General features: G+C 45.9%; 1 protein-coding gene across 1 annotated transcript; it reads left to right on the top strand.

Annotated features, from left to right (window-relative positions):
• Window positions 1-15,005: 15,005 nt before the first annotated feature.
• LOC146772551 (mucosal pentraxin-like) lies at window positions 15,006-65,428 on the top strand. The gene is made up of 3 exons (XM_085639612.1): window positions 15,006-15,060; window positions 22,486-22,556; window positions 61,046-65,428. The coding sequence occupies exons 2-3, from the start codon at window positions 22,499-22,501 to the stop codon at window positions 61,711-61,713; spliced, it is 726 nt and encodes a 241-aa protein (XP_085495738.1). The 5' UTR covers window positions 15,006-15,060; window positions 22,486-22,498; the 3' UTR covers window positions 61,714-65,428.
• Window positions 65,429-72,089: the final 6,661 nt, after the last annotated feature.

The raw sequence follows: 72,089 nt of genomic DNA, 5'->3' as shown, positions 1-72,089 counted from the left end.
GAGAGAAATCTGTTCCATCCCAACCTTTGGTTAGCGTGTTGAGGTAGTGGGTGCTCCCAGGGTTCACACACACTGGGGCATGATCCAATTCTTGGTATAGCACTACCTATCTGGTGATTTCACCCAGGAACCACCTAATGGGTGCCCACGATAAATACGTAAAGTCCTAGGGTAAGGAAATCCCAAATTCTGGTATGACGTTGTGGATACAGGAAGTAGAATGCTGCGTTTTAGTATTTTCTTCTTTATTCCAAAACAAGTGAGCACAAGAACAGCCGACACGTGTTTCGCCCAAAAGGCCAATTGGCCATGGACTTTTTCAAGGCAAGCTGTGACAGCTTCTGAATATAAGGGTTTAGAATTGTAAGTTCGTCATCGATTTGGTATCAGAGGCATCTCAGATGGGGATGCGTACTGCGGTCCGGTCGTGTGGGCTTTGCTAGTACCCGAAAAGCTGTGCATATTGCGAGACTGATAGCCGAATGTTCTTTGCTATTATGTGGTGACTTCAGTCTACTGATGTTTAGAAATCAAGCCATGATAACGGAAGGATACTCAGTGCCATACCTTGCTACCCACGTACACACCTGACTTACGTGATTCCCGGCATCTGTCCCTGGTGCATATAGGGAACACAGCTCGAAGCAATTTTCTTTTATCCACTTAGGGTTCTGAGCATGAATCTACAGTCCCTGGGTTAGGGCTCTGAGCTTGAAGTTACTTTCCCTGGTACAGGAATTGCTCTGAGATTTATTAACTTTCTTTTGCATACTTGATGTAACTTTCTCTTGAGTTAGTTTCTGAGCTTATAGTATGATTGTAAAACATCAAACACAAGAAAAAAATCACCTTAAAAGTATTTCAGATCTGTCTACAGTAACTCTAAGTTATTATTAAAGGAAACCAAGACAGAATTGACAATTAAAAGAGACAGTACAGAGGATTTTACAGGGAATCTTATCCATGACCCAGTTCCTGGCCTTTCCATTATTTCAAAACATGACCAAATGCCAATATTTTTCTCAAATATGCACCCCTACCTCTGATGCACAGGAACATGTGTGCCTTCCCTTATAGATTCATTTAAAAAAAAGATAAGCAGCCAAGAAATTGAACATGGAGTTTTACTTTAATGTTAAAGTACTACATGAAACCTATATATATTTTCATTAAACACGTTAATGATTTGAAGGATCACTAATGAAATATTCAAATGAAAAATAGTAATGTGATCCCAGAACTATTAAGCATATCTAAATGGATCATACTATGGTATTGGTTGGTTGTAAGGAAAATGATAGGTTTGAAGGAACCATGCATAGCCTTTCAGCTCATGGCCAGGCAGGTGAGATTACACTGTTGCGGAAAAAGGCTCATGGGCAGCAGCAAACGTTGCACTGTTGTTGCTGTCGAGAGTGGCATTGTGGGAGAAAAATGACGGCCTGGAATGCAACTCGCGCGATCTCCAGTAGACGAGATCAATTCAGCCTTCCCTTCCATCGCCTTATTGTTCGTTTACGGATTTAACTTTGTATCATGATTTAAACTTGTTTGAGTCCTTGTTCTTAAGGATTGTCACATTGATGTTCATAATACAGAAACTTAATGCTGATTTAAAAAAATGTGCTTTGCTTTTTGTGCAAGACTACAACGAGACCGTAAAATAGACATACTCTAATTCCAAGCCAAAAAAGGGTATTTAAAAATGAAGCAAAATGGTGAAATTTTTGCACATTCATAAAGTCAGATTTTGTTTGGGTGTGTACAAGGGTCAATTTTTCTTTTTAGGTCTGACTTGACTATGCAGCTGCTACAGCAAGAGGGGCTTCGGCTCAGCCCATCATATTGCTCTCTACTAGATTTAATTGGGCGGAAGTTGTATGCTTCCACCGACAAAGTGTGCTTGTATTGCACAGCCTGTGTTCAATATGGTACCGCTGGCTGCTTATGATGACAAGCAAATGATCAAGGTTGTAGCCTCATTAGTTCATGGTAAAACATTATCCCAGATGCCACGGGTATGATCTGTTTATTATGAAGAGTTATGACAAACGCTGTGGGCTTCAATTATTTATTGTTAGAAGCATATGTTAACTTCAACAGGCCTTCATGGAAATACTGCCAAAAAACATGGAATGGCTTTACATCGTGAGCTTTATATATTTAAGTATGTGACAAATGCAATTGGAAGTGGTTTTACAGATGGAAAACTCTTACAAATGCAGTAAGAAGGGATTTAATGCATATTTGATTTTCTTGGTCTGGCACTGGGAGATGTTTGATATCTATAGTTAGCGATTTAAGGGTCATGTCAGTGTATACTTTGAGTCTTTCAAAATCTTTGCTGGTTCTCTCTTTAGGCAGAGACCACATAGTTATGTGTATTTATTAAGCCTGGGCAAAGCACTACGCTACGCTCGCGTTGTTTGCGAAGTTTGCGCTACTTCGCACTACGCAAATTGCATGTAGCACAGTGCCAACACGCGTAGCGTAGTGCAGCGGTCATTTTTTGCTTGCTCGCGGTCCTCAATGTCAAGTTGGCGACCGCGAGCAAGCAAAATGACATCCCGGCGAGACTTTTTCCTCGTTCGTGATCAGCAACATCAAGTTGGCGATCGCGAGCGTGGAAAATAAACCTCCCGGCGAGATTCTCAACGCGAGGAGGTCAGGTTTCTCATTGCGAGAGGCCGCGTATGCTCGCGACCGCTCGCGATGAGAAACTACCAGTCCGCGTTGAGAAAGCTGCCGCTCGAGTAAAAATCTACTCGAGCGGCAGAAAACTACAGTTCGCACTGTGCAAGATGCCTTTTCAATGATTGCACAGTGCCGGTTGCTTGTCCGCACTGTGCAATCATTGAAAACGACATCTGGCACAGTGCGAACAAGGTACTACGCAGTTCGCGAAGTGCTACGCGTAGCTCGCGTAGTGCGAAGTGCACTTTGCGTAACTACGAGTAGTGCTACTTCGCGAACTACGCCCAGGGTTAGTATTTATTCGTATGTTAAAATCAACAAGCTTGGTTTATTGATTATTAAATGTAATGACACGTGTTCTAGTCCTCTAAGTTTACATTTTGAATGACTTGACGAAGCTAGCAGGCTTAACTTTTTTGATTGTAAAAGGCTTCATTCTCTCTGGCAGGCTCATATAAGCAATTGCTATTTTTACGATTAAAAAGCCTGGTTGTGTGCACATTGCCACATGGTCCATAACAGATACCCGGGTGCAGACTACATTTATAGGGTTTGTTGTACCCTGTGATATTTCTTTAGGGTACGTGAGTTGCACTCTGATTAGTCTTCGAAGTCCCAATAGCAATTTCCAACTTAAAATTCCACCTGAAATGTTACAAATCTTATAACTATTTCTTACTTTGAATATAGCATTTAGTTGTGTCAGCATTAATGTGTTTTCCTTTTCAAAGAATGCAAGGGGAAAGGGTTTACACTAAGAGCTCTATGACAACTTCAAAGGAGGAGCTTCCCGTTGTGAACTCCTTGATAAGGGTAGTACTCGGTTTAAGAGACCATCTTAAAAAGATCCCTAATGATGGGGCGTTATCGATTTCATTGTGTTTAATATTTAATTGGGTGTCAGTTAAGACACTTTATTTATTTTAAAAGTTAATACACAAGAATTACTTCCTAACTTAAGATATGTTGTGCACTTTGTGGAGTTCTTTAACATTTATCAAACCCCTTTAATTCTTTTAATTTGTTATTTTGGCTCTATATTTTTAATTGTGCTGTTGATATTTCATTTCTGACTTTTTTCTTAAACTTTAGGAGTTTCTTGTTTCAGTTGCATTTTTGATGAACTCTAACTTTTTGGAGCTGAGTGCAGATAAAACTAAACTGTTGATTCTAAAGAATGACCTTTGGACATAGACACTGTTTGGTAGTCACTGCCTCTTGCCCACTCTCAGCCTTGCAACAAAGAACAAATGTTGGTGTTACTGCCAATTCCTATCTTAAATCCTGCCAGCATGTTTGCCTTGGCCCAACGCCTCCGCCCCCTCATACACAAATTGGCTCACCCAGACTAATGTGGCTTTATGCCTGCCCGAGGTACCCGGCACTGCATACGCCGCCTTCACCTCGCACACCGCCATCAGTTCACCCCATACCTGGCCCTGCTTTTTATGGACTTTGAAAAGGCCTTTGATACAGTTGACTGGAGTTACCTGGAGGATGTGCTAGATGCGATGGGATTCGGTCTCCAATTCAGGCGCTTTATTCTTGTCCTGTATTCCAACCCTAAAGCACAGGTCCTGACCAATGGCACGCTCTCGGAGGCGTTTTCCATCCAGAGGGGCACCTGCCAAGGCTGTCCCCTCTCACCGCTCTTATTTGCTCCAGCGATGGAGCCCCTGGCCTCTCTCATACGCAACGATCCCCACATCCATGGTTGGGCTTGGAGTCCCTACCACGTAGACAAAGTCACCCTGTATGCGGACGACGTCCTCCTTTTCCTGGCAGACCCCGAGGACTCTGGTCCACGCTGCTTGGAAGTCTTTTACGCCTTTGAGCAGATCTGTGGCCTGCGGCTCAACCCGACGAAATCTACTCTGGTTCCGCTCCACCCGTCACAAGCCTGCTTCGACTGGCAGATAACTATCCCCTTGCGCAGGAAGTCATTCAAATACTTAGGAGTTTGGGTGACCTTGCTCCCGGAGCTAGAGTGGGCCCTCAACCTTACAACCTTGGTTACCCGAGCCAAGGCAGACCTCAAATGCTGGCAGTCCCTTCCTCTCAATCCCCTTGGCAGAAGTGCACTCTTTAAAATGATGATTCTCCCCCGCTTACTATTTATTCTTCAGAACATAACCTTTCATCTCCCGGGGAGCTGGTTCCGCGAGATTGATGGTCTGCTCACCTGGTTTTTGCGGAAGGGGGGGAGGCTACGTATGGCCCTGGCTCTCTGTCGGATACTTCCGTATGATGGTGGCATGGCTGTGACTAATCTTCACCTTTATTATTTGGCCACCAGACTTATTGTTGTTCACGACTGGTTCGCTGGCGGCTGGTCTGACCCGGCGTACCAGGTTGAGGTCCGGACTATGGACTTTCCACAGCTCCAGGCCTACTTGTACGGGCCCCCATACCACAAGCCCTCCCCCTATCACTAGAGAAGTCTTACTGGCTTGTCGCACTGCCTTGCGCCATACGGGATGGGATGGGAAGCTTACCAAACACACACCCTTGTGGCACGGTACCTGGCTGTGCGAGACTTCGACTCTCCGGGACTTCCGTCACTGGGACCACATTGGGATCTCGCTTCTTGGGGACGTCTGGGTTGCGGATCATATCACGGCCTTCTCGGACTTGCAGCAGCGCTACTCCCTTCACACCTCCCAGTTTTACAAATATCTGCGGCTTTGTCACGCCCTCACTGTACACATTCCGTCACCCACCTCCCTTCCTGAATTCAGTCCCCTCGAGGCCTAGGTTATGATGGGGAACTTAGGAAGGGGTGGGGTGTCATGGATTTACCACTCCTTTGTGAACAATGGCCTTGCGTCCCTGGATTCACTGCACGCCCCCTGAGAATGCTGGCTTGGCCCCCCGGAGGATGCAGACTAGCGGGATGCTCTCATGGCTCCCAAACCCTTAGCAACCTCCTCCAAACTGCGCCTAATCCAACTCTATTATTTACATATGGCGTATCTTACTCCTGCGCATCTGTATAGAGCTTGATTGAGCCCCTCCTCGACCTGCGCACAGTGCTACCACACCCCAGCTGATTTTTACCACGTGGTCTGGCAATGCCCTGCCCTTGCAGCATTCTGGGCGGGTGTGGAACTAGAGCTTACACAGACCCACTATGTCTGCTCCTGGGGGTGTTTGATGGCCTAGATGGCTCTCGGGCTGATAACCATTTCCTTGGGACGGCAGTGGCGGTGGCAAAACGGGACATTGCGGCGGCCTGGTCTCAAGCCAAGCCCCCTACTGTGCGGAAATGGCGATGGGGGGTGGATTGGTGTGCGACCCAGGAGGAATCCCTCTTTAAGGCTCGGGGTTGCCCTGACCTGTTTGAAAAGATCTGGGGTAAATGGCTCAATCTATTGTCTTGATTATTGTGTGTGTTCGTATATATCTTGATAAATTTGCACAGGGCCCTACTATAGAGCCCGATGATCAGGTCTATGTCACCACCTTTACTGTTAATGATCCTCGCAGTACTGTGCTTGGTTTTGCTGTCACTGTGCATGTTTCTTTTCGCCTAAATATCAATAAACCTGATTATCAAAAAAAATCCTGCCAGCATGTTAACTATAACTCTGGAACATGATGCTCTCTTTTGCAAAGTTTAAGGAAAATTCTTCCTAGGCTGTGAGTTGAAGGAGAGGGCGGTGATCCAGGCAGCCGTCTCATGCTGTTTTGGCTATAGGATTGCAGTCTTGCTTGGCATACCTAAATATCCCATCTGGTGCCTTGAGATTGAGCCGAATGCAGCTACTATGTCTGGTTCTTAATGTACTTCCATTGTCAACTCCCAGTTGGATTTCCTCTACAGGTAACCAGTGAGTTAATGGATCTTTTATCGTAAACTTTGTGGAGTGCAGAAGGTACCTGCTGGCACTCACCCTGTGTAGCTCAGCTCTCAGTTTCAGCATAACATACCCTCTCCCATGCTTCATTCCTCTTCTCATGCACTCTTAGTCGTATCCGTGCTTCATGGCGCCCGAGCAGGCAGATGCTCTTTCTTGGTTCTCACTCCATGTTCACCAGATGTAAAATACTCTACCCATGTGAGTGCAGGGTGAGCTGTGTGTCTGTGAGAGTGCACGGTGCAGCACATGAAAGCCTGACCTTTTGCACTGCCAATGTTTGTTTTGTTTCTTTCTTAAGACTGTGAAATCCCCAATCATTTCCTTTCTTTCTAATCTTGGCTCTTGTTTCAGGAACAAAAGGACTTCCTTCTTTTAATGAAGAAAAACCATGTTGGCTGACCTCTAGCAGGCAAACCACAGCTGGCGTGTTACGGTTATAGCTCCACAGAGGAACACTTAGTGCTAGTGCGTTGTGGAGGAAAACTGTTAGATGATATTTTAGAGGTAAATCCCCTTACTAGCGACTCGTGGGATCTTCTACGTGCCATGAGGTTTCATGTGTTCCTTCTGTCCCACTATAACGCTTTAAGCGTCACGACTCAAGACGGGATAAGAGAGCTGCTCTGGTCACTCACACATGACACCAAAATGCTTCCCAAAATCACACTTGGGATCTAAGGGAGAAAACCCCGGGGGAGAGCGTACCACTCCCTCTCAGTATATTGAACACCGGGAAGCTTGCGGGCCCGGTGTGTGGAGGGAGCCCTATGATGAAGCATGTCACCTTCGGGTAAGTGAGGGTTCTCGTCCTTAAAGAAATTATTTTCCACTAATTGTCCCCCTTTAGTTGGTTTGAGAACTTAGCTTTTTGTCAGTTCAAACAAAATGCTTCCCACAGAGACCCCGCTGCAGAGAGATCCTTCCGACCGAGCGTTCCCTCACAGTGAAGCGTGCACCGTGTCCCAAGATCCCACTGACCAGTGAAGTCCAGATAGCTTTTCAGGATGACAAATCTGCAAATAATCTCTCCTAAATTTCAGTAACTTGGTCTAATGCAAACTCATTGTAGATGTCTTGAAAATCTGACTCAATTTGTACCTTTCAGGGGGTTGAAGAGCTCAGTCCTAAATATGCTAATACCTGTGGTTTTGTAAATAGTCATATAGGCTTTAAAAATCTTATAAACCAAAGCACACAGTGCTTACTGGGTGCTCTTGGTTTCAGGTGGTTTTGGAAACCGGGACTGTTTTTTTATCATCAAACCTTGGCCAGAGCAAAGGAGAGAGAAAGTAAAAAAATGGAGAAAGAAGGATGAAGTGAAAGATTTGCTGTGACAAAGGGAGAAAACATGGATGAAAAAGAACCTACAAGAGTGAAAGGAGGGGAAAGGAGGTGGAGAGTGGTGGACGAATGAGGCATGCGGTGGAATTAAGTCTAAGCCTCCTTAGTTACAGCAAACCAATCACTCGGCAGAGCCAGCGGGAAGAAAAAGTAAGGGTCAGTCCTTTCTTGTTTCAAACAATTTAAGCACTGAGGGGCATATTTACTAGAAAGTCCTACAGCGCAGCAGGTCACCTTGCTGTGCTGCGTTGCGTGACAGGGAAAGGGCAGGAATGCACCGTATTCAAAAGAATACAGCACATTCCTGCCTTTATCCCTGCGCTGGTGCAGTGTTGGCTGCCTATTGCCAACGCAAGCACCCTAGCACCGTGGTGCAAGGGTGTTTGCGTTGTCAGGAGGAGTGTTTGTGTGCAGGAAAGGAAACCTTCCTGCACAAAAGCAACCCCCTGAGTATATTTCTCTTTCTATGTGTGCTGCAGATAGAAAGTGGAAGTAACAAGAAGAAATAAAGATATTTCTCCTTGTTACACCTCCTGTGAGTAGGCGTATCTTTTTGGCACATTCCCTGGTCTATCACTTTTGCTAAATCTGGGAATTCATCAAAAACCATAGGAGTTGTGTAGGAACACCCATGCTACGTCCATGGAACGCCTTCTGAGGGCAGAGTAACGCAGCGCAGAGATGTGAGCTGTGTTGCGTTACTCCTGATTTATGAAGCCACTCAGGGCCACGAAAGGTGGCCTTGCGTGGCTTCATAAATCGCATTTTGGACTTGCGTCGCTTTTGCTCCAGAGCGACGCAACTCCTTTTATAAATATGCCCCTGAGAACATAACAGTTTTTGTTGGGCCAATCTCTTTCCACTTTTATCTCACTGACAAATTTCTTAAAGTGGGAGTTAATGTTGAAAGGAGAAAAACCCTTAAGGGAAGTACAGCAATGGAATGTCATGAGAGTCTGGGCATTGATGATCCTACAGAGGAAGGCTTTATTATAGCCTTATAGCCCGCTGTAGCTGGCCTATACCGACATCTAAAGGCCCGCTCCAGCATTAAAGGCCCGAGCCGAAGGCGAGGGAGTTTAACAAGGGAGCGGGACCTTAATAGCCGGTATATCCCAGCTACGAAGGGCTATAAGGCTATTAGAACATTCGGCCACTAGAGGGCAGAATGTTCCAACAAATATAACAAAGGCCTCTCGGAGTTCGAGGGGTTTGAAAACAACATTGGAATGTTGCTTCGCGGGTCTTTACCGGTCCGTAGAAGCAAGGAGCACTCCACTGTCTTCAATGGAGCTCCCAACATTCCAATGTTCTAATATGGGATATAAACAAATAATAATCAACATTTGTTTTATTAACCCCTTCGCTGCGGCGGGAATTCCGCCGCAGCGCTGGGGGGTGTGGGGGGGCAGCGCGGTGGCGCTGTGCTCATGACGGAGCCACTCCGTCATGAGCCACGGTTGAGCTGTGCTCATGACGGAGTGGTTCCGTCATGACTCCGCCCAGTTGCATTGTCCCCCCGCACAGGCGGGGAAACAGCGCCGCGTGGGCGGAGCGGCCGCCAACGGTCGCGGCATGACGGAACCGCTCCGTCATGAGCACACGGCAACCGTGGCTCATGACGGAGCGGTTCCGTCATGAGCGGGGAAGAGGTTAAACCTTACACATTTTTGTTATTGTTGTTCTACATTCACAGTCAAAAGTAAATCCAGGAGGGCCAGACACATGCCAGATTTTGAGTATATTCATACAGGAGGCACTTAGTTAAAAAGTTATGTAAGTCATATATGTAGGTTTGGGATATTCTGAGGATTTTACACAGAGCTGACACACCTGGACCTAAGGTGGACAGCCTGGTAACATAGAAAGTGTGCCAGTAAGTGGCTGTGCCAATTCATCTCGAATATTTAACCATGAAACCAAATTCTCTATCAACATGACTCCTTCTTTACATAAAGAAAAGGTTGGCATATGGGCATCCTGCTGATGAAACCTTCCAGGGAGTCAGAAACATTTAGATTTTAGTAGAGTCCTATGGAGGATTGTCATATATATGTTGTTCGCCGGTGGGGGAAGGGCAGAGCTGTGTCAGTGCCAGTGGTGGCTGCTCCCGGGAAGCAGCAGTGCGGAGGGGAGGGGGGAGAGGAGGGTTAAAAAAAAAATCACTTACCTGGCGGCCGGCCGGCCGACCGGCCAGCTGGCTGGCCGCCGCCACCTCTCCTCTGTCCTCTCAGCCCTCTTCCTGGCTTCTTCTGTGGAAACAGGAAGCACCCGGGCTCCCAGGCTCCCCATAGCCAATCACAACAAATGGCCTAAGCACCGTGGTCCAGCGCTCAGCCAGGGAATCGGGTCTGGGCATGTTCTCCATGCAGGCTGTAATGCAGCCTGCATGGAGAATATGCAAAGTACATATGAATGTTTGGCTGGCCAGAGAGGGCTGGTTGAACATTCATGCACACTTACATAGTGCCCGCTACGCCTCCCCCTGCTCTGAGAGCAGAGCAGATCCTCCCCGCCCGACGCCGCAGCAGTAACAAATAAAATGATAATAACATAGAGGTATTATCATTTTATTTCTTCTTTTTTTCACTGCAAAAAGCAGTGGGGCGACAGTCCTCCGCCTTAACGAAGGAGCCGCCACTGGTTACTGCATGGACAAAGTGGGCAATTGCTAAGGGCCCCCTCCTTGCAAGCGGTGCCTTGGAAAGTGTGGCCTCTTTCCAGCTACCTCTTTTGTCACCTATGCCTCTGCTTCACCTATATTTCTGTCTCATCTCTCCCATTGGTTCACCTGATCTTTTCTGCATCACTCTTTCCTTTTCCACAACCTATCTCTACATCTCTATCTACCTACCTCTTCCTCTTCTTCAATCCTCTCTATCTCATGTCTGTCTACCTCACCTCTCTCTCACAATCACATCCCCACCCCACCCCTCTCTCTTAAACACATTCCTCTACACCCACCCTTTCTACCTCTCACAGGTTCACCACACTCCCTCTCTCTACCACTCTCTATGCCTATTTCTACATCTGCACCTCTCTACACCCTCTCACTGCCTCACTTTCCTCTAACTCACTCCTCTCTCTGCACTTTGTGCTCATCGCAACATCTTGTATCTATCCTCCTTCTGCTTCACATCTGTCTCTCACCAGATTTCTTTCTTCACCTCAACTCTATTTCTCACACTCTATTCCTCTCTAAACTGCACCACTTTCTACCTTCCTCTTACCCATCTGTATACTGCACACTTTCTACTTTCCTCTCACCCATCGCACCACTTTCCTCCTTTTATCTTTTAACCTACATCTCACCCACTACATGTCTCTATACCAATCTTCTGCTTAACTTCTCAATTTACCTCTTGTTTCATTTGTTCTGAATCTTTTCTCTCTACCTCACCTTTCTCAATTGCTCAATCCTTTCTCGCTACTTATATTTTTCACTTTTTTCCATCGATACCTCCATTTTCTCTCACTCTTTCTCTCTCTTTCTTATCTGTCTGTATTTCATTTTCTCTTTTAACCCACCTTCTATGCCACACCTCTCTCTATTTGAAATGTTTTACTGTGTAGAATGCATCTTCTTCTCTCGCCTTCTCCTCTCTCACTAAACTATCTTCTCTATTGATGTCTCTATATACTTCACATATTTTGCCACTCTCGGTGCCTCACCACTCTTTCTCTACCCTTGAATCTTTCTATACTTCTCTCACTACCTACTGGTCTATCACCATCGCTCTAACCATAGCTCTAATTTGCGGCTTTTTTTACGTTTTCCTAAATCGCATATCTCCGCACTCTCTTTCTCCTTCTCCTTCTACTTATCTCTAGCTCTCTTTTAACTACTTTACTTCTCTACCTCCCTCTAAACTCTTCCATATCTCTACACCTACCTCTTTCTCTTATTACCTCTCTATAATTAATTTTCAGCTACCTCAGATTTATATCTTTACTTCACGCCTCTCCCTACCTCTCTTCGCCATCTCTATTTCTGTCTCCTTTCTTCTTCTATATATGGCGTTCTCATTAACTGTCTGTACATCTCCTGTTTCCTGCCCCTTGCCTCACTTTTACTCATCAGAGCTAGGATCATTGTCAGCCAGAGAAGTGTACACATAGAATGAGGAGAGGCGGGCCAAGATGGCGAAAGGTAATTTATGATAAAAGAGATTTAATTTGATGAATGATAAACATTCACAGAGCAGTGCTTTGATTTTCTCTCCTGCAGGAGCATGCCACCTGCAAAGGGAACATTTTTGTGCTTGTAAACACCTCTCATTTGTAGCTAAATTTTAAGAGCTAAGTGAATAGATCTCATTGTAATAATATGCACTAGTTTCTCATTGTAATAGTATGCACTACTCAACTAGTGCATGGCATTACACGACCACCACTCCACCAAGTCTCCTTTACCATATCCTTCCTACATTTGGACGAAGAGGCTGCTGAGCAACTGAAGTCCCCACAAAGTATTGTTGTTGTAGGATTAAACAATTTGCAAGCGCACAAAAAGAAATGGCTCTTTCAATGCTTGTTCAAGTTTATAAATACCACTATTTGCCTGGCGTGCTCTGGACAGCTTGAACCGTGAGCTGTAATTGTGTGCTTTCGTTTCTGAAAGTTTAATATGTAAATGATTATTTTTAGTGCATAATGATAGGTTGAATAAGCTGAAAATAAGTAACATATCAAAAGAATTCCAAACAAGGGAAAACAAAATAGGCCTTGCATTGGCACTAGGGCCTAATTTGTGCAGGTTTCAGGAGCTTGGCACCGGCATTTATTTTTAAACACCAGCATTTATTTATAGAGTGCACCGAATGGTGGCACTCTCAGGGTATGTCTGGGGCACAACATGATTGTTTAGCAATTCAGTGTATTACCCAAAAATAAATCTCGTACTTTCAGTCAATTCCCACCCCTTGATGTGACCTGCAATAGTCAAAATGCAACGCTTATTTGAGTATGATGGTTAGTAACATTGTTTCATCTAAAATTCCTCTGTCTCTGGACAAATATACGCTCCTCCTCTTTGGCTCTAATGTCCCCACCCATTTCCCCCCAAATTGCTGTATTATGTTGCCATATCTCTTTGTTGGAGTCCTTTGTGTTCTGCAGTGTCCGCTGCCTTTCATCTTACACCCCCTGTGCTGAGTGCCAAATGCCCCACCTAGCAACACCTTCATGAGTAAGGCTTTAATTAGGACTACTAACAAGAAAACTCCTTTATTACCTGTTTTCTGCAAGGCAGGAACCATATAGATTGGGGTAAACCAAATCAGTTTGGACTTGAATTCCATAAATTTGAGGTTCAAGACCGGCTCTCTTGAGCTTGTTCAAGTTCGAAGACCTATTGTAGACAATCCAAATATGAACAGCGGGTTTTGGGTCAGCCCATTGCTTACAATTGGCCGGCTCTCTTGTCACTTTCATTTGCTTGCTTCATATTGAATGGTTTTCCTTCTTATTCTAGTGTTTGACCATCTCCTGAAGCATAGCTTCTTTACAATTCTTTTGATTGGATGGCTTGTATACTTCTACTGTCAGACTCAGGGAACTACGTGAAGCTCCGCCCACTCTCCGCCCACATTTTTCATTCGCTTGTGTCATTGACCACTGTAAACTGTGGCTGTTCATTGGCCAAAAGGCTTCGTAGTCCCTCCTTAGTACCGCCTTGTCACATTTGGTAACCTTCCAATGCGACACCCCTGTTACGTGTGTTGTTACTCGGTAGGCTCTAATTACAGCCTCCAAGCACTATTTTCTCAAATAGCTTTTGTCCTGCCTGCTGTTGCAAGCAGGACACGCTCTCTCCTAATGCTTTTTTTTATTGCACGCATTTTGAATGCAATAGGTCTCGCATCTGCGAGAGTTTAAGCTATTAGCATTGTAAATGACAATGCTCTTTATTTATCTGTTTTAAAAACAACACATACATAAAAGGCATTGTCATTTACAATGCCAATAGCTACAAACTCTCATAAATGTGAGACCTATTGCTTTGCAAATGCCTGTTTCTTTTGCTTTCAGCCCTCTGTGGGAGTGCATGTGTTTTCTCACTCTCCCCTCCTGTGATGGTTTAACCCTAACATTCCTGCCCCGTGCTCCTCATGTTGCAAACCCCCAGCTCGTCTATTGCTTCCCTCGCTGTCTCCATCCTTCTTGGGTTGTGTGGACTTTTTAAAACCGATTTCTTTCCTTTTTTAATTTAAACCCCACCTCCACCACTTAGGTTGCTCTCACAACCCTCTTCTGTTATTCTTGCCATTGGTTACTCACCCCCCCACCCGTCCACCAATCCTCCTCTGCCTCACCCTGACACATCTTTTCTGCATCCGTAATATTTCTTTTATTTCTCTTTTTTGGAGATCGAGGTAGCTGCAGTATGCTGGCGGGCTTCTCCTATTTGAACAAAAAAACAAGGTGATGCCCATTTACCTTATGGTTTTTTTCTTCAATGCTCCAAGACTGGGATCCACCAACTTGGGCATCTGGTAATATCAAATGAAAAAATAAGTCAACCATGTCACGCTAGATGTCTAGCATGTGTGGTGAGGCATGCATCATGCTGGGCCTCCATGCAAAAGCATTGTCAAAGCCAGTAGGAATGCATCAAAGGCCAAAAGGCAATATCTTTGGCAATGCTGGTTAAATCTTGGGTTGGGGGAGAGTGTAGGAGGATGCTTTTAAGTCATGGAAACAAATATTCTAATGTTGTGAGGATCATACAGAAAAGGCCTAGATTCGGGGTACTGCACATGGAGGCTGAGACAAGGATGTGTTGAAAAGCACATTGTTTTGAAAGCTGAATATTCAGAATCTCCTGGGCCAGAGAAGGATTTATGCGCTGAAGGAAGTGCTCCCTGAACCTGACAGCACAGTTGAAGATAATCCAATCATTGTTAGGCGGATCAGTGTTCTGTTTACTTCCTTGTTGCAAGATAGTGGAATTTCCCATAAATGCCCCTTCATAGCAACACTTAGAAACTGGATTGCGAAATATATGGCCCTCTGCCTCCTGGATTTGGGCAAATCGGATTGGTTGATATGTGTCACGTGCATCTCACATGGGGGCTATAAAGCACGTACGGGCACGGCTGCTGTCCAGTCGACAATTTCCTGACATAAAGTGGGTTTTCAAAGACATCTGCTTCGCATCTGACATGTAAGTTTTCATGCATCATCAGTCTCCCCATTACTATGTCTTCTGTAGCAGTAGTATTTACATAGCGCTTCCTACTTCCTTGGGGTGTGCCAAGGAGCATACGTGAGAGGGTGGCACGCTGCACCGTGGAGTAGCACTTACTAGGTAGCGTTGTACTTGCTGTGACCCTATGGGAGAAGCGTCTTGGTGTCGTGCGTGAGTGACCAAAGCGGTGCTCTTACATTGGCTTGGAAGGCAGCGCTTTCCCACGGAGGAGGAAGTCTAAGAGATAGACAAGCTCCAGCCATGATTGTCCTTACTCAGCAGGTTAAATATTTGCTGAAGATCCCAGAAGTCAGATTCTTAGTATCGAAATTGTCCCTGACCATATCTAATCCACCCTGGCTCCGGGTCTATTGCACGGGGCCATTTGTTTTTAGAACGTTAGACCCTACATATGACTTAAATATATATGCTTTAAACCTCTGCCCCAAAGAAATTGCCAGCAAGGGCAAATGTTTTAGTGAATTCGTTCTAGCTTACTTTATTGCTTTTTAAATATCTTACGGGTTAAGGCACCTGCTATGGAGACATTTGTGTCCCAGCAATTTCCAGGGAGTATTAATAGTAAGATAATGGGTGGTTAATACACTTGATGGGGATTTCTGGGAACGTCTAGTGACAGTTAGCCGGCAGACTAAGCCCAACCATTAACTCCACCATCCAGGGTTACTGATAACGGCTGTATTGGTAACACTGGCGTAACAATAGCCCCGCAGCCCCTGCAGTATGGCGGGTCACTGGCCTGAGAGCTCTTGACTGGCAAAGAGAATGGCGGGGGGGCCCGCCTTGTACTTTGCAGGGGTGCCCCCTCAAGTTTCGTTACGCCACCGGACAGTTTTGGACTCATCCTAATATACAAAGGTTCAAGTGCCTGCCAGAAAGCAGAAAAATCTACAGTGCAGGTCAAAGATGTGAGTTTTATCTAGATATCTCACTGGGTTACTAATTTTGCTGCATAGATCCCCGTGTGACCTGCATGGAATGTATGACGTTACAACGCATACATTTACATCGCGGTACATTACATCACGGTTTTGACAACGCAAGTCGTTACAACGACTTGCGTTGGAGGGCGCTGGACTTAGGAGTAGTATAATTTACTATTCCAACTCCAGTCTACGTACAGTAGAGAAGGTGTTGGATAGTAAATTATACTATTCCTTGTCCTAGAGCGCCATCTAGCGCAAGTCGTTGCAACAACTTGCGTTGTAAAAACCGCGATGGAATGGCATCGCGATGTAATCCCCGCGTTGTAAACGATGTTTCCCCCTGCATGGAACAAGTTAAAATTCCAATAATATTAAGTACCGGAAGCAATCAATTGAATTCAAATTGTAAGGAATAAATATAAAGCCCTACAGTTTAAAAAAAAAAAAAAATCATTATTCTAAAGTAGTTGACAATTGCACCTTTGGTCAGCAATAAAAACGCACTAATATGTCCTACATAAATAGTTAATAATGTAGTTAAGCAAATAGGAGGATCTGTCCTTACAGTGCATGGATGTCTATGACATGTTGAGCTTGGAAAACTAAAAACCCTCCCTCCAAATCATGCTTTAGCTTAAGCACTTGTGAAGTGATAAGCCGAATGCCTTTGTTTCCCTGCTGAATGAAAGGAGTCCTGCTGGCCCATTAAGTGATGCATGTATTGGCCTCAGCTGCCTGGAACTGAAAATAAGGGACCCTCCTTTATGTCCTGCAAGTTCCTGCTCTGTACACAGAACAGTGGAAGCGTGGGTGCAGCTGGCTTTGTCAGCAAATTGCAGCAGGACAAGGTCAGCATTTCTTACTTTTTTTGTGGGAGTTTTATCAAGCGCGAACTCGACCCGAACGTATCAGAGCGCTTTACATGAGCACCAGTTGTGTTACAGACGGACGCATTCATTTTTTTTAATTCGTCACGGGAAGATTACGTGACTTGCCCAGAATCACAGGATGTTGAGCGTCCCTGCAGAGACTCGAACCTGGTTCCCCATCTGCTCTGGATGCTGAATCCAGTTCAATAATAGCTGCCGACCCAGGGTCGAGATGGATCACACTGAGGGTGAAGAGTCAAAGACTGATGGGAAAGGTGAAAGAGACATAGTGCTTAATTTGTGCCGGTGGTTGTAGGTGGTGGGCAGCAGAACTCATTCTTGGGGACTGGGACTTATTTTTCATCATCAAACTTTGACCCTGAGCAAGAGAGAGAAATACAGAAAAGGGAGCAAGAAGCAGGAGAACGATTAAAAATCATGACAACGACTTTCAAATGGGAGGAGGTGAATTCCTTAGATATCGACAGCTGCATTCGACACTCTATTGTCATTTGAAAGAAGGGACTGCAATACCAGAATATTGCCCCCTGGAGGATAGACTCCTCTTAGATCCCATGATTGAGAAAGTGGTGTCCCTTACGTATAAAAAACTGGTAAACAACTCCCCAGACTGCATGGGCTTGGAGGCCTGGGAATCTGATGTGGGACTTTTCGAAGATGACGACTGGGCGGAGGCCCTTCTGAACCCCAGAGGAAGAGCCATCAGAGCGCGTTTTAGGCTCGTTCAACTCTGCATCCTTCACAGATCATATGCTTCGAGAATGGTACAGTTCTGTATTGGTGGTTGTGGATCCGAGCTGTGTGCTAGGGGATGTGGTGAGAAAGGGTCTTTCTTCCATATACTATGGTCCTGTCCCAGGATTCAGAAGTACTGGGAGGGCCTAACCCGCATAATGGAGGCTGTGGTGGGTGAGCAGGTTCCAATGGAGTCCAGATGGCACATACTGAGCGTCACGGGAGAGATCACATAGCCACAGTGGGACATGCTCGCCCGGGCATGGGAAGTGGTGGAGCCCCTGACAGTAGCAGCGCGGCTGTGCGATATGGACTGGTGTCATAATGCGGAGCAGGTCGTTTATCAAAGTCGTGGATGCCCTCGCAAGTGGGAAAAAATATGGGGGGCGTGGATACTGTATAGAGGTCTGTGAGGGGGACCGTGAGGTGTGTTGTATATGTTATCCTATGAGAGTTAAGAGGTGAACATGACAAGGGAGAAAAGAGGGATAAAAACCACTGCGCAAGGGTGAGATAAAGAGTCATGAAATGTAGGAGGACATATGAAGGAGGCATCTGCCGGGATCAAAACTAGGCCGCCTTGGTATCCCAAAACCATGGCATTAGGTAGCGTGGGCTGCAGGCTCCTAAAAAAAGTCTGGGCCTCTACCCTATGTATCTATTTATTTTCCAAAATAAACAATACATTGACAGAGTTACAGAGAGTGAGACAAAGCAAAAGTTAGCTATGATTGAAACGGAGGCGGCAGACATAAAAAGAGGGTGAAGCAAGGACCTGAAAGAAAAAAAAACACATAGGAAGAAGAGAAAGAGTAGAACAGTGAAAGAAAGGTTGAAGTGGAAAGAGAGACGGGGAAAAAGGAGGATACAGAGCAAAAGAGAGGAGAAGAGAGAAAACAGATTAAATGGAGGGAAGGACAAATTAAAGAGGAGAGATAAGAGGTAAAGAGAGAGACAGTTCGTAGAACAAGACAAAAGAGGGCGAATAAAAGACAGCAGTTTTGAGAGGGAGAGAAAGAGAAAAAGTGCTTGATGCAGAGATAGCGAAACAGAAAGAGCCAGAGAGAGAATAAGGAACATATTGTGTGAAAGAAGAAAGGACAGGGAAGGCGAGAATGAGATTCTAGATACCAGGGCCCTTATTTACTTATTTTTGGCGTAGGGGAGCGCCGCAAGGCTTCCTGCTGCACTGCCCTATGTCAAAAGAAAAGGGCAGGAAAGCGCCATATCTATGAGATATGGCGCATTCCTGGCCTCTTTTACTGTGCTGGTTCTCAAATGGCTGCCTTGTGCAAACGCAGGCACCCTTGAACCACGGTGCAAGGATGTCCGTGTTGTAGGGACGATTGTTTTTGTGCAGGAGGGGACACCTTCCTGCACAAAAACTATCAATGAGGGTGATTTCCTTTTTCGGTGTGTGCTGCTGGATGCAGAACACATAGAAAGAGAAAAAACGAGGAGAAATAATGTTATTTCCCCTAGTTGCACCTCCCCTACGCCTCCCCTGGGTAAGTGTGGGCTTTTGACACATTCCAAGATTTACAGCATGCTGTAAATCTTGGAATGTGTCAAATGTCATGGATGTTACATGGGAACACCCACAGTAAAGCCCATGGCACGCCTCCCTATTGCAGTGTGAGGCAACATGGCAACTTGTGCTGCATTGCCTCACACCATATCTACGAGGACATGAAAAGCCGTGCAGTGTGGCTTTACGTGGCCTCGTAGATATGACTCTACAATGTGCACCGCCAGAGCGTCATTAGAAGTGACATTCCGGCGGCCTGCAGGGCTTGTAAATGAGCCCCTTGTGCTTTCCCGTCTCCCTATTACAGGCGAACACACACTCTGACACCTAGATAGGTTACATTTATTGGCCTCTCACTACAAAGTGTTATCTTACGTTTTCATTTTACATTTCTATTTCTTTTTGAACCTTGTGACTTACTAATGGAGTGCTACGCAAACAAATGATGGACGGAATGCTGAATAAATCATACATTCACCCCCATTCAACTGATCTGGGTTAAATCCATCGTTCTTCTGCTCACCACACCACCCCAGTTCAGACCCAGCCATATGCAAATCAGTCTTGACCCTGTGCCTCATGGGAACAGTCCAGACCGAACTGCCAAGCTAGGTCCTCTCTGGACCGGAAACGAGCATCCGTTGTGGAGCTTTCCTGGGAGTGGATTTCACGCAATAGCATCATTGCTTCAGACTTGTTAAGCTCTTTACTTCAAAGTTTGATGAACACATGGCATTATGGTACATTGAGTCCTCCTGTACACCAGTCAAATTTACTAAAAAATGTTGGAGCGTGGTGCTACGCTAAATTTGGCAATGCCGCGCTCCGACATTTTTTAAATGAAGGGATGCGTTGTGTTCACAAAAATACGGTGCACCCCTGTGTTTCCCCTAGCATTAAAAAGCTGCCTAGCGCCAGCGCAGGCCGCCTGTCGCCATGTTGCAAGGGTGCATCCGCTGCTGGGGCGATTGTTTATGTGCAGGAAGGGACACCTTCCTGCACATAAACAATCATTAATGGTGATTTGCACCTTCTATGTGTACTGCAGAATGCACCACACATGGAAAGAGCAAACAAATGAGGAGAAATGAATAATTTCTCTTTGTATCGCCATTCTAAGACCAGGTATTCCCTGGCGTTAACTTTTGGCGCTGCCCCAGCCTTGTAAATCTGGGGCTGCGTCAAAAAGCAATGGGTTTTGCAGTGAAATGCCCACAACACCCATTGCACGCCCCTTTGCCGCAGAGGACTGCGGCAGAAAGGGGCATCCTTACAAGGTGGCGTTAATCCACGTTAAGTGGCTTAGTGCCACCTTGCAAATATGTGAGATGGCACTCCGTTATCGGAGCGTCATAAAGAGTGCTGCACCGGTGCCGAAAGGGGCTTGTAAATATGGCCCTTAGTTTATAATATGGTATTTATGGTTTGTCTAACACTCTCCCAGAGTAAGTCTCAACTGCTCGTCTCTGCTACCAGCGAAGCACCTAAACTAAGTTACTTGGTAATCCAACTGGAGTAGAACCGTACTTACGGCCCTGGTACCCCAGCAGTAAATTATATGGTTAACACATCACTAAATGTAAAGACCTCACATGTGTATAACAAATAAGTTGGTATGACCACGTGGAAATAATATTGAAATTTCCTATAATTATGAACATGCTCAAATTAGAATAATAGATAATTACTCTTGTGTATAGTTTACTAAAAAGTGTTAAAAAAAAAAAAATCTTTATGCCTAAGTTTTAATGTATTTATTGTTTTAATAGTATTTCTTGGTACGGAAAATGTATTAGTCATTCATATTGCAGCCCCTACCATGTTGAGGTGTTACTATTTATATACGGAATTGTCCTGTGTATTTTACAATTGTATGTGTATATTGAAGATGCATCTTTTATGGTTTTATTTTGAACCAAAATAAAGACTATGATGATGATGTATAAGAAATACAAATGGTATTCTGCAATGTAAATGAACATAAGTGTGAGACAAAGCCACTTGAATTGTACGGCAGGGGAGGAACAAATTATGTGGCAGGGTTTAGAAAAGAAAAAGCAATGTATTATTTTGTCATATTTACACATATTTATTCTATCTGGGCAGAGGTTTTACCTCATTAGTCTGGATCTGACACCCAAATACAGCAATAAGCAACAGAAGGTGACCAGTCAACATTTGAGAAAGGCCTTCCACTGCGCAACAAGAAGTGTTGCCGCGTTTTTAGTAATTTTTTGTTTGAGCTAAAAACAATCTATTTGTAAAATGTGCAGATAATGCAGCAGATAAAGGATTATGTAGCAACATCGGCAAATACATAATTCTGCGCAATACTCCGCTGCCCCCAAATCTCATAGTTCTAGTGGCCCTAGTGAAAATATAAATATGGCAGTACAGCTGTCATTAACGTGCATCAGTCTGAGAATCTGCAATGTAAATATACATAAGTGTGGGAGCTTGTGGTAATACAGCTGCCATTCACTTGCATCAGTCTGAGAATCTGCAATGTAAATATACATAAGTGTGGGAGCTTGTGGTAATACAGCTGCCATTCACTTGCATCAGTCTGAGAATCTGCAATGTAAATATACATAACTGTGGGAGCAGGTGGTAATACAGCAGTTATTCACTTGCATCAGTCTGAGAATCTGCAATGTAAATATACATAAGTGTGGGAGCTTGTGGTAATACAGCTGCCATTCACTTGCATCAGCCTGAGAATCTGCAATGTAAATATACATAAGTGTGGGAGCTTGTGGTAATACAGCTGCCATTCACTTGCATCAGTCTGAGAATCTGCAATGTAAATATACATAAGTGTGGGAGCATTTGCAATACAGCTGTCATTCACTTGCATCAGTTTGACATCCTGCAATGTAAATAAATACCAGTGTGGGAGCTTGAGGTAATACGGCTGTCATTCACTTGCATCAGTCTGAGGATCTGCAATGTAAATATACATAAGTGTAGGAGCTTGTGGTAATAAAGCTGTCATTCACGTGCATCAGTCTGAGAATCTGCAACGTAATTGAACAAATCAGTCGGAGAGTATATAGTAACACAGCTCTCACTCAGTTACAGAGGGTTTTTCAGCATTGTTGCATAGGGGTCACATCCTCCACAGATTTTTTAGCAATAACCTCTAATTATGTTCATGTCTGACATTTCAGATTCATTGTATGTAAATGTATTTTAAGTGGAAATCCTGGAACATGCATGGCTATGCCCGCGTCCATCTGGGTTTCAAAATATTGACCTACAGAAAGCGAAGTTCTAATTAGATGAATGCTTTACTTTTCAGAACCGTGGGGAAAATGAAGCTGTACTTTCTGCTCCTTCTCAGCATCATGGCAGCTGTTTCCCAAGGCACAAGTAAGTGTTGTCAAAGCAATGAAGGTGCAGCGGTGGAGGGTTGAGGGTGTTACTGAAGGGTGGACATCAGTGTTGGGAAGATGCTGTGGGACTGTGCAGGTCAGTGGAGGGCAGGCATTGAAGGTCAGTGGAGAAGGAAGGAGCGCAGGGTCTGGGGATGTATGATCAGTGGACTCTAGAGTGTGCAGCGGAATCATAGGATGGTGCAGGATGGTGATGGTGTAGAGTGCAGGGGAGATAGTGCCTGTCAGTGGATAGCAGAGGGTATGAGTCACTGATGGAGGGGAGAGGGTGCAGGACAAGGAAGGAGTTCCTGAAGATGCAGACCTCTGGTCAGTAGAGAGGGCAACGACCTTTACATCGTGGTCATTACACCGCGATGCCATTACAACGCGGTCATTAGAACTGACCCACATCCTCCCTCTCTACTGAAATATGACTCGTTACTACGCGAGTCATTACATCGCGTGCTTTCACAACGCGGTTGTTACAATGACCTCGTTGTTACCACGCAATGCCATTACCACACAAGTCATTACATCGACTTGCAGTAGATGGCACGCTAACATAAGCAATAGTATAGTTTACTATTCCAACACCTTCCCTACTGTTGTGTAGGCTGGAAATGAAATAGTAAATTATACATTCCTAATGTTAGCGCGCCATCTACTGCAAGTCAATGTAATGATTTGCGTAGTAATGGCATTGTAACAACCGCGTAGAGAGGGAGGATGTGGGTCAGTGAAGGGGTGATGGGGTAGGTCAATTGAGAACAGAAGGGGCAGATCAGTTGATACGCGTGAAGAAGGTGCATGTCAGTAGAAAGGTGAGCACAAGTCACTAAAGGAGGAGAAAGGGTGCAGGGCACAGAAGGAGTTGTTGAAGATGCAGATCTGTGGTCAGTGTAGACGGGAGAATGAGGGTCAGTGATGGGGATCGTGTAGGTCTTTGGAGAGGAGAAGGGGCAGGTGAGTGAGGTTGAGTGTAGGAGAGTAGAAGCTTGTCAGTAGATAGCAGAGAGTGTGCAACACCGAAGGAGGACACAGAACGAGTTGTTGAAGGCACAGGTCTGTGGTCAGTGGAGAGCAGAGGATGAGGGTCAGTGAAGGGCATGATGTAGGTCACTGGAGAGGAGAAGGTGAGTGAGATGAAGTGAAGGAGAGAAGATGCTTGTCAGGGGATAGGAGAGGGTACGAGACACTGAAGGTGGGGAGAGATCAGATTGTAGGAGGTATTGAGGAGGTAATTCAGTGGCCGCAGAGAAGGGGTATAGGTAAATGGATGGGAGAATATGCGGGTCAGTGATAGGGGATGCTGTAAGTCAGTGGGGAGAAGGGGTAGGTCAGTGGAGTGGAGAAGGTGCATGTCAGTAGATAGAAGATGCTACTGTCCATCAAAGGAGAGAGAGAAACTGCAGGTCACAGAGGGATTTTTTGAGGTTTCAGGTCACAGCAGAAGGCCTGAGGGTGGATGTCTATGGAGGAAAATAGGTGGCCAGTGGGACCTAGAGACACAAACATGTCTTACCTATCCTTAAGACACACCATGTCCTATAAGTCTCACACAGAGTAATATGGTGTGTATCAGTCAACAAGCGCTACACAGAGCTTTACTGTTTACCTTATTTGGAAAAGGTTGATGACAAATTCTGCAAACTGAATAGCTTGATGTTCTGATTTTTCCCAACCCACTACTTGTCTTATCAAATTGCCCTGCTTTCTACTTTCATTCTGATACATTTTTGTTTATTAATTGCACAAATACCACCTGGTCTGTACGCTGTAAAAGTGCCCATAAAATAACATTCGATGAAACATCAGATGCTGGTCTTGGCACAATCCGTTACTTAGCATCACCGAGAAATTCTACTTTTGTATAGTTTTATCATCTCCCAAGAAGTGACCATTTGCTATTACATCTAAGTAGATATGGTTTCTGATTCCACAAAGTGGTTGAGTGACTTGAAAAATTCAACTGCCTACCCTAACCCTCTTCGTCAATGGTGTTGTGCGGAAGATCTTACCAACAGCGCTGTTGGCCTCAGAAGATTTGGAGTCCGCGCTTGATTTATTCCAGGGCTTGCTCTGCTGAGTGATTTATGGGCCGGTGTGAGGATCTGAAATGTTAACCTGACTCAGACAGGTAACCAGTGCATAGTCTTTAACACAGAACTTGAAGTTTCCCAATTCTGGATTTGGTGGTGCAATTATCAGACTGTTAGAATACTCAGTTTTGTCATATTTATTCTGATAATCATGGCCTTTTTCTGCTTATTTAAATCAAGCTAATTCTTATTAATGTGAGTTGGATGATAGAGGTGAACTCATAGGGTTCCCTTGGCTGGCCATTTATATCACAGATTCAAGATACACACAAATGGTTTCATTTGTCTATAGTGGTTATTTCAATACCCCCCACTTTAAATCCTGGATGGGTCCCCTTTATTTTCCTCTTTCAAAAACCATCAATAAACCAGTAATAGAAATACAATGTTGGCGACACCACAACCTAATCAATTTCCCACATCCATTTGTGGATCACTCAGAAGTGTTTTCGACTAGTTGCTGATCTATCCCAAGATCTCTTAAAAGCAGGAACATCACTGGAGTATTATTTGCATAGCTGCTAAAAGCCTCACCCACTGAGTTAAAAAATTCAACGAGTGATTGAGTGTTGGCATGATTAGGGAGTGATAAACAAATCTTGAGCTGCTCTGTATAAAGCTTGGATAGTTGGAGACCATGACACCACCCTTTAACACCACTGCTTCTCAGCCATTCATAAAGGAACTGTACATCTTTTGAACTATTCCAATATCCCTCAGTCCATTCCCCACTCTAGTCCTCATGATGGTGTGGTTGAGTGTATGAGAAGATGGTGTAAGATGAAGGTGTTGGGTGAAGTTGAGGAGCACCCAAAGGAACATGATCGCTCCTCATGGATGGATGATCGGACATCAGTTATGACTGTTTACATTCCTTTGTTGAGATGAAATCCTGAATGTAAATGTTTCCAAAAAGGTGGTCTCAAATAGTTTTGCAACTCAATAGGGGCTGCCTTTTCTAAACTTCAGCAGGAAGGGTGCATCAGAAACTGGCTAGGAGTTTTTAAGACCAGGTTTATCAAATATTATTATTTTGATCAAGGGCACGCCCAGACTTATTTGAGTATATTTACAGAACAAAAAAATCAATTTGGGTAGTCTGAAATGAAAAGAGACATCTGTTTGCAACATTTCCTAAACATATTTATGGCCAATGATCTCTGGATGTGAAGGCATGAGATTATAATTGCTCACCTCCTGATATTCCTAGAATTAGATCTATTGTCTAGGTGATTCAGATGGCTGTTTCCCACTATAAACTCTTTTTTGCCTTGTGTATAATCTAATGGAAATCATGGCCAATGTTGAGCAGATGCGTTATCATTAATTTATCATTAGAGAACTTTGGCTACACTACACCGAGCCATTCACATATTGCGTAAAAAAATAGAAGTCAGCTACTAAATTGAGTGGCATTCAGGGTTTGTTGGAATGAGACAACCAGCATAAATTGGAGGTTCTCCTGCACCACCAAAATTCCTATTCTCCTTTCTAATTTAGAGAAGGGGGGACAGTGTGATTTGCAATGCAGTGCGGATGAGGTCCCTGCCGACAGGCTATAATAAGCAGGATTGCCCGCTTTGGAGCATTAAAAGGCCTGCCCTCTTTGGGGCATGCCTTAGGATTATTTTTTTCTCTCTGTGTTACAGCGGTGCCAAGAATAGGGCTGAGAGCTTTCCCAAGGCCCACTGCGGCCCCAAGATGAGGGAGCATTTTTTTTTTTAAAGGTTTATTGAAAATTGGCATGTTAGACAGCAGAAACATAGCATAACACATATAGTCGATGATACGCAGTGCGATAGAACAGCAAATGCTCCCCAACCCTCATTCAGCATATTCAGTTAGAGGAATATCACGTTATCCAACGTCATCCTCCTCGTCCGCCCCTGCCGGTTCACATATCTCCCTCTGGAAGGTGTTCCAGGGCCCGCAGATTTGCGATCACTTCTTCGGGCATCCCCTGGACACATAAATAGGTATCTCGGTCACCATACACCAGTCCATGTCTCTGGCCCATTCCGCAATGGTCGGTGAGGTCGGAGCTCTCCACAGTCGTGCGACATTCCGCTTGGCCACCATGAAGCCCAACGAGACCCCATGTCCTCTCCTTAGCAGTAAGATCAGTGGGGTCCCATACATTCAACAAAATCAGTTTGATGTTACATTTTATCTGCTGCCCCTGTACTTCCTCCATCATTGATACCAACCCCTCCCAGAATTTCTGAATTATCTCGCATTCCCAGAGTGTATGTATGAAGGTGCCCTCCTGCCCGCAGGGCCTTGTACAACCGCTACCTTGGGCGTATCCCATATGGACCAGCCAGGGTCCAGCCGGAGTCTGGAGAAGATGGCAATTTCGCAGGGAGAAGCCACCACGGCCCGCCACTCTTCATCATCCAAGCCGGCAACGTCATGGTCCCATTTATCTTGTAGACGTGTCAGGGGATCGGCCATATTGTTGATAAGCTTTTTGTATATGAGGGATACAGCCTTCTCTGGCAAATCACCATCTAAAACCCTATCTTCTAGAGGGGAGGAATCCGGGAGGGCCGTACCCCCAGGGAGAGCCGAGAGTAGTGCGTGCCTAATTTGGAGATACCGGAACTGCTCAGAGTTGGCCATTTCAAACTCTTGACGTAATTGGGAGAATAGCATGACGCTCCCGGACCTCCAAATGTCTCCAATTCTGGAGATAACGATAGTATCCCATTTGTTGAACCCTAAGGAGCGCAACAGCCGACCCAGCTGATCACAATGCTAGAGCGGCGTAGCTAGAGGAAGCTTGCCATCCCAACCCAGGATCTTAGTGGCGTCCCTCCATATTTGCACAGCATGCTTAGTCGTTCCGGACAAGACGTTTTTCAGAGATTTTGTATATAGTGCGCCCGAAAACTCGCCCCCGGGAAGGAGCCACCGATCTATCCAAAATGCCGGGTCATCATGTCGCCTGTAAGTGCATTGGTTAATGGCCGCGAGTTGCGAAGCCCAGTAGTACTTTTTCACGTCAGGGAGTCCAATGCCCCCGTCAAACCATCCCAGTGTGAGCTTGTGTGTGGCAATGCGGGGTGGCTTACCCTCCCACAGCAGATCCCTCACCGTGCCCTCCAGTTCTTTGAAATATGACGGTGCAACCGGAAGGGGTGTGTTCTGCAACACATACAGGAAACGGGGGAGGGACATCATCTTGAAGAGAGCTGCCCGTCCCAGGAGAGTCAAGGAGAATGATTTCCAGTGCTGGACGTCGGATTTAAAGCGCGCTAATATCAGCTGGAGGTTGGTGTCATGAAAGCGTGTCAGGTCTTTAGATACCCAGATCCGCAGATATTTAAAGCCGTCCATGGCCTCAGTCAGCTGGCAGCCCCGGGGAAGTCGAGACTTTTGCCCACTAAGGACGTAAAGCGCAGATTTGGACCAGTTGATCTTGTAGCCTGCAAACCGGCCTAAAATGTGAAATATCTCCATCACCACATTGAGAGATTTCGCCGGAGTTGCAAGATAGAGCAGGATATAATCTGCGTACAATGAGATGCGATCTTGTCTATTTGAGGCCACAAATGACGGGGTCTTGACGGATCCATGCCACTATGGGTTCCAAGGCCAAGGCAAAAAGAAGCGGTGATAAGGGGCAACCCTGCCTGATGCTCCTACCCAAAGAGAAGACAGGGGATTTCCGATTATTTACTACCACCTGCGCCAACAGCTGGCAATATAACAGTCGCACCCACTTAGTAAATTTCGGACCGAATCCTAGCTTGTGAAGCACTGCAAACATGTATGGCCATTCAATAGTGTCGAAGGCCGAAGCGGCGTCCAACGACACCACCACGGCGTCTTCACTGATCGTGTCTGCCCTACAGAGCACTGCGTGCAGTCGGCGGAGGTTGAGAGATGTGTTTCTTTCCGGCATAAACCCGGACTGGTCCGGGTGTATCAAGTTGGGGAGAACCTGCAACAGACGAGTGGTAAGGACTTTTGCAAGGATCTTAGCCTCGCAGTTAAGGAGTGAGATAGGCCTGTAAGAAGAACACAGGTTGGCGGGTTTTCCCGCCTTGTGAATAACAACTATATTTGCTGTTCTTTGATCCTTGGGAAGAATTTCCACCTCCTTACTCTCTTTATACATGGCAGTGTGAAAAGGGGTGGTCAAGCCTGCCGTTAGCTTAAATAATTCTACGGGGATCCCATTAGGGCACGACACCTTCCCCCCCGCAGATCATGGATGGCCTTCTCTACTTCGGGTACCGTAATATTACGGTCCATGTCGAGACTCTCTTCCTCTGTTACAACTGGCATCCCAATATCACGCAAGAGGGAAGAAGCCTCTTCTTCCAAATAGGTCGTGTTGGAAGAGTACAAAGAGTGGTAATATCTACCAAATGCATATGCAATGTCCTGAGGGGCTGTGAGTCTGGAGTGGGAGTCAGTGGCAATTTCAGCCACAACACGCCAAGCCCGCTCTCTGCGGTCAAGCCAGGCCAACAACTTGCCTGCCTTATCCCCTACATCGTAAATTCTACTAAGGGTAGCCTGATGTAGCGCCTTAGCCGCCTCCTTAGCGAGGTCTAAGAGTTCCCTGGTTTTAATTCGAAGCTGTTGGCGCACTACCTCCGAATCTTGCGATCTAACTGCACTCTCCAACTCTAGGATCTCTTCCTCTAAATGCGTCATGACGGCCACCTTTTCTTTACGTTGCCCTGCAATTTGTCCCAAAACCACCCCTCGAACAACTGTCTTATATGCCTCCCAGAGTGAGACGGAGGAACTGACTGAACCCATGTTTTCTCGGAAATACAGGTCCGTTTCGGTCAAGACCATATCCCTGATGGGGGGGGGGGGGGGGGGTCGTGAGATACCATGAGTTAAGCAACGCTCGACGGCCGTTCATTGGTTCCCCTACCTCCAGTCTACACAGAACGGTGGAGTGGTCCAAAATTCCCCTTGCCAGATGTTGTATTTCTTTAACAGTGTGGAGATGGTGTGTGAGTGTGAGTACATAATCAATACGTGACATCGTGACATGGTGCCATGGGGGCCGAACAATGTGTTTATTGGAGTTCCTCTGGGTGCAGATACCGCCAGACATCTGCCAATCCCAATGCACCTAAGAAGCTATGGATTTGTTTATGGGAGGATGGCAGGTCTTTTTGGGGCCAGCGGTCCACGGAGTCTGAGACAATGGAGTTAACGTCCCCTCCAATCAATAAGCGCCCGTCCGGGAGGTCCAGGAGAAGGGCGCCAAGATCAATAAAGGCTTGCTTGTGGAGGCCCGGTGGAATATAGACTGTGACCAGGTTAAGGGTGGCTCTCTCCCAAGTTCCACACATGGCCACGAACCTTCCTAGTGGGTCTGTGCGAACTGCATCAATCATTATGGGAAGGGATTTGCGAACGAGGATGCCCACCCCCCGAGAACCAGAGCCAAAGGCAGAGTGAGCGGCCAGTTGGAAACCCCATCATGACAGGCGTTACAGCCGTTGCCCAACAGGTGGGTCTCCTGGAGAAACACTACGTCAGGCGAATGCCGCTTCAGAAATTGGAGAACCATCCCTCTCTTTATTTTGTCCCCCAGCCCATTCACATTCCATGAAAGCAAGTTTCTGCCTACCCGTATTCCTCATCACTTGGCTTTGAAATTATAGGATATCTCATGGAGGAGCCAGTCAGGGAGAAGATAAGGAAGGAGTGTCTAACACTGCTAAGCTCTGTGATCAATGAAAGCGTTCCTAACACCGTTTCTGCTGCAATCAATATCTGAATCCAGAATGATAGGACATGCCTGAACGACAACCGCACCACGACCACCCAAACTAATAAAACATGCCCAAACAACAACCATTGCAAAACTAAAACCCAAATGCAGTCCCCTTCCCCCACCCCACAGATCCATTCAACATTCCCCGAGTACCCCCCACCCTGCATCCCTGCTCGGCGGTGACAAAACCTCCCGCACCCCAAACTAGCAGAGCGCCTATCGTCCACCCTTCCAAAAACTGATGGGGTCGTGTAGCCAGACCGAGCCGTGGCCCAGAGAAATTTAATTTAGTCAGCAGCAACATTAAGAGCCCAACAGGTGTCTAATATGGACAGAACATCGGCGAGGCCTCACAGAATATCCGCTAATGCCCACATGTGAACACGGAAACAGACAAAGTTCGAGGCAAACAGGCGGACAGAGCCCCCATTAATATTCTAGCCCACTACAGCAAATGCTTGGCGCAGTCAGCGATAAGGAGTCAATAGTTACAATCCTCCGTCAACTTAGAATCACTCAACCTCCCAAAGTGAAAGATACAGACCAGTCATTCGGCACCTCCCGCTGCTTCAGTTGAATCATGGATTGGCGAGCCGCCACCGGAGGCCCGGGAGTCTCCGTCCAGCCTTCCGCTCCGGGCCTGGTTGTTGCGGTGGCCCGCCGTGCGCCAGCCCTCCAGCCAGTCCCAGGTCTCTTCCAGGCTGGCAAAGAACCAGGATTTCCCCTCCGATTCCACCCTCAACTTGGCCGGAAACATCATGGCATACTTCAAATCTTTGTCTCGGAGTGCTTTCTTCACTTCCAGGAAGCTCCGTCTCTGTCGCTGTACCTTGAGGGTAAAGTCCGGGAAGAAAGTGATGCGGCTATTTTGTACCCCCACTGGCGGGGGGAGCGACCACACTGCATGATGACGTCTCTGTCGCGGAAGTTAAAGATCCTAGCTAGGAGTGGTCGCGGGGGGGCTTCAGACCTCGGTCGACCTCCTGGTACTCGGTGCGCTCGTTCCACAGAAAAGAAATTGGAGAGTCCCCTTGGCTTGAGGTATGTAGTGATCAGGTCTTCCACGAATAGGTCCGCCAATGGCCCCTCCGCTCGTTCAGGTACTCCAATAATGTGGACGTTATTGCGTCTGGAACGCCCCTCATAGTCATCCAACGGCGCTTCCAGTTTCATGGCGTGTGTTTGCAGCTCTTCCACCTTTCTCTGCAGCACTGATGTATCTTCCACCAAGGAGGTCACCTTGACTTCAACGTCTTTCAGTCACGAGTTCATGGAGCGCATATCTTCTCTGATGAGGTAAACTTTGGTGGACACTGTGTCTATACGTGACTCCAATGATGTCCGGACGGTGGTGTTGGCTTCAAGGATATCCTGCAGCGTTGGCCCCTTCTGCTTTCCACCAGCTTCAGTTTTGTCAGGTGCAGATGACCCCCCTTTGGGGCCAGCTCCAGGACCACCCTCCCAAGCGTACTTTGTCAATTTGGCCTGAAGAGCAGCCTTCGAACTGCGATTCCCTGCCATATTGCACACAGATCCCTCCAACAGACTAGGTTATGACCGGCGCCAGCCACCACGCGGAACAGTCAGTCACAGGATCACCAACGGTCACCTCTCTATGTAATGCCGCCTTTCAATGGCCGGAGTTCTGGCAGCCAAAGTCACACATCCAGGACCCCTCCCAGCACTAGGGTGTTGGCATACGCGCAGCAATCTGCACCAAGAACGTGCCCTGATGATGTTTCTTGATCTCATTTGAGAAGGGGGGTCCCACACCACAGGTGCTGCACAGTAATAACCAGTGCTCCCCTGCACAGTCGCAAATTTCTGGTGTTGGGGCGGGACGGCAATGCTATGTATCCAAGTGTTCGCGATGGGCTGCAGTGATGCCCCGATGCAGTAAGCCTCTCATAAGGGGTGCCTCAGGCCAGAGAATTGCCCCAATCTCACACTCACTCACTGTCAGGGATAAATACTGTAAGCGCGCAGCCATGCTACCTTTTCTCCTGCACGGCAGCGCAACGATCTCAGCCCTGTGGAGTCAGTATTGTCACGCAATACGTAAGACAGCCTGGCGATTCTGCATACCTCCGGCCGATGCGGGGCCGCCGTCCCTTCTCAGTCCCTTCAAGCGGTGTAACTGCCCTGACGGAGGCCAAAGCTGGGGTCAATACTTCCGGGAGCGTTCCGTGCCTACCGGCCTGCCGGAAATCAACACCGCTCCCTGGCGGCACTCCGATCTATGCAGCAGCAGTCTCGGTGTTTCCGCCGGAGTCCGTGGGGGCTCTGCTTGCGTGCACGCCTCCACCTCGCGTAGTAGATGATAGCACCGATGGAAGCGCTCCACCGGCAGTATCTTCAGCTGATCGGCCTCGCGGTCTCTTCTCCACTCAGGTGCAACCCGCCGTCGCAGATCTCGCCGTTTCCGCCCAGTGCCACAGTTTGGGCCGCAGAAGACACCAAAATGTGCAGTAGCCTTTCCGATGCCGGAATATCGTTATTAGAGCCCCGGATAAAGCAAATTAGAGCGGATAGGTACCGGATATGTTCTCGGCCGGCAGAGCCGACAGGGTAAGCGGCCATCTGTAGCTTGGCTTGGCCACGCCCCTGAAGGAGCATTGTTAGCATTGTGAGATAGTGCATTCTGAGATGTCACCCTTAACACTTGGCTACGCTTTCCCAGACTTCCCTGGTGCTTCCATGCTCACACCCAGGGTCGGACTGGGAATCTAAACCGGCCCTGGCAAAGTGCTCGGCCGGCCCCCCGTGGGGTTGGGGGTGCCACCGAGCTCACCCAAAACCGGCCCCCACCCGTGCAGCGCACCAGGGCATTGTCCGGTGCCCGCTACGGCCAGTCCGGCCCTGCTCACAGCCATCTAGAGGATGTTCCAGGAGCTGTCTAGACTAGAGGACAAGAATGGTGGCATTGCATTCGCTAAATGCAGTACTCATAAAAGGATGTTAACCGTCGGCTTCTTCTTGATTAGTAAATTATATCCAATGGAACTCGTAATACGGCGAACGGATATCTGTCACATGTGTGATGGAGTAACCCATCGGCCACACTCGTAATCGGGCTCTAAGTAATTACCGTGATTTGCCCGAATGAGGGTGCAGAGAAGAATTATTAAATTCTCCTTCCAAAATTGTGTTATTTTCATCGGAAGTTATCTGACGATCCCAATACAAGATGAAGTAAGGTCACTTTCATGGAAAGTGTGGTCCTGCTACAATCAGATATAAAGCCATTCAAAGTGAAGGATGCATCTCAATGCATTTGTTCCCTTATTTTTTGTCGGCTATTCATCTCCTTGTTTCCCTTTTTGTTCTTGATTTCTTTTTACCTTGCTGCTGGAACTTTCTACTGGATACTAGTTCTGGAAATCAGCCTGGCTTTTGTCTTCTTCATCTTCCTCAAGAGGAGTTTGGTGCTTTGCTATTCTCTTCAGCTCTTCAGCTGCAAAGGGGGGTTTTCTCCTTTGTTTTCCCCTTTGTGGGTTTTGCCTCCTATTTGGGACCATTTTACACTGTTCTGTGCACTGTGGCACTATTGATGGTGGCAGAAGTCACCCTTTTCTTACGCAGTCCGAAGGGGGACTTAATACACTGTCCAAATGTCCAGTATGAGGCACCCTTCGCAGGCACAGCATTTGAACACAGGAAAAGAGAAAAATGGCTCTCCAGTGCATAGGGAAAGCTTTCTGTATATCTGGACCATTGATTGCTTTTTTCTGATAAATTAATCCATGCTTTTGTGTTTTGTGTGTGCAAACAAAACAAAAATACAGACCAGCCGCCAATGCACTTCAGTTCTGCTAAAAGAGCCTCCACTGCACCGGCAGAAGTACTTTAGGCAAACCGATCCTCACCATGTTGGTGCAAAACATGGGATCTCCGTATGATTCCTGCTCTCCCAACCAATCAGCACTAGGAGCCAGCATCATTAACCTTTTGGCTTAACCCGAGACGTATTTTTTTTAAACCATTGCTAAGATTTTTAAACATAAGAAAGTGTCAGCCTGCCTTATGTAATTTACTCCTTTAAAACGATGAATTCACGTTTAATGATTTCTAAGTATATCTCCTCTGCAGTTCGGCTCCGTAACATTGTTAGAACATTATTTTCACGTATTATGTCGGTTAAAGTGTGTCATGCTAATTCCTATGAAGTAATGTTTTTTAATGTGTTCTTTAATGGCTGTTATTTAGCCGAATAAAGATATTTGACTGACTGACTGGTAACCTTTTGGCTTATAAGCTGCGGAACGGATCGCTGTCTACAGCAACAGTACCCCGCTCCTGGAAGCAGGGTAAAATCTTGCCCCTGCTTAAGAAACCTAGGGTTGACCCGGGAGAGCAATCCAGTTACAGACCCATATTATTACTGCTAGCTCTGTCTAAGGTGTAGGGAAAAACAAGTAAAACCGCAGCTCTCCCAAGACTTGGAAATGAATAACCAGCTCTACCCGCAAGCCAGTAAGGATTTACTGGCACATGCATCAAAGCTTTTTGCGATCGCAAACGGTGCGATTCGCAAAAATCGGCTTTTACCATGCATCAAGGGTCAAGCCCCTCGCAATTTGAGAATTCTCAATTAATTGCGAGTTCTCAAATTGCGATTGCATTTAAGGTATCGCATTTTGCGATTCCTTAAATGCAATTCAAGAACTACTTTGAAGTAGCGATTTCGCTACTAGGGGGCGCAAATTACCATGAAGTTGAACTTCATGGTAATTTGCAAAAACTTTTTTCAAAGTTGTAGGTTACACACATGTCCTTGGGACATGTGTGTGCTCAACATTTGCGCAAAGATCAATTTCAGGGGTGCAACAGGGTGTCCTTTTGACACCCTTGCACCCTTGAAATCGCATGAGCAATTTCCCATTCATTCCTATGGGCCTGTAGGCCCTTAGGAATGAATGGGAAGCTATTCCTTGAGTCGCAAATAAGGAATGTGTAGGAATCGCTATTATTATAGCGATTCCTACATGCATAGGATTTTGCAAGTCCTTAATTGCGAATCCTTAATATTCACAATTAAGGACTCGCAAAATCCTAGCTTGATGCATGTGCCTGTTAGATCCAACTTCCGTGCGATGACGGTGCTAGTGGAGGCAGCTGATCACATCAGAGGCACCTGAGATGCTGGTGGGGAGGTAGTGCTGATTATGTTAGATCTGTCAGATGCCCAGTCCATCGGAATAGTTGGTCAAGCCCTGGACTGGTTGGCCTCCTTTTGGAGGGCAGAGGACAAGATGTTTGGGTCCCTACCTTGTTTTTGGGGTCCGTGAACTGTCAGTGGGAGTGCCACAGGGTTCGGCCTTGAGCCCTACTTTTCAATGTATATCTCACTCCATTAGCTCAACTGGCCGAACCCTTGGGAGCAAAAGTGATCTCTTACGCTGGTGACACTCAGCTGTTGTTCTCCTGGGGCAGAGAAGCGGAGTTCCCAGGCAAATCTATCAAATCCTGCCTAACAGCCGTCTCTCACTGGTTAGCCTAGCATCACCTTGAATTGAATGCTGTCAAGACCGAATTATTATTTTTATGTCCTAAATCCCTGGAGACACGGCACCCCTTCTGGCCAGTTGATGCTCCCCGCCCACGGGCCCTAAGCGAGGTACAATGAAGGACATGGGTGTTAAACTCGACGACTGACTCTCTTTCCAATCTCAGATTAACACCGTGGTGGGCACATGCTTTGGGCTACTGCGTATTCTTAGGAGGGTTTGACATTTCCTCTCATTCTTAGCAAGGAAGGTCGTCATCCAGACACGTAACTTCAAGGCTGGATTACGGAAATGCCCCAAATTTGGCTCTTCCTGACTACCTTGTTAATAGATTACAGGTGGTCCAGAACACAGTGGCCGCACTCTTCTGGGCTTTCCTATGAAAACGCACGCGTCCCCGCACCTGCGGGCTCCTCGCTGGCTCCCAATAAAGAAGAGAATTTTATTTAAAACAATTGTGTTGGCCCACGGGTCACTTCACCTCACGGGTGCAGGCTACCTCAGGACAAGAAGTAGCTTCTATGTCCCCCCGAGAAACCTGTGCTCAGCCAATACCCTCCTGGCAAGAATCCCCAGGAATTGCCGTACCACAGTTGGCGGAAGGTCCTTCTCTTATCTAGGGCCGTCAGCATGGAACAAGCTCCCATTAGAGTTGCGATCGATTGATGCAATTTTATTGGTTAGGAAAACATGTAAAACATGGCTCTTTAAACAGAAATAGATGGCTTATTTGCACTCTTATTTGTGACATGTGTGCAGAGCTTCGGGACACTCCTTGGAGTAACTGTGCGCTTTACAAGTTGTTTTTCATTCATTCTTTTTTCAAAACTCAATGTATGGCAAACGGTCTTAGCTGGAGAATCCCCACCACAATGTAGATGACACCCTAATGGTCATGTATGTCATAAATAATCCCTTCAGAGGAATTGCCCACTTCTTGGTTCTTATTACCAAATAATTCTTTTTTTGCTTCTGGGAATGCTACCTTACGCTTCCTATAACAATCTTTACGCTTCTTACTTTTAGTCTCTTTTAACGAAAGAGGAAGGTGCACCAGTAAGAAGTCCAAACATGATAGGAAGTCCTTAAAGTTTCTTTAATTCTTGTATGTATTCTTAAAAACAGACATCAGCCAACGCGTTTCGTTCTAAGAGGCAAGAACTTCTTCAGGGCTGAAACAAGTAACAAACAAATATACAGACATAACTACATTTATATAAGACATATATAGTCATCCACAATATTACAAGAAACAATAAACACATAGGACCATACTCAACGACTTTGATATATACACAAGTATAAATACAATACATATATATATATATACAAATGCACATCAGACCGTTTAAATATAAAAACATGAAAATACATTCAAATACCAAGAGTAATATAAACTCTAGTAGAAGACATTAATTCAGAAAATGAAGTACATTGTGAATACTACTTAATCATTTTAAACACTCATATATTTATATTTTTCAAGAGCATATATAGTAGAATCGATATCCATAGATCTAATTAGTATAAGGCCTCTCAAATACGCCCCAAAAATAAATGTTAAAAAATGGGGGGGAGTTTTTTGTAAAGGAATCTCACCTCTACTTTGACGATGTGGGATACCTGCGATTATCAATCTGGTTCCGCACGATCAATAGATCAGATATTATCACACGATTCAGTATAGAATTCAACGATGTGAATTCAAACAAGTAATAAAGATGTCTTTCACAGCACTGTCATGTAGCAAACGAAAAGAAGAAAGTTTTTTATAAAAGAACGCAAGGGCGAAAATAGACAAAAACAATAAAGTTTGCTTAAGTATATTCAACAGTATTGTTGTCAATAAACAACAAAAGATAATGAGCGACAAGACTGACATAATTTACGTCAAAAACACAAACGTCGACGAAGTTTGTATAAAACATTCCAGAAGCACATATATTTTGAAAGAAATATCCAATTAATTTGAACGTTTATAGTCATACTGAACAACAAGTAAGATAATCTCTCACCTAAATCATTTGGAAGTTCAATGGAAAGATATAAATAAGACCGTCGGTATGAGATACGAATATATCCTTCTAGTCAAGACGCCAAGTGGCATTTATCTTTGTAGTATGTATACATTCCAACGCGCTAAAATGTAAACAGAGCAAAAGGAGAGGGGTGAATGAGGGAAAAGCGCAAGAGAGTAGGAAAACAGCAACAAACGAAAAAACAGAAAAATAATACTAATACTAAACAAGTAACTCTAAGTATAAAAGTTTAAATGTCCAAGGTGCCAATATTCTCCAATAGCAATAATCCTCATGAGGCATGATATTAAGTTGTCTCCAAAACCTTGATAAAGCACTTAGTCAAAAGACAAACTCAAGACTTAAAAACGCTCCTTCCTATCGATCCGTATTAGTATTTTGTCAAAAAATAATAATTAGGCCAGAATTACGGGAAAAAAGTAAATTCAACAGAGTTACCACAACCTAATCAAAAGAAAACCAGTGATTGTGTAAACCCGTACGACAGGTCAAAACGGCTTACCTTTTCCAAATACGAAAAGTGGAAAGAGAGTAACGGGGTCAGACAGCACACCTGTATTTTCAAAGGTAACCGCGAAACTGCAATTTAAATCAATCACCGGAAGTGAGGTGATGCCTCCCCATATGGTAGTAGAGGAGCAGGTAAACACAGACGCCATATTTGAATGGTGTGTATAACGAGCATCAATGTATATATAGCATCGAAAAACGAATTGAAATATAATTAGAACATGGAGAGATAATACTCAAAAACTGCATGAAATTATCAATAAGATACTACGTCCCGCCCGTATAAAAAAGAAACATATAAATATAGAGCGAAAAGATATATACATATATATATCACGTCCCATATGTATCCAAGGGTCAGAAAAATAATAAAACTACGTCACAAAATTGAAGGTAAGTCGCAAAGCCGAAATAATAGTAAATTACCGGATATCTGGAGACACATGCCCATTTAACGTGAAGTCGAGCGAAAAGCAAAAACGCCATATTTAAATGGTGTAAGAAACGGACATAGTTGCATATGCAGCATCTAAAGAACAAGATGTAATATATTCGAAGCTGGAAGAGCAGTGTTGGAGATATGTATATCTTGATAGAAAGAAGGTAATACATCCCCACCCATATTGAAGAGATGTATGTAATTATAAAAAAATATATACCACATCCCAAATGTATACAGAACGTGAATAAATGGACAAAACAAAAATAGGTACAGCTGGCAAAAGGCCAACACAGGTTTTAAAAGTCGCGTCCTGATCAATGCAAAAAATGGAGGTATAGATAGACATATTGCATATGGATGGTATCTACAGGAGTCCATGAGAAAAAAGATAAATACAACACTAGCTACTAAATATTGAGGCCAATATATAGCCACATAGAAAAGAATATAAACGAAGTAAAAAAGAAAAATACATGAAAAGAAAAATGCCTGATATTAATAAAAGAATATTGCACTATGGACATACATAAAAGAAAGGTAAAGTGAAAAAATATATAGAGAACAAGTGAGAAAGGTATGAACTGATCCCAGATCATATCTAGATGAGTAAGTACGAGTATTAATAATGACAGTGTATCAACCCAAATATAAAATAGAGGCTCAGCTTGGATGAAAAATTGTACAATTCAACCATTATAAAAAGTAATGCATCTCAGTATCAGAATTATGTCCCAAGGTAACAGCTCGTAGGCGACAAATCCATTTAGATTCACATTGTCTCAGTATCAATTCTCTATTTTGTCCTCTTTTGCCCACAGGAATATGTTCAATTCCATGGAACCAAAAAGAGGGGCAGTCAGTATGTTTAATCCTGTAATGCTCAGTAATGGGTTATCTTGTATCATTATTTAATAGGGCTCTCCTATGTTCTTGTATACGTGTTTTTAAAAAAACCCTGAAGTATTGGTTATTATAAATGTGTCATTTAACAGTCTCTTGGAGGCACTAGTCTGTAAAAACTCAATGCATCATACCTTAAAATTAAAAGTCACCTGTTTGGGATTTTATGCACTCTCAGAGTCACCTTAAAATAACTGCTACTCTGAGGGCAGGCTCTTTGATGTAGGATACACGTATAGTTACGTAAAGAGAGTTTATTCAGCTTGTTTTTACCATATTCTGAAGATTAGCTTTAAGGGGGTGTCAAAGTGGGCCATTTTGTTCTTTCTCTACTTACTGATTTCCTCCCAAACATGGAGTCTGACATGCACAAGACAGAGCATGGATGCGGTGGCTAGTCGCAGATGATTTTTTTTATGAGGACCTTTCTATGAAGCCCCAGATAGGACCAGGGATCTCCTCATGCACCTTTCAACTTCACAAGATCAAGGAAATTAGGGAATACTTTACCCCTGAAGCCATTATCCAGATAATAATGACACTAGTGATGTCTCGTATTGACAACGCAAATTCTCTTTACTTAGGACTTCCAAAAGGATTGAACCAGAGTACAAAATCAGGCAGCTAGGCTGCTCTGGCGCCAGCCTAGATATTGAAGCAAGCTGGTTCGGTAACGACTGCTTTTGATTTTTTAATCAGTATGTTACAGGACAAGACACGAGAGCACGTAACAGTTACTTGAACAAAGCACATTTTATTATTTATGCAACAATACTCCTTTAAGCGAGTCTCTGGTACTACTTCTGTGTCTTTTCTGCCTTTCGGTTCCCTTGTGGTCTCTTTGGCTGTCGTATCGTCGGTTCTCCGTCGGGCCAACTTTGTACCAATCCACCCTCGGGGAGAGGAGAAAGGACAGGCAATTAGTTCCCTGATCAATCCCAACAAGTACTGGTTCCTTCACCAATACACCCAGGAAGTAGGGTCATGGGACGGACAGTAGTACCCCCAGGTCTACTGAGTAACCTCTAGGGGAAAATGGGGGACAAGGTAAAGTATGAAAGTGCAAAGAAGTAAAACACCAAGACGGGTGGTTTTCCCTCCCTTGGGCTTCCGAATCCACACTCTTTCCTCAGTCCGGGTTCTATTCACCTAAAGGGCTACCCACTCAAGCCAGAAAGAAAAAAAGGGAAAGAAAAAGTGTGAACAATACTCTCAACTCAAAAGTAAAAAAAACTCTTCCCCTAAGACCCCAAAAGTGTCCTTTATAGCCCAGTGAGGTACGCGTGGGTGAGAAACAACCACCTACATAGCGACTGATCGTTTGCATCACTTGCCTGAGGCCCTGGCTTGATAACGGAGCCACGGCTCCCTCATCCAGTGAGCCTTCCCCTGGGATAGTTGGTACCGTTGCCCGGCTCTGCGTCTCCTTGTCTCCGGTCTGGTTCTCGCTTTTCGCACTCACCTCTGCCCTTGGGACTCGTTGCTCCAGCGTCGGTCTCGCTCCTTCCTCTCGGCCGCTGGCTGACCCTGTCTCTTCACCTGGGGCTTGCTGATGTACATTCTGGGCTGGAAGCGGAGATGGGTCCTGCCCTGCTAAGGACGTTGAACACACCTTTACTTTACCACCGGGGCACCCGTAGTCCTCCTCCAAGGGTGCCCAGTCACAGTGCTCCCCCACCAGGCATAGCCGATCAGGCCATGAAGACACTGCAGACCAGGAAAGGAAATCCACATTGCCCTGCAGGGACCCAAGCATGTGTAATACCGGAAACTAAAAAGGTTGAAGTGCAAGGAACCCCCTCAGAATGCATGCTTTAGAATCCATGTGCCGGGCCAACCACACCAGGGGAGCATGATCCGTGTACAGTATAAATGGACGACTCAACAGGTGGTATTGAAGGGCCTGGATGGCCCACTTTATCACCAAGCACTCCTTCTCAACAGTAGAATACCGGGCATCACTGGACAGCAACTTTGCTCAAAAAGACCACGGGCGCAACACACCAGCCCCATCGGGCTGTGACAACACAGCCCCCAGTCCCCTGTCCGAGGCAACCTTCTGTAGTGTGAACTCTTTGTAAAATTGGGACAAGCAAGCACTGGCTCATCACACAACCGCCCTTTCAATGTCTCATGTTTATGCTGGTGGTGCAACCATCAGCTGTTCACGTTGGGTTGTGCTTTAGTCAATAAATTCTTCAATGGAGCAGCCACCTCAGAGAAGTGGGGAATGAAGCGGCGGCAGTAGCCTAACAAACCCAGAAATGCTCGGCTTCCCTTCTTTTTGATGGGCTGATCCAGGGTCCTGATGGCCTTCACGTTGTCCACTTGAGGCCGTATCTTCCCTTCCATTATGTGATACCCCAAGTAGGGGATCGCGTTTGTGGCCAACATACATTTCTCAGGGTTTGCCGTGAGTCCTGCCTGTCTGAGACTGTTTATTACCGCCTGTAGGTGGGTGACATGCTGGTCCCATGTCTGGCTAAATACCACAATGTAATCCAGATAGGCGGCTGCATACGCTAGGTTTTTACGCAAAACAATATCCATCAGGAGTTGAAAGGTAGCCGGGTCCCCATGCATGCCAAAGGGTAGGACGCTGAATTGATAAAAACCTGAGGAGGTATAGAAAGCTGTCTTTTCTCTGGCCGTTGCTGTCAAGGGATTCTGCCAGTACCCTTTTGTTAGATCCAGAGTGGTTAAGTACCTGGTCGTGCCCAGATTTTCTAACATCTCGTTGATTCTAGGCATGGGATAGGTGTCAGAATGGGATACTCTATTCAGCTGTCTAAAGTCAATGCAGAACCGGAGAGATCCATTGGGTTTCGGTACTAACACGACCGGGTAACACCAAGGACTACAGGAGGGTTCTACGATATCGTCTCTTAGCATCTCCTTAACTTCTTCCTCCAAGGCTTTCTGTCTGGCTTCAGGTATCCGATAAGGCCATAATCTGATAGGTCTTGCACTTTCAGTCCTAATGTCGTGTTGTGTGAGGGGGTCCTGCCTGGTCGTTGGGAGAAAATGTCATAATTTTTGTCCACTAGACTGTTAAGGGTTTTTGATTGGTCTGTTGTCAAAAGGGGACCCATGGGGACTTCTCCCGTTCTTGCCGCCCTCTCTGTTGAGGGAAAGGAAATGTCCAGGGGCTGGGAATCCGTTACCAACAGGTCATTGGGGGACATAACCACTGGATCCCCCTGTCTACCCAGCTCTTCAGTAGGTTGACGTGATATATCTGACCTGTCCTCACCAAATGGTGTACCGCTACCCTATAAGTAACCGTGGTCACCTGGGATAATATCACATGAGGTCCTTACCACATTGCCAGCAGCTTGTTATCTGCAGAGGGGAGCAGGATGAGGACCTTATCACCAACCTGAAAGTCCCTCAACACCGTTTTGGTATCATAACCACTTCTCTGCTTAATTTGGGCTGTCTCTAGGTTCTGTCGCACTTCCCCCACGGTGTGAACAACCTCTCCTTGAGATTCGCGGCATTGTCAAGGAGGGCTTTTCCCTCATTCACTTCATCTTCCCACCTCTCTGTGGCCATATCTAACAGCGTCCTAGGCTTCCTCCCAAACACCAGTTCGAGTGAACTATACCCGGTCGAGGACTGGATATGTGTTCGTATAGGAAAAAGGGTCAGAGGCAACTGCTTGTCCCAGTCCTTCCCTGTCATAGATATGGTCTTTTTTAAGATGGTTTTGATGGTACGGTTATATCGTTCCACCAATCCGTCTGTTTGTGGGTGATAGACTGAGGTGTGTATTCATTGAATCCCAAGCACCTTACATACTTGAGCCATAAACCTTGACATAAAGGGGGTGCCTTGATCCGTTAAAATCTCATGAAGGAACCCCACTCGGGGGAAGAACCCTATCATTGCCTGTGCGACTGCATTGGTTGTCATACTGGTGAGTGGTATCTCGTTGCATAATCAACCAACACTAGTATGTATTATTATCCACTGGCCAAAGTAACTAAAGGACCCACTAGGTCCATACCAACCCTGGAAAAGGGGACCTCAATGGGTAAGGGACGCAAATGGGGTTTAGGAATATGGGGGGTTTACACGCTGACATTGGACACAAGCCGCATAAAAGCGGCTGATGTCTGAAAACACCCCGGACCAGTAAAACCGTCTCAATAGGTACTCTTTGGTTTTCTCTCTCCCGTAGTAACCCTTGCCCGCCTGGCTATGAGCTTGGTGTAATACCTGGTCCTGGAAAGGAAGAGAAACCAGGAGTTGGATGACTGTTTCAGTGGGTTTCTTAATTCTTCTATACAATAAACCCCTGGAAATATAAAAATAAGGGCCTACCTGGCTGTCTTCCTCTGACACAGTCTGAACCCAGGCATTCCCAAATTTAGGGTCTTCTTTCTGGGCTGCCCTAAAGCTGCGTGGATATCTCTCCTCTCCATCTACAACGGGGGAAGTAGAAGGGCTGTTAGACAAACCATTCAGAACCATCCAAAGGTTGTTAACTGGTTTCTCTCTGCGGGATCTCTCTACTTTATACCTACCACCGGTTATAGCCTCTGTGGAAAAGGAGGCCTCCTTCAGCCACATGTACTCATCCTTCATTTTGACTGCTGTTGACAGGAGGACAGAAGGTTGGTGCCTAAGTAATTGGTGCCTACTATCATCTCCTCCAAGAGTCTGGGTATCCCCCCCCCCGACTCAGATGTGTTTTCTTTCCCCTTCCCACTCCATGTCGACAACAGCAACTGGATATATCATTTGGTCCCCATGGACACATGTTATTTCCTTCATCTCCCCAGGCTGCCACTAGTAATCGAGGATACGCTCGCTACTGATAACAGAATGGCGACATCCCAAATCCACTAGGGCCTTTATCTTCTTGCTATTAACTAGAAGGCACAGGTGATATGACCCCTTCTCATCCCCTGCTCATAGGACCCGGCCCCCCGTGCACCCCACCTCCATGGATTCGCTAGTGGTGATCTTTTGGGGGCAGTTACGTGCAAAATGGCCCCACTCTGCACATTGGTAGCGCTGCGGTCCTTGTCCGGTCTCTCTGCTTGCGGGTCGAATCGGAAACCCAGGCGCGGTGCGTTCATTGGGGCGTTGCCCCCACTCCCGCGCCCGCAGCTCCCTCGGTGTCTCTGAATTTAGTTCACTTAAGATCAGAGACGCCGAGGGAGAACTGACAATCATGTCAGTCACCATGACGTCGGACCGCCCACCCCCTTCAGAGTCTGAAGGGGGTGGGCAGTCCGGCGTCATGTTGACTGACATGCATTGTCAGACCAGCCAGGGACAGGCAGGCAGTACTGCAGCACAAGTGCGCATGAGTGGGGAAGGTGAGCGAATTTTTCGCCTGTACCCAGTCATGAGCACTTGTGTTTCCACTAGCTTGCGCATGCCCATTAGGAGCCCCTAGGTCTCCTAATGGACAGGCCCCGGGCGAAGAGTCACCAGTGCCCTAAGCCAATCCTGTGCTGTTCGAAGTGGCGCCATTACCAACGCGGAGCAGAGGCGGTCAGGTAAGTTTTATTTTTCTAAATTTAACATTTTTAGTCTCCCTCGGCTCCAGCCTACACCCCGCGCGACCCCCCCCCCCCCTTGCGAGTAGTGCGAACCGCAACTGGGGAAACCTAGTATCCAGATGGGGTCTAAGAGGGGGAGAAGAGGAAATGGGAGAGGAAAACCTCCATCGCAAAGCCACCGATGTAGGCATTCGAGGTTGGGAGACCCTATCCTCTGGTGCCCTTTGGTACGCACAAGCCAGGTCAATGGCACTGGTAATCGTTAAGTTCGGGTGTTGTTTAACCCAGGCCCTTGTGGAACTCGGGAGTCCCTCAAGGAACTGCTCGAGAAAGACCTTGTCCATTACTTCCTTGAAAGTGGAGGAGTTGGGCTGTAACCACTGAGTTCCAAGGTCCTGTACCCTGTAAAAGAGCGCACGGGGAGTGTCCTGTGGCAACCATTTCACCTTCCGGAATTTAACACGGTAATGCTCATGATCATACCCCAGTCTCTCCAGCATGGCCTTTTTTATTGCTCGGTAAGGTGTGGTTCCAGCAGGATTAGCGACCTGATAGGTGGTTTGCAGTTCCCCTGACAATAGGGGAGCGATGTATTGTCCCCAATGTTCTACCGGCCACTGGGCAGTACTGGCTACCCTCTCAAAGTTCGTAAAAAAGGAGTCAGAGTCTTCCCCTGGCTGGTATTTCTGCAACACCGAACTAGGCACATTAGGGTGCACCTTACTGCTAGCTATCGTGTCCGTCAGATGTTGAATGGCTGCATCCTACAATACCTGGTTCTGGGCGATGACTCCCGCTTGTGCCTGTGATGCTTCCTGCAGGTGCTCACAATCTTTTTGGGCTTCCGTAGTCTGTCCCTCCACCACCAGCTGTAAGTGGCGCTGCATTTCGGCCAGCTGCTTAATCATGTCATCCAGGCTTATGGTTTGTGTTATGGTCTTGTCCTGTGTTCTGTCAGGATGGGGAAATGCCACTTCTGACACCAATGTTACAGGACAAGACACGAGAGCACGTAACAGTTGCTTGAACAAAGCATGGTTCATTCTTTATGCAACAAGTGCCACCAGGTACTCCTTTAAGCGAGTCTCTGGTACTCTTTCCGTGTCTTTTCCTCCGTATGGTTCCCTCGTTGTGTCATTGGCTGTCGTATTGTCGGTTCTCCATCGGTCCTCCTTTGTACCGATCCACCCTTGGGGAAAGGAGAAATGACAGGAAATTAGTTCCCTGATCAATCCTAACAAGTACTGGTTCCTTCATCACTACACCCAAGAAGTAGGGCCATGGGATGGACAGTAGTTCCCTCAGGTCTACTGGGTAACCTCTAGGGGAAAATGGGGGACAAGGTAAAGCAAGAAACTGGAAAGCAGTAAAACACCAAGATTGGTGGTTTTCCCTCTCTTGGGCTCCCGAATCCACACTCTTTCCTCAGCCCGGATTCTCTTCACCTAACGGTCTACCCACTCAAGCCAGAAAGAAATAAAGGGAAAGAAAAAGTGTGAACAATCCTCTCAACTCAAAAGATTAAACAAACTCTGCCCCTAAGACCCCAAAATGTCCTATATGGCCCAGTGAGGTACGCGCGGGTGAGAAACCACCTGCCTGCGTAGCGACAAGTCGTACTGGTCACTTGCCTGAGGCCGTGGTTCGATAACGGAGCCACGTCTGCCTCGTCCGGTCGGCCTGTACCTGGGATAGACGGTACTGCTGCCCCGCTCTGTGTCTTCTCGTCTCTGGTCCGGCTTTTTGCACTTGCCTCTGCCCTCGAGCAGTGTTGCCAGATTTTTAGACCCGTCCCAAGCCCAAAGCCGCTCAAATATAAGCCAAAATAAGCCCAATCAGACCAGTTTCAGCCCAAAAACCAGCCCAAATTAGCAAGTTTCCAATAATGCACAAATTGTCATCAGAAACAATTTTAACGACAAATATACATTCTATTCAATATACAGATGGTGGGAGGGTATTAACTGGGCACCTGCCTTAATGCTATTAATTTTTAAGACCAGTTCTCACTGCGACTTCTAAGAGCCCCTGCAGCTCCACTCTGCCTATTGCTTAAAGATTCAGCCCCCCCCCGAAATCAGCTCCAGTTCGAGAGGCAAACAGTGTGCGTCAGTGCGCACCTTGGCATCAGCAACGTGGTGAAGCACGGAGTGTCAGATCCATGCCAGGACAGTGGTAAACAGACACACGCGGTGCTGCCAGCAGGTGCGTGCGAGGTTGGGTGGGCCCTGCACGACCGTTTTCGAAGCTGAGCTGGCCTACGAACAACCGATGTGGTCAGTTTTGGTTTGGGTGTTAAAACACTCTCTTTACCTACGTCAACTTCCTGGCATCTATCAATATTCATCACTTCCTACAAATAGGGTGACCAACTGGCATGGGTGCAAATTCAGCACGGTGAGTGTAAAAATTCAGGACAAAGGGTCAAAATTCAGGACAAAAATTCAGGACGGGACCGCTATCGGGTGGTCGGATGTGGAGTCCCCCTGCTGTGGTCCGACGCCCATTTCATGTCGTCTCGCCTCGCCTTTTGTTTTTAGTTGTTATTTATGTTAAAAGTGTGTATCCTGATTTCCCTTATGTGCAGTCTGAGCTTCTGTAATGTGCGGAGCCCCCGTGGGCCAGTCATTGTCTTTGGCACTGTGTGATCCTTTTTGATTATTAGCGGCCGGCCCAGGCGGTTGTAGGCCCGTGCTTGTATCCTTTTTTCTGCACAATAAAATCTTTTAATAAAAAAATAAATACATAAATAAATTCAGGACGGCAGGTCAAAATTCAGGACAAAACTTCGGGACAAAAGGTACGTTTCATAGGCACATCAAAGGAGGTCGCGTAATAGTGTATAAGTAATTCCATCTATATCCAAACATTCATTCATTTGAAAATGTACGTATCTTTCAATCCATCATTTCAATCATCCATCCCTCCATCCACACTTTCACTCATCCATTCATCCACCCTTTCACCCTATCTATCCATACACTCATCCATCCACTCTTCCACCCAACCATCTACTCATCCATCCAGTCAGTTATCCACTCACCCATCCAGCCATCCTTACACTTACTCATCCATCCACCCAGTTACTCATCCTACCACCCAGTCCCCTTTTCAGTCATCCATTCATCCTCCCTTTCTCTCCTCATTGACCCTTTCAATTAGCCATCTTTCCTTTCTTCGATCCACCCATACTTCAACTCATCCACTCATGAATCCATCCATTGACCCTATCACTCACCCATCCACTCATCCATCCACCCATTCACTCACCGATCAGCCACCCTTTCACTCATCCATCCATCCGCTCATTATCCATCTATTCACCCTTTCATTCATCCATTCACCCTTTCACTAATCCATCCAGCCATCCACCCATCCCTTCACTTACTCACTCGCCCACCTTTTCCTCTTAATTATGAGCTGAGCCTTTGTCTGCAGAGTTGCAGACAGAAGAGGCCCATCAAGAAATTCGCCCTTGCTGCCTTCCTAAAGCAAGGGATGGGGTGGGGGAGGGTTCACTATGCACCTGCACATAGGCAATCTGAAAAAGTGGAAGTCATGAGTCATGCATGATGCACAGTGCCAGGCCATGAGGTTATTGTGACATGGTGTTTCCAGGGCTTTAAGCGGGATGAAAAAACTGGGGGTCTCTCCAAGGGACGTGTCTGATGTAATTAATGGTGTTGCTTAAAACAACTAAGCTAAAAATCTGTGCTTAACATTGTGTGTCGCCGGACTGGTATTTTGCCTCTTCTGTCATTGCATCCAGCTATATATCACAACAAGTAACGTTACACCTACAACAAGCCAGAACCATTTGCTTTGTTAATGGTTGTTAGTTGCATAAAATAAAAATGCAGCAACCATGGCTTCCTTGAATATAATATTGAAACTGCACTTTTCTAAAATGATGAGACTGAAAGAACTCTAGCCCCTTCTTTTCAACTTGTTTCACCAGCTTCTTTGAATTAACTGGATTCTGTAACAGCATTGGTGTGTTTGCACATTCCTTTCATCTGCCCGTGGGCAAAGTGCAGCCAGTGGTCTCGAACTCTGTTCCTCAGCTGGCACCCCGAACTTAAAGTCGGCACCTCCTGCAGGACCACAGCAGTGCCGTGTGCGGGTGAGCCCAGCCGGTCTTTCTCTCGGCTGCCCCCACAGCCTGTCTTTCCCCCCAGCGGGCGGGAGCCGCCCTCTGCTCCTTCAGCTGACGGGCAATCACGGCCTCTGACAGTGTCGCTGGGGTTTACACGTTGCTCCGGAGAGGTCCAAATTACGGACTGTGGTTGGTCACCCTACCTACAAATGCACGCGCCCTTAATTCCCTGCCCCAATCTCCACTCTGTCTATTGCTTAAAGACTCAGTGTAGGAAGGTGGATATTTGACTATGGTTACCCCCAACTTTTTGCCTAGTGTCTAGCTGGTTTTTCGACTTAGTTGGCCTGAGATCCTGCCATTCAGGGTCTCAGGCTGTCTGCTCTCTCTTTAAAATGGACTCCATGTACCCTAGGTACATACCCAATTGGTAAGGATCACCTTATTGGACCCTGTACAGTGTACCCTAGGTACCCAGGGCATAGGTGTACCCTAGGCCTACCAGGGGCTGCAGCATGTATTATGCCACCCCTGGCATGGCCTTACAATCAGACACAACTGGCTGATCACTTAGCTGGGGCAGGGTCGTGTAATCACCCCTTGCTTAGATATAGTATACCTATATCTACACTCACAATAGACACATGTGTACCTATCAGCCACTCCTATGGCAGGCCTTAACAATCCTGGAGGCAGAGTGCTTGGTAACATGTGAGATGGTGCTCTAGCATGAGCTGAGCCTGTCTGCAGCTTTTGGAACCGTGTCCTTATAGCTGTTCTATGATATCGCCTTCCATATACTCTTAAGTACCTTATAATGTTACACGGTTAGGGTAACTATGGTTTGGCTTTATCGAAACATGTCGTGTAAGGTGTCTAACACTTTGGAATAATACCCCCATACCATTTCTGGTGATGAGGATATTATTCCTCCCTTCTAGAGGGAGAGACATGTTAAAATCCTACTTTGCTGTTTAACTCTGACCAAAGCCTCAGCATCACAAAATGGATGCTGCTGCCACAGACACGAGTCTGACCTCCTGCAGCTGGGAGCCCTCCCAGCCAGGGAGGCCTGGACAATAGGTGTCCTGCTTGGGGAGGTGCTAGCACCTCCCCAGACAGACTTTAGTGTATTGGGGCAGGGAGGGCTGAATGAAACGAGACACTGCCTGGGGCACACAAGGTGTCCCATGCATAGTCCAGTTCAAACCGGTGCTGGGGCACTCCAGCCCCAGTCCTGGCGCGAAACTGGACAAAGGGAAGGGGGTGTAACCACCCCCCTCCCTGGTCCCACCCATAGGAGGGACCTAGCAGGTAACCCAGCCCCCCAGATTAGTATAAGAGTGGGAGCTGAGTCCCTAGGACTTTGGATTATCCTGAACCTGCATCTTGAACAGAAACTCTGGACCTTCGACATTCTACTACGGAAGAAGACTGAAGAATCTCCCTTGTGGCCAAGGAGTGACCACCCTGGGCAACCAGGCACCATCCAGCGACCGCTGCTTGCTTTGCGACTGATCCTACGAGGGACGACTGCAAAGACTGACCAGCGCCGTGACTTCCGGACACCTTTGAACCAGATCCACATCTACAGCAAAGCTGAGACCCGTGGAGGCAACGAGGGACGTGGGACCGGCGACTTGGGAAAAGTGGCTAGTAACTGACTAGCGCAACTTCTGAGGCTTCCTCGAGGCTGTGCTTGGGGAATTGAGATGCCCCAATCCCGAGCACCATCTGCAAAGAAGATCAGCTCCCCACACTTCACGTGTTCTGCGTGGGGCCCTTCTGCACCCGAGTTGCTCGACGTGTTGTCCGGTTGCTGGCCCGTTGGCTAGCGACCTCTGTGACAACGAACCTTCAATTTTGCCTTGCTGGTCCGGCTCCTCCAGACTTGCACCCACTCCTCTGTGAAAGGGAAGCACCCCAGACCTTCCTGGTCTGCGACAGAAGCAAGTCCTCCATCCTGCGTGGGTTGCGCTTGCCAAGGCTTGTTGGGTCCTAACTCGACATCGACACCGCCGAATGCAAGAGCCTTTGTGGGACAGCTCACCTCCTGGTTCTGGTCATCCTCGACGCCTCCTGGTACCCGTGGCTGCTGCGACAAGCTTCACCTCTTCACCTGCATCTTCACAACATCACCTGGTTCCTTCCTGGTTCCTTCCCGGCTCCTGGCTGGTGACCTAGACTCTGTCCCCTCTGCTTGCAGGTGTCCTCCTTCCTGATTCCATCCTTGGAATCCACCGGACACTCTTCACTGACTGCCTGTCAGCAACTTTCTTCAGGCATCCATAGGAGTCGACGACGAAACCCGACGCAAGTTCACACCTATGCACCCACAGCCCGTGGGCTAGGTAACTTGAGTACTCTGGTGCTCACAAGGGTATTGACTATCCAAGTGTCTAGTTTCCAAGTCTCTAACTCCTAGTTCCTTCCGAAGTGTCCTTAAACTCTTAATTTCTAAATACTACTATTTCTATCGACTTTAACACATTACGCGTGAGTATTTCCACTCTGCACCTGAATTCCGTGGGCCTCCCACTGCCTAGTAACTGATAGGATAGTGTGGCCCCAGCGATTCCCTAGGCCTAGCCTACCCTGTGTTCGTGACAGTGGTTCTTATACCACTTACTTAGTATATGGTTTGCGTGGCCCCTAGGGCCTAACTGTATTACCTGTGTGACTTATGTATGCTTAAATAAGACTGTGTTGTACTTACCTCGAATCTCATAAAGAGTGCTGAGGGTATTTTGACTAGAATAAATACATTCTATTTTTATAATATATCTGTTGTGGTCTCCTTTCATTTGGTATTCAAGGGATTGCAAATGGTAGATCAGCTGGCTTCACATGCCATACAGAGTTTAGCCTAAGACTGCTCTTGTCCATGCTACCACTAGGATAGCTGGTCTATAAGGTTGACTTTACAACCAATCACCATAAGGGTTGTTTGGACTGATACAAGGTGTACACTAGAACTAGTGACATCATATATCAGGCCAATTTCGCACATTGGTGGCAGCGGTGGGATCTGAGCTTGCTGTTGTAATACCATTGCAATCTTGAGATATCAAATTGAAAGATCACAAAGATATTTGTAAGGTACATATAACATAGCTTATAAATACTTAAGTTCTACTGAACTTAGTTGTTGTAGGTTGAAGGGCCTAGCACACCCTGACTACAACTACTAGAGAGGTTTTAGTAGATACAACTAGTGTAGGTAGGTGCACACACCACACCCTCACTAGATCATGTCTCTGAGAGGAGATCAAGTTGATTCTCTCTCAGGAGGGGTAGATCCTAAAAAGATACCCTCTAGGTATGATACCCTAACTTTTCAGGAGATGAGACAATTGTGTACCTGCAGAAAGTTAAAACAGGGTTCAAACCCTACCCTCATTCAACTAGTGGAGATCTTAGAAGAGTATGATGCTCAGAGAGCCTCCCAGGATAGTACCCTCGGTACAGGTGAGAGTCTACCCTCTACAGATGAGTCAGAAGGGACTTCAGAAGGTGAGGTAGACAGCCAGGTCCAAGTTAGGAGATTTAGCCAGGCTAACTTAAGCCTACATGGGAGTCTGACTGGGGTTCCCCCATACAGACTCTCAGGTGGACTTAACCAGAGAAGCAGGAGAGGAAGATCCCCTTCAAGGGAATCTATCCACTCCCATGTCTCTAATAGCTCCAATGCCTCTTCTCACAGGGGAATCACTTCTCCACAGAGAAAAGAGCATCAAGCCAGAATGAGGGAAGCCAATCTGAGGATTGAAAGGGAAGAACTTGCCCTTGCCAAAGAGAAGCTTGCTCTGGCCAGAGAGCAAAAGTTAAGTGGGCTAGGGCCCACTGGTGGCAGCAACATTCCTAAAGACAGGGATAGGTCTTATGACCATAGGAACCTAAGCAAGATAGTCCCCCCATATCAGAATGGGGATGACATCCACAAGTGGATGACTGCTTTGGAGAGGGCTGCAAAGTACAGCAGGTACCCCAGAGTCAGTGGGCAGCTATCTTGTGGCTCTCCTTTTCTGACAAAGGTAGAGACAAGCTCCTCACAGTTAGTGATGAGGATGCTGACAATTACAAAGTCCTGAAGAGTGCTCTGATAGATGGGTTTGGCTTAACCACTGAGCAATATAGGTTGTTGTTCAGAGACACCCAGAAGACACAGACACAAGACTGGTCTGATTTTGTGGATTGTGCCACTAAGGCTTTGGAAGGTTGGTTAAATGGCAGCAAGGTGCAGGACTATAAAGGATTGTACAACTTGATTATGAGGGAGCAGATCCTTAATAATTGTCAAAACCAGCTTCTCCATCAACACCTGGTAGACTCAGATTTGACCTCTCCACAAGAATTGGGAAACAGGGCAGATAAATGGGTCAGGACCAGGATTAGGCCTAAAAATCAGGGTGGTGACCAAAAGAAAGATACCACCAAGCCTCAAGAGAAGGGTGGGGATAAAACAAAAGAGAAATCTTCCTCAGGGCCCCAAAACTCCACACAGCGTGGTGGGTCCCAAGCTCCCTCCTCTACCACAGTTAAAACGCCTTACTGCCATGAATATAAAATTCCTGGGCATTGGAAAACTGACAGCAGTTGCCCAAAGGCTAAAAACAGAACTGTTCCTCCAATTACTCCTGTAACACCACCTATTAGTGTCAGCAGTAATCCCCCAGGTGGTGGGAGTGCCCCCAAAAATTTGGTTGGGTTTTCTTGGGGAACACAGGTGGACCCTGGCTTAGCCAAGTCCCCTACAGCAGCTACTCTTGTCTGTGATGGTGGCATGGGGTTTGCCAACTTCACTGCCTGTCCCAACACTTTGGGTAGGTACAGGCAGGAGCCCGACATCAATGGTAGAATAGCTGAGGCCTACAGAGACATTGGAGCTAGCATCACTATGGTGACCAACAGGCTAGTTCCCTCTGAGCAGCTTTTGCCGGGTTTCTCATACCAGGTAACTAACATTGATGGCAAACAGAACAGTCATCCCATGGCAGAGGTATGTCTCAGCTGGGGAGGTGTCATTGGCCCTAAGAGGGTGGCAGTGTCCCCAAACTTGCCTGTAGACTGCTTACTGGGGAATGACTTGGAGCTCTCAGCTTGGGCTGGAGTTGAACAAGACACCCATTCTAAAATGGTAGGCCTTTCACAAAAGGGTAGTGGGGTTGTGCCAGCCACAACCCCTGTCCAAGTAGATTTCCTCCCTGAAAAGGTTGGAAGGGCAGTGGTAGCCACAGCCCAGGCAAAGACAGACTTCCCTGTAGAGATTGGCAGAGCTGTGACAGTCACAGCTCAAACCCAAGCTGAGTGCCTCCCTGGAAAGGTTGGCAGGGCTGTAATGGTCTCAGCCCATACTCAGACTGACATAGGTGTAGTGAAGCCTGAAACTATGGATCACTCCACACAAACAGAGATTAGTGGGGAGGAAGAAAAGTCTCCCTCTCCCCAGACATTAGGAAAAGGTCAGCCTCCTCAGGGAGCTGACCTCACCCCTTGTGAAGGAACTGCATCAGAGGTAGCCAGGCCTGGCCTGGCAGAGCCTCTGATGTCAGTGGACCCTTCCAAGGTGGGACCCAGTCTGGTGCAGGTAGCCTGCCTCTCTCTACCCTGCCTCAGTCAGCCCAGGGCTGTAGAGGTCAGGGAGGCCAGTGGACCCCAAGAGGGCCCCTGTCCACAAGAACCCCCCCATCAAAAGAATGAGGATTGCCTGGCTAGTAGCCCTAGCCAGGTGATGGTTAAAAACCTTCCTGAGGGATCTCCTTTACAGGTAGTTAGGGACCTCCCCCAGAGGGATTCTGTTGGGCACAGGCAAACATGGGACCTTAGGGCCCCAAACCTGACCTGTCCCTCCAGTAAGCCCACAAAAGGGGCCCAGCCTTCAGCTTTAGGTAGCCAGAGGCTGACCCTGAGAGCACAGTGCAACTCAGTTAAAGAAAGAAAGGCATCCATGGTGGAGGATGATTGGAGGAAGCTGAGGCCTCACTTTGAGGACACTCACTTCAGTACTCCATCTCAACACCAGCCTTTTACTTTGCAAAGACACACCAAAGGTAGAGATTCCCTCTGGTGGAGACCCTTTGATACCTTTAGGGTGAGTTATTGCTTAGTGGACCATGAGACAGGGGGTAACCATGCCAGTGCTGGTTCTTCCTTATATGGCCACTTAGGCAATAGAGGCTTACCTGGTCAAGGACAGCCTTATCTCCTTTCGTTTGGGGGGGGGGGTGAGGGGGTTGTGTAGGAAGGTGGATATCTGACTATGGTTACCCCCAACTTTTTGCCTAGTGTCTAACTGGTTTTTCGACTTAGTTGGCCTGAGATCCTGCCATTCAGGGTCTCAGGCTGTCTGCTCTCTCTTTAAAATGGACTCCATGTACCCTAGGTACATACCCAATTGGTAAGGATCACCTTATTGGACCCTGTACAGTGTACCCTAGGTACCCAGGGCATAGGTGTACCCTAGGCCTACCAGGGGCTGCAGCATGTATTATGCCACGCCTGGCCTGGCCTTACAATCAGACACAACTAGCTGATCACTCAGCTGGGGCAGGGTCGTGTAATCACCCCTTGCTTAGATATAGTATACCTATATCTACACTCACAATAGACACATGTGTACCTATCAGCCACTCCTATGGCAGGCCTTAACAATCCTGGAGGCAGAGTGCTTGGTAACATGTGAGATGGTGCTCTAGCATGAGCTGAGCCTGTCTGCAGCTATCGGAACTGTGTCCTTATAGCTGTTCTATGATATAGCCTACCATATACTCTTAAGTACCTTATAATGTTACACGGTTAGGGTAACTGTGGTTTGGCTTTATCAAAACATGTTGTGTAAGGTGTCTAACACTTTGGAATAATACCCCCATACCATTTCTGGTGATGAGGATATTATTCCTCCCTTCTAGAGGGAGAGACATGTTAAAATCCTACTTTGCTGTTTAACTCTGACCAAAGCCTCAGCATCACAAAATGGATGCTGCTGCCACAGACACGAGTCTGACCTCCTGCAGCTGGGAGCCCTCCCAGACAGGGAGGCCTGGACAATAGGTGTCCTGCTTGGGGAGGTGCTAGCACCTCCCCAGACAGACTAGTGTATTGGGGCAGAGAGGGCTGAATGAAACGAGACACTGCCTGGGGCACACAAGGTGTCCCATGCATAGTCCAGTTCAAAACGGTGCTGGGGTACTCCAGCCCCAGTCCTGGCGCGAAACTGGACAAAGGGAAGGGGGTGTAACCACCCCCCTCCCTGGTCCCACCCATAGGAGGGACCTAGCAGGTAACCCAGCCCCCCAGATTAGTATAAGAGTGGGAGCTGAGTCCCTAGGACTTTGGATTATCCTGAACCTGCATCTTGAACAGAAACTCTGAACCTTCGACATTCTACTACGGAAGAAGACTGAAGAATCTCCCTTGTGGCCAAGGAGTGACCACCCTGGGCAACCAGGCACCATCCAGCGACCGCTGCCTGCTTTGCGACTGATCCTACGAGGGACGACTGCAGAGACTGACCAGCGCCGCGACTTCCAGACACCTCTGAACCAGATCCACATCTACAGCAAAGCTGAGACCCGTGGAGGCAACGAGGGACGTGGGACCGGTGACTTGGGAAAAGTGGCTAGTAACTGACTAGCGCAACTTCTGAGGCTTCCTCGAGGCTGTGCTTGGGGAATTGAGAAGCCCCAATCCCGAGCACCATCTGCAAAGAAGATCAGCTCCCCACACTTCACGAGTTCTGCGTGGGGCCCTTCTGCACCTGAGTTGCTCGACGTGTTGTCCGGTTGCTGGCCCGTTGGCTAGTGACCTCTGTGACAACGAACCTTCAATTTTGCCTTGCTGGTCCGGCTTCTCCAGACTGGTACCCGCTCCCCTGTGAAAGGGAAGCACCCCAGACCTTCCTGGTCTGCGACAGAAGCAAGTCCTCCATTCTGCGTGGGTTGCGCTTGCCAAGGCTTGTTGGGTCCTAACTCGACATCGACGCTGCCGACAGCAAGAGCCTTTGTGGGACAGCTTGCCTCCTGGTTCTGGTCCTCCTCGACACCTCCTGGTACCCGTGGCTGCTGCGACAAGCTTCACCTCTTCACCTGCATCTTCACGACATCGCCTGGTTCCTTCCTGGTTCCTTCCCGGCTCCTGGCTGGTGACCTAGACTCTGTCCCCTCTGCTTGCAGGTGTCCTCCTTCCTGATTCCATCCTTGGAATCCACCGGACACTCTTCACTGACTGCCTGTCAGCAACTTTCTTCAGGCATCCATAGGAGTCGACGACGAAACCCGAGGCAAGTTCACACCTATGCACCCGCAGCCCGTGGGCTAGGTAACTTGAGTACTCCGGTGCTCACAAGGGTATTGACTATCCAAGTGTCTAGTTTCTAAGTCTCTAACTCCTAGTTCCTTCCGAAGTGTCCTAAAACTCTTAATTTCTAAATACTACTATTTCTATCGACTTTAACGTATTACGCGTGAGTGTTTCCACTCTGCACCTGAATCCCGTGGGCCTCCCACTGCCTAGTAACTGATAGGATAGTGTAGCCCCAGCGATTCCCTAGGCCTAGGCCTACCCTGTGTTCGTGACAGTGGTTCTTATACCACTTACTTAGTATATGGTTTGCGTGGCCCCTAGGGCCTAACTGTATTACTTACCTGTGTGACTTATGTATGCTTAAATAAGACTGTGTTGTACTTACCTCGAATCTTATAAAGAGTGCTGAGGGTATTTTGACTAGAATAAATACATTCTATTTTTATAATATATCTGTTGTGGTGTCCTTTCATTTGGTATTCAAGGGATTGCAAATGGTATATCAGCTGGCTTCACATGCCATACAGAGTTTAGCCTAAGACTGCTCTTGTCCATGCTACCACTAGGATAGCTGGTCTATAAGGTTGACTTTACAACCAATCACCACAAGGGTTGTTTGGACTGATACAAGGTGTACACTAGAACTAGTGACATCATATATCAGGCCAACTTCTCACACTCAGCACCCCCCTCGAAATGTTTTCTTGCACCCCCCCCCCTCGAAATGTTTTCTTACCCCCCCCCCCCCCCGAAATTTGGCTCTAGTTGCGCCTCTGACTCACTCACCTGAGGTCGGGCGTCGAAGTCCGGACTCAGCTGCTGGTGTGCTGAGTGACTCCAGGCTGTGCTGTCGACTGGTGGTGGGCTCACTGGGCTGGCTAGCCTGCGCTGCGCAGAGAGCGCTGCCTGCGAGCACCACCCGCCGCCGCCTGTGGCCTGGGTGACCACCAGTGGACCACAGTGGGCGGCAACAGCAGGGACACCACGTGCGTCCGACTCCGACTCCTCATGATGATGAGGATGCATCCTGGTGTCCACCGTTGAGCCACGCACCGCGCCGAAAGTAAGAGCTCACGTCACGCACGCAGTCCCAGCATTATAGAGAACCGCAGGGGCTGGCCAAAAAATGATACCCAGGGCCGTCATTGGTAGCGTTTTTCGCGCGCTACTGGATTGACGGCCCTGGGGGACCCCCACATTGGCCCGCACACACACAAGTTAACAACAACAAAGCTAGGTGACCCCTGCAGCACGCATGTGCAAAATAAGAGTGAGTGCACTGTGCACTACGTAACAAGTTAGCGCTTGCCACTGACAGTGACTGCCACCATAACTCGACGGACTCCTCGTGGTCGGCGCCCGCCCAGGCCAGTAAAATTGCGCACACCCTTTTAAATCTAGCCCAAAAAGTAGCCCCCCGCCAGGCATGGGTTTTTCCCGCACAACTGGGAAAAAAGTCGCCCAATTGTGCGGGAAATAACCCAATCTGGCAACATTGCCCTCGAGACTCGCTGCTCCAGCGTCAGTCACGCTCCTCCCTCTCGGCTACTGGTTGACCCCGTCTTTCACCTGGGGCTTCCTGACATACGTCCCGGAAGCGGCCATTCGTCCCGCCACGCTAAGGACGTCGAACACACCTTTACGGTACCCCCGGGGCACCCATAGTCCTCCTCCAGGCGCGCCATGTCGCCATGTCGCACAGTACTGGGCACACATTGAAGTTTAAACATAGAAACGTGTTTTAGTAAAGACGACACAACGTAATTACTTTGAAAGAAGTGCACCCTCGTGTACACTGTAACTTTGAATTGACATCGACATATGTAGGAGCTGAATTGTGCAGACATTCATAGTTTGTTTGGGGGTTTTTTGGGCACAGATGCCCCTGAAGAAGGTAAGGTGACCCGAAATGCATTGAATATTTCTATACAATGAGGAATGAATAAATAATCATTGTTCTTAGCGTGACAACCACAAAGAATAGGTGAACAATTAAAGAAGTGTGAATAAACAAGGATACAGAAAAAGAAAATTCCAAGAGTAATGTTATACCTTTAAAGAAATTGGTGAAGTTCATGGTGAACAAAAATTTAGAGTTTTGAAGTTAAGTGCGACTAGCGTTGGCAAGTGGGGATCCACTTCCAGCACATAGCGCCAGCCTAGATATTGCCACACTGAGACTCTGCTGAGAAAGCTACACTAGCTCCCAGTTGCCCATCAGACCATCTTTAAAACTGGCTGTATTATTTTTAAGTCACTTTATGGAAAAAGTACACATTTTGTTGACTCCAGAGTTCAAAGCTACATTCCCAAATGCAATCTTTGATCAGGCCACCATAATCTGGTAGCTGTTCCTAAGTTTAGAAAGAAGAGATTGGGTGGTGCCAGATTTTCTATGATCGCCCCACGTCTTTGGAACTCATTTCCTTCTGACATACGAACTACAACTCCAGAGTTAGGACACTCCTAAAAACATGGGGGCATATTAGCAAGACCGGCGATAAAAGTATTGCCGTTTTAGCGGCAGGAAACTGCCGCTAAAACGGCGATAATGGGCTTGATAATATGCGTCATAGAATTCCAATAGAGGCCCAGGTTAGATGTCCTGCACATCTAACCTGGGCTTCTATAGGAATTCTATAACGCATATTAGCAAGCCCATTCTGGCCATTTTAGCGGCAGTTTCCTGCCTCTAAAACGGCGATAATTTTATCACCGGTCTTGCTAATATGCCCCCTGGCCTTTTAAACAAGTTTATAGCTCTGCTCTCAACTTAGATGTCCCCTCTTTTTACTCAGCGCCATGAAACCTTTTTGGTGTATGCACTTTACAAATGCTGTGTAACTTATCATAACATAACATAACATGAGTGTCTTATCGTTGGAAAAAATACACGAGAAATGTGGTTAATGGTGAAAATAAGAGATACGTTTACCAGAGAGAACACTGGACGAGCCTTCCTCTTAGCTCTATTAATTTCTGTGTTACTACTGATTTTGCCCTTTGCTCTACTGGTTGATATTCATTGTTTACCTACTTTTCCTTCCCCTCATCTGATGATTTGGTCTGGGACAAAAATAAGATGAATATTTTAGAAAAGTCCATGCTTTACAGTGTTGCCCATATTTTTTCTCTGGACTAGATATGTGAGACAAGTTCACAAATGCTTTTCAAAGACAACTGAGTTTTTTTATCTACAGTTGACTCACAGTTTGGTACATCAACTACATTTGGGTGTGCAACTCTTTCCCAAAATGTTACAAAGTAGAGGTATGGGTGTAGGGATTCATATATTCTTCCTGTTTCTTTTCTTTTGTTACAGACATGGATGGCCAGGTATTTCTTTTCGCAAATCGATCTGTCACCAACTATGTGACACTGAATCATGAAGTGACCTCGTTGAAAGCTTTCACCGCCTGCGTACGTGCATTCACAGAGCTAACGGAGGAGTACAGCTACCTTTCTTGCAACAGCCCTACTCAAGACAACAATCTTCTACTGTTTCACAGGAATTCTAAGGAAAATCCATATGAGTTATATGCACGTGCCCAGAAAACGGTCTTCAGAGCTCCAAGCCCCTCACTGGACAGAAGCCACCACATATGTGGCACCTGGGATTCATTCACAGGGGTGGTCCAGATGTTTCTCAATGGAAAGCCACTAGCCAGGAAAGTGATTCAAAAAGGCTTCTCCATTCAGGGTCCTCTAAAATGTATTCTTGGCCAAGAGCAGGACTCTTTCGGAGGAGGCTTTGACATAAACCAGTCTTTTGTGGGTGAAATCGATAATGTACATGTGTGGGATTATGTTTTGTCAGCTGCAGATACACACCAGGCCTTTATGAATAACAAACACTTAAATGGCAATGTCATCAGCTGGCGGAACCTGGTGTATGACATCACAGGAGATGTGCTGGTGGAGCCGGTGCAACAGAGTAATTGTGATAACCAGGCATGTTATGGAAGTTCCCCAAGATGTGACGCAAACTAGAGTTTTGGTTAGGTTGCAGCTTGATGTAATCCAAAAGAAGTCCAGAGGTAGCCATGAAGTAGGTTATGAGTAAGAGGTTTATTAAGCTTAGTTGCAGGATGTTAAGTAGGATAATAAGTTCAGCAGTTGAGCCCCACCAGGAACAGCATTCTTGCTGCTCAGCCCGCACACTCCAACTGTCTCTCTCCACTCCACAGGCACACCAGCATTCTACCACCTCATCAGGCATTCTAATATTCCACACACACATCACATTCATACTGGCTGAGCAGCAGGGAACAGGTATCCAAGGGAAAGGATGTAAAGCAACATTACAAGTTCCGACACAGCCCATTTGTGTCGGCATTCAGGGCCTCATTACTTGTTGCACAGAGGGGCATTCCTATTGGGAGTACTACTCTGAGCAAATAAATGTGGCTCAGTAGTGGCCCAGGATTAGTACAATCACGAAGCACACGTCGCAGAGGCAAATTTGCCCTGGGAAACCATAATCATTCTGGACAAGGGCTGCAAGCAGAGCCACTAGATTCTAGAATTGAATTTACGATTTGCTGTCCTATTCAAAAAGCATTGGAAGAAAGACTAAGGTGATTAGCAAAATGTTGCAACCCTCAACCCACTTCATGACAAACTGAATTCTCTGATTGGCCACATCACACCACAAACCACAAGCATTTAAGAAACTAAAATATGGAGGCAAGTCTTCAAAAGGTGCAGAGCAAAGCCATGGGTAGCCCCTACCCCTACCTTGAGGATTAAACAAAGCTCTCTGTGGTTTAGAACACTCCTGGAAACTGAGCTATTTAGACTGGCCAGTCTTTATGATATAGACTTTAGGGTAGCAAGTGTGGAATACTGGAGAGGCACAAGGCCTCACATAAATTTTGACTCATAGTACTTTCCATACTCATGATAATTTCATCTGACTTTTTATATGTGCAGCGCTCTGAATAATCAACAAGTTCCTCGCAGTGTTTTAAAAACTTCCAAATAAATAAATGCATAAATAAAAAAAGAGGAATCCAATAAATAGTTCAATACACAAGGATCTAACAGACTGACCCCGGCTGGTGGTCTCTGTAATTGGCCCCCTCAGTCGTAGCCCGCCACCAAGCGTTTTACTTGTAGCGCCTGGAGTGGGGCCCAGATTAATTATTTTATTTTAGCTAATATTTGTGTAACCTATGCTCCTATAAGCGCCTGAGTGGTGTCAAAAATAAAAACATACCTTCCAGAAACTAAAAAAAACAACAGGTTAAAAAGTTGAGGATAAGGTTTAAAGAATTGAATATTTAAATGATAATTTAAAAGCAATTCTTTTTGGCCTTTTAGTTTTTTTATGAAAAGGCAATAGTAAATATTTAATTCATAATTCCAGAGGGAGGTCCTTCCATGTTCTGGGTAAAGAATGGAGAATGCCCTATCTGGAAAGGAGGTTGTTTCATTTTTGCCAATTTTTAACAGCATTAGCGTAGTCATCAAGGGGAACTTTAAAGACCAATCTTTGTAGAATTCCTAGAGACCTGAATAGTACTCTAGGAATTGGGAGCCAATGTAGCAAGAACAGAATTGGGGAGATATGTTTTTTCCTTTTGCTTAAATAATCATTCAGGCAATTGTATTTTCAATGATTAGACGACTTCTTAATATTTTTACAGCAAGTCCAGATACATTTATATTTCCTCAGTCCAGTCTGAAATACACCAGGGCATTTTTTACTAGAATGTGAGGATCCCGCATAACGAAAGGCAAGGTTTTCAAGCACATACATTTGGGAAAAGATGGTGCTTGATACTTTTGCCCCTAGGACTATCAGGATAGATCAACATTGATTTATAGACCAATGTTCTTAAATGGTGAAGAAGATGCAGTGTTGAGCCCCAAACTTTCTGGCTATGAGAATGGATTCAATTTCTCAAAATAAGCAAACAACTTAATTTTTGATGAATTTAACTTAAAAAGGACCACTGCCGATTATATGAAAGATCCCACAGCTTTGGTTCGTAGGATGTGATCTACAGATGTAGGCCGATATCGCAGTAATCTCCTGGGGTATTTAGAATGTTGGCCACGGGTGACATAGCTATTGAAAAGAAGGAGTGACAGCACCCGCTCCCGAGGGACACCGCAGGAGATCTTCTTGGATTCAGACTCAAATGGAGGCAGAATTATTGCACAAACGACCTTGCAAGAATCATCCCAGTTTCAGATGGTCGCAGAAAACGATCAGGTCTTTAAGAGCTTCCCGCGCCATATTGGGTGGTAAGAAATTGAGGAGCCAAAGATTCCCTCAAATGGAGATTAGGTTCAAATGAATTGCCCTTTATTCTCTCCGAGTAGCATTTCAAAGAAACTTTTTAAGGTTTTTCCAAAACTTTCCCTCTAAAACGTATTTCTACTAAAAAGCACACAAACAGGAAGATTGGGCATTTAAAGGCTTCAATGCTAACTTCAACCACTTTTTGATTTTTAGGTGGGATTAGTCTAAAACCAAGTTACAAATGCATTGTGTCTGCCAGCCATTGCATGAGGGGCTCGCTCACTTTTACAAATGTAGGCCACTTTCAGAGTTTGGAGGGAAATAAAAATCTCCAAATTTTTGTGGGAAACTTTAAATGTGGAGTAGGATCCGCCAGCTGAATTTCCTTCACAATATCGTCCCCTGCTATGGAGCAAATTCTGCCAGTGGATTTTACTCCTTGTTAAGGTTTCATTCTAGAAAAGCTAGGATTTTCAGTTGACTTCAAGCCCTTTGCATTTTAATTCATGATTGGTAGAGTAACTCTGTTCAGATGAAAGCCCTGCAGATCTGAAGTAGGAGTCCCGTCGCTAAGATCAAATCAGAACATGGTCAGAGAGTCCTGTCCTGCACTACCTCTGGAAACCATTAGAAGTAACGGTGGATGCTATACTCATTTTACTGTGTGCGCTGAACGTTTATAGTCCAATATGCTAATAATACGAAGAAAAATTTGAAGAAAAATTTGCTCTACCTTTCTAGATAATAATGAACAGACTAAATCTTTATGATATACAACCCTCAAGGTCACTCAGGCTCTCCCTACATTTGAATCGGGGTACCCCTATATACCTAGTGGATATTCTTAAAATCTTTCCCCCATTGCTCTCCCTACATTTGAATCGGGGACCCTATATACCTAGTGGATTTTCTTAAAATCTTTCCCCCATTGCTCTCCCTACATTTGAATCGGGGTACCCCTATATACCTAGTGGATATTCTTAACCAGCCTGAGTGACCTTGAGGGTTGTATATCATAAAGATTTAGTCTGTTCATTATTATCTAGAAAGGTAGAGCAAATTTTTCTTCGTATTATTGGTTCTTTCCCCCATTGCTCTCCCTACATTTGAATCGGGGTACCCCTATATACCTAGTGGATAGTCCAATATGCTGCCTCTCTCTATGTCTCTCCAAAGAGAATCCATGAGTCCCTAGCGCTCTATTGTAGATCTGCTCCAATTACTATTCACTCAACTGAAAATGCATGTTTGTGCAGTATTTTATTGCATTCCACTATATATGGTAATAAGTCACTTGAACTTTGCAGTGTGTCTCTGTGAATTGTGTTTGTTGATGCTCGGTAAGGGTTGATGTACTATTCCCATGCGCAAACCAGGGATACACACCGTGCACAGCGACTGGTTTGGAAATGCAGTTTGCGATGCTACCTGTGAATAAATTGTTAGCATATCAAATTGTCTTTTGTCCTGGAATCACAACACAACCTACCTAAGGAATATTACTTATTTGGTATCCATTCATTACCACTGACTATGAGGTGCTATCAGTGGTTTGCTCCTGCAATTGTGGTCACCAATCATTGATACATCTCTTTCCCAATCACACATTCGAGGTGGATGCCCCTTTCAAAGCACCTGCTATTTGTGTACCAGAAAAGGTTGCAAAAGTCCTTTTATGAGACTTTTTCCAACTTGCAAAAGGGACTTTTGAACATTGTAAAAAGTATTTTTGTGGTCACAAACCAGTGGTTTGGGAAATTGCATCATTTGCATCTGCACAAGGGCTTTGTACATCAGGCCCCAAAAACCTATGCTATGCTTCTTATGTAAATTGCTAGTCTCAAGAACATATCTATAACTTTGAACCTGGGGGCAGGAGACATCGGTATGATAGAAATGTGTCTGTTTGTGATATCCTGCATATATATAAAGCTTGCAAAATGAGGGAATACCTGTGAAACAAGGATCCTTCGCACTGCTGGTCAAAACCACAGGTTGAGTAAAGATCATCTCCACAGCTAGAATAAGAAATGAAGCATGGTAGAAGAACCATCAGCACACATGTCTGGAACAGTGTGAGGCCACACCTGAGGAACCTCAGGGACATGTCTGGGTTCCAGGGTCTCGCGCGGGTTTAAAGCCTGACTACATGCTGAGGCTGCTTTGTCTGAGAGCAACCACAACTTTACCTCTAACTTTTTTCTGCTTGCTTTTGGGACTCGATCATTTATTAGCCAAGGAACAGCCTCTTTGCTTCTGAATTAAGGTATGTAATAGCTACTGTTTGAAGCTTTCAATAGATGGTTAAAAAGGACTTGTGAAGATCAGCAAATTTCACAAAACATGGTTAGGAAGATTGCTTTTGAGAAATATGAACTGAGGAAAACATATGATGTAAAAGGCCAGGGAGAGCAGTCTCAAGTTATTGTGGTGCCCTACGCTTTGTACATTTTTTGTGGCCTCTCCTCCCTGTGTTTCACGTGCGCTATTCCACACCAGCTGAAAAACACTCCAGACCGACATGTTGACAATGCCATCGGGGCACACTAAGATAGCCTGCCATAGGCAACTACTGATGGTGCACCCATATAGAAACGTCCCTGGTACCCGTATACACCACGCGGTTCCACTGTAGTCCAACGCATAAATATAATAAATCTTTAATCAATCCTTGTTCATGCCTTTTATAGAACTGGCAAGCCAGCTTTGCGGCCAACTATTCACCAAGAAGGAATAGCCACATAATTAGCTCAAGAACTTGCACATCTGACCTTTGACCTTCTACGTAGCCAACTATAAACCAGAGGCTTTTACACCTAGGGACTTTCAAATGCGTAAAGTACTCCAATGACAAAAGCAAACACCCAATAAAAAAATAAAAAAAATAAAAATATATAAATAAATAAAGACCACCTGCTCCACTCCTGTTATCTCACTATGATTATGGCTGTATTCACAAAGGGAAATGTACATGCATAGGTGTACTCGTGTGTAAATGTAATCTTACACTGTGTAGTAACTTTGCTACTCTTGGCTATTCACCATTTTGGAATGTAATGTTACTCCAAAACGCAGACCTACATGTAACTACCCCTTGAAACTAGAGGGTGGAGCTATGTTTATGAGTGTAAAGTTGCTATATTTAACTTTTCACACAGAGACGGAAGTCTCCCTCACCAGGGGGAGAGCTCCCTAAGGTAACATATAGTGAAAAGTAAATACGTTTAAGAAAATGTAATAAAAATAGCATAAATATTTTAATATTTAATATGAATGAAAATGTTACAGAACGATTATCTGAGACGTGTATTAAATAATGTATTTAAATATATATGAGAGTAATGCATTTTATTGTAGATTTATTACCTACAGAATAATGTTTATTTTTATTTACCAAAACAATTACATTTATGTTTACATTTTAGATTGTTTATTAAAATATATTAGAATATGATTTATTATGTAATTATATTACATCTTCTAACCATTTAAAAATATTATTTCAAGTCAAAATAATTTAATTTAATTTAACGTTCTTTTCTATAGGGTTTTATTTTAAATACCTGTCTTCATTATTTTTAATGGATGAGTGTTGCAGTTTCAACGATTGGCATGTGTGGTGCTGGACTTACTCCAGGTCTGAACTGGAATACATTTTTTGCAGTTTTCACTTTAGAAACGCAATTTGTGAATAGCGATAGCCTTACTCTTTTAGGGGTGGTTGCGTGTCCCTTTCTAAACTCCCCCTTGCCCTCCCTTAGCCCCTCCTTATTCCTTCCTAAACCCCAACCCTTTTCAGTGTATATTCCACTTTTTCCAGCCACTCCTCAGTCCGTTCCACATTTACTACTATAATGTAGGCATACATGTGTGGAGATCTCCACATAGAAAAGATAAGAAAGCTAGAGGTGTATGCCTCCACACGTATTTTAGTGAATGCATTTTGTAGTATGTGAGTAGAACCATTGGAGCACTAATAGACATAGTAAAAGGTGTAGTTTGTGCATAGCCCCTGCGTACTTAGTCCACATTTGCTTCATCAATTTCGCTTCTATACTCTCTAATAAACATCCTGGATCTAATCACCACCCTTAAATAATCTTCTAATAGTATTTAACTTTATAAAGTGCCACAGACCCCTGGATTAGGCCTGATTAGGCATCATGGACCCCCTGAAACCAGAAAGTGGAACCTAATTTATGAGTGTAAAGCTACTCTTTGTACCTTTTCTACACATAAGCAGAGATCACCGCCACCGGGGCAGAGATCTTTCTTTGGTAAAGTGTACGGAACAGTTAAAAAATGTATTAAACTTAAAAATATTTTTAATTTAAATATTAATACATGTTAATTTAATATATTTATTTTAAATGTAAAACAAAATGTAAAAAATGCTACTGCATTTGTAACTCATTTTTAAATTAGATGTAAATTATTTTTTAAAGAGTTTTTTTAAAACATAAAGTAATGAGTTTACATTTATTTATTAATTTTAAATTACTGAAAAGTATGTACAGACGAACATTAAGGTGCCGATTCCGATCCGTTAAAAAGAATTACCGTACGACTCGTATCCGTATGTTTTTACGTACGAATCTTACAAGTCCCGTACAACCGGTGAAGTTTGATTCGTACGGTGAAAATACATACGAATCGTATTGGGAAAAGTCTACGAGACGTCCCCGGACAGTTTTACGTACGAGTCGTAAAACAGAAGTCCGAGCGCACAAGTCCGATCCGTACCGGCGTTCCGAATGCACAAGCGTATGGAAAATGTCCCGTACGGAGCGAACTTTGTACAACCCCTACCCCGGGTACACTTGTGCCCGGGGTATGAGTCGTACGCCCCCCCCAGCCTCCCCCCCACCCGCGTATGTCAGCACCGTACCCCCCACCCACGTATGTCCGTACCGTACCCCCCCACCCGCGCATGTCCTTGCTGGTCCGTAAAACGCTGCCTGACTCCGTGATTAGAATTGTAGGTATTTTTTAGCCGTACGGTGTTTTTTACGATTTGTACGGAAATGGTATTTCTGAACAAATCGTACTTGCTGGTTTGTACGGTGGATTTCCCGGGTACGAGTCGTATGGAGAATACGCTCCGTACGACCATTTGTACCCGGGTTTTACAGGATCGGAATCGGCACCTAAATATTAAAAAAAATATGTTACATTTATTTTTAAATTAAAAAACTATTCAAATATTTTTTTTCATTATTTACCGGGTTATTTTTTAACATTGCGTTAATATTTATTATTAAAACGTATTTTAAAAAAATATGTTTAACATTATTTACTGTGGGGTTTAATTTTAATGTCCTAACTCCATTATTTTGTGTGTGAGGGTGTTGCAGTACCAGGGTTTGGCCATGTAAGGTGCTAGACTTACTTGCGGTCTGAGGTGGAGTAATTTACTACTGTTGTGGATCTCTTATTGGCAAGACTAACTACAGAAGTGCAGTTTGTGACTAGGAATGGACTTACTCTTTTGTTGGTGAGTCCATGTCCCTTCCTTAAACCCCTCCTTGAACCCTCCATACTCCTCATAAAGATTTCCCATTCACTCACCCCTGCCGCTCCCGCATTTACAACCAAAAATATTTACTTACGTTAGCAGAGGGACCCATAGTCAGGTGAGAGGTTTTCACACATAAGAAATAGCAGTGTTGGAAGCGGAGACTTCCACATGTAGGTCTGTTAATACCCTTATGTAGTATGTGAGTAGTTCTAATTGTAGCTGTAGTAAGCATACTACAAAATGCAGTTTGGAAATAGGCCCCATTGGGTGTGAGCTGACACTGACCCTAATTATGCACATGTTGCTTATTTCAGCCTGCTTCGCTACCATTTTGTACTGGTAATCACCAGCTGGTAGTGTTATGATGGCGTGATCCACCATTTTAGGCATCCATATTCATAGAAGTGGTCTGCAAAACAGTGAGCAGAGAGCTCATCAACTGTGGATTCTCCATCGCTGCGCCGGAAATGCGGCTGCCCACGGTGCACGCAGTGCGCCCATATAAGTTTGGCGGCCACCTTAGTGTCGCATTCCGGCACATCTATGCTCTAGTCGCGGTGTACCCCCCTGGGAGTCCCCCAAAGTCCAGCCCTGAGGCGACATCACTTTCAGCGCATAGTGGGTTGGGGCCAGGTACTTATACCTGCCCCCGCCTATTGGCCTTCTTCTTCGTCCCTCCTGGTCACGCCGCCTCCCTCTCTACCACATAACAGGCGTGCAGGCTGGAGGATGTGGCCAGATAAAGAACATGTTAATTTGTGTTTCAGGCGGAGTTACAGGGCAATCGGGAGGCTGATTGCTACATAGAGGTACCCTTTTGAGGAGTACAGCAGGGGTGCCCTATGCCAAACCCTCCGTCATTATTTGCGGAGTAATTGACGAACTCGGACGTCTTTCTGGAGTGCATTAATTTGGGGTGATCGCTACGACGGCACCACTTTTTTGACTGGAGTAAATAACCTTCAAGAACAGACGATTGAGAGAGGTGTCGGCTGACATCTCCTTATATGTGACCCTAGGAATTTAAATCGTATATTTCCTAGTTACCAGGCTGCCATCCCCCCCTGTCTGTCCTGATGAAGACCCGTTTTAGATGCTTCTAAAGCTGCATTTCTCCGTAGGGTCGAAACGTCGACGTTGCCTGTTCAACTTGTCCGCGCATTTCCACCATTACAATATTGAATAATATATTATGTTGTGGTTTATGCCTCTGATTTTGGACTATTGTGTTTAAATTGCGTTCGTCATTGTAAATAGATGTATGTTATACTTGTGAATCTGTGTTCAAATATCACGTCACTTAGCACGATCAGTCACTAATTGTTTTATATTGTTGCTGGTCAGTCCTGTAAATAACCTTCTAAAAAATATTTGTTTGATTTATATACAGTAAAAAAAGAATTTGTTTCTTGCATCTTTTAAATTGTTATATGTGTGTGTTTGTATTTCTATTGAACGATGATTGAAACATTAATTATATGTATTAAGTACATTTCAAACTAAGGTTACGTTATTCCCAACAGAACCACTGTCTTAGTTTCACTTATATACCCAGGTTCTGAGGGTTACTGGGTTACCACATTATCTTTAATGGCTATGCCAAACCCCAGGAGTCTTTACGGCAGGACACTGGACGAAACGTCGGTGTCCGGCTGCCCTTTGGGAGGTTGTACCTTGAAAAACCGAGGGCTTGAATTACAACGTCCACCCCAAAAAAGGTGTGAGTAAGGTCATGGACTTGGGGTCCATGGTAATTCATGGGGCAAAATCCCCCAAGTAAATGGTAGCACCAATTAGGTTGGCCAAGGTGCAGTTTGGCTCATTAGCCAGGCAGGGCAGCTTAGGTCAGTCACCGCTGCCAGCCCTTGGATCGCCCGTTAGGAGGCAGGGATGCAGACAACCTGAGGTCTGCTAGAGAGCTCCCCTCAGTAGTACAGGAGAAGGTTGCGAAGGAACTAGCATTAGGGCGGGTGGCAGGACCATTCCCCTCTCCCTCGCTGGCCAATTTTGTGGTTTCTCCCCTGGGAGTGGTCCCAAGAAGGAGCCAGGGAGTTTCAGACTGATGCAACACTTGTCATGCCCCGTGGGTAATTCAATTAATCACTGGTTGGAGGGCGGACTTCGTTCCGTCACATACTGCACGTCTGATGTGGCAGTGGACATGTTAGGGAGAGCGGGCAAAGGGGCGTGGTTAGCAAAGGCAGACATCGAATCAGCGTTCTGCCTGCTACCGGTTCACTCAGACAGCCACCACCTGCTAGGTTTCAAGTTGGAAGGACAGTTTTATTGCGATGGGTGCATGCCATGGGGTTGCTCAGTGTCCTGTGCCTACTTTGAGGCCTTCAGCTGCTTCCTGCCATCGGCATTCCAAGGGTCTTATGGTGTAAAGGGGGTTACGCATTATTTGGACGATTTCCTGTATATCGGGGAGGAGGGAACACGGGATTGCATGGTGGCACTGCAACATTTTCAGCAACTGACTGACCACCTAGGGGTCACCCTGGCACCTGGAAAGACCGAGGGCCCAGCGCAGGTCCTGACATTTCTGGGCATAGAGCTAAACACTGTGAAGGGCGTGTCCAGACTACCCGTGGGCAA

Source organism: Triturus cristatus, chromosome 12, assembly GCF_964204655.1.
Source record: "Triturus cristatus chromosome 12, aTriCri1.1, whole genome shotgun sequence".
In the NCBI taxonomy this organism is placed as follows: Eukaryota; Metazoa; Chordata; class Amphibia; order Caudata; family Salamandridae; genus Triturus; species Triturus cristatus.
This window is presented reverse-complemented; position numbering and strand designations above follow the sequence as displayed.

Coding starts and splice junctions, on each gene's coding strand:
- LOC146772551 (XM_085639612.1), top strand. CDS start 22,499: ATGAAGCTGTACTTTCTGCTCCTTCTCAGCATCATGGCAGCTGTTTCC. Junction 22,557..61,045: donor AGCTGTTTCCCAAGGCACAA/GTAAGTGTTGTC, acceptor CTTTTGTTACAG/ACATGGATGGCCAGGTATTT.